This window comes from Acomys minous (genome assembly GCF_964271855.1).
Source record: "Acomys minous genome assembly, chromosome: 2".
Lineage (NCBI taxonomy): Eukaryota > Metazoa > Chordata > Mammalia > Rodentia > Muridae > Acomys > Acomys minous.
This window is the reverse complement of record NC_140484.1, coordinates 30,382,285-30,454,005: the sequence shown is the minus strand read 5'-3', so window position 1 is coordinate 30,454,005 and position 71,721 is coordinate 30,382,285. Positions and strand designations below refer to the sequence as shown.

Here is a 71,721-nt window from a genome sequence, read left to right as displayed (position 1 = left end):
AATATGTTGTTTGGGGTTTTGTTTTGTTTTTTGGTTTTTTTGAGACAGGGTTTCTCTGTGTAGCCTTGGCTGTCCTAGACTCACTTTGTAGACCAGGATGACCTCAAACTCACAGTGATCCGCCTGCCTCTGCCTCCTGAGTTCTTGGATTAAAAGCGTGAGTCACCATCACTACCAATAGTCCCCCAAGTGCTAGGTTACAGACATAAACCACCAAAACTAGCTTCTCTTCCTTCTTAGCACATCACATCAAAGGGCATCTTAGAAGGGCCCCTGACCCTTATGTACCTCATTTGACCCAGTTGTTTTCCTGAGTAATAAGGTCATAATATGAACTGGGCATGTGTTTTAAAATGCTTATTAAATCAGATTACTTGCTCACACCACTAGAAAATTAAATCCATGCAGACAAAGTGTGTGTGTGCGTGTGCGTGTGTGTGTGTGTGTGCGTGTGTGTGTGTGATAGAGACCGTGCAGCTGCAGGAGAAATTAGCAGTGCGTGTCCACCACTTGTGAGGTGGTTCACCTGTGAAGAGAGGGAGGCAGAAAAGAAAGGAACTGGAGTTGACAAGGAACGAAAGCCAAGACGCCCTTTCTACAATCCTAGGCTTGATGCAAAGCATCTGAAGGTCAGGCAACACTACAAAGCCACTCGCTTGCTTGCCTCTCAGTCTTCTTGTTTGAACAACTTTTGGGAATCACGATTGCTTTTGTTGTTTGTCCTTCTTATTCTTGTTCGTTTTTGTGGGCCCTCGCCTGTTGAGGGCTGGGGTAACCATACACTACTATGCCGGGAAGGTTTTTTTGTTGCTGTGGTTGTTTGTCACTTTTGAGGTTTCCCTTGAGGCAGCGGGCTGAAGACTAGCTCTTCTAGAGTCTCCAGGACTGCTGTGTTCTTCCTGGGGGAGGAGCTAGATGAGGAGAGCGTCATAGATGCCATTATGACCAGCACTGTCCTAACAATGAAGAGCAGCACGGATGAAGTAAAAGATACCCAGAGCCCGATGCTGTTCTCTCATTCACTGTGCAACTTTCAACGGTCTACCCACTGAGCACCAGCGTCCGTGCTCATACAGTGGGAACCATGAGGGTGCCTGTCTCTCTGGGTTAGGGGAGTGAAATGGGGGATATGTTCAAAGCAGTTGGAACTGTCTGGCAACGTCTACATCTCTGTAGAGCTTAGCCTGTGTTTCTGGCTTTCTCCTTAGGAATGACATCAAGTGGCAACTGGTAACAGGACAGCTCTGGGATGGGATGCCACTGCTAGATCTCTATGGTTGTGGTGCTTGAGAAGGGAGGTGGAAGGCAAGAGGAAGAGGGGGCAGACAAACTGACCTTTGGTTTGAAAGTCCCGGCATTGAATCAGCTTCCCCACCTGTGGGAAGCAACAGGCTAAGCTGACCAGGCCTTGCTACAGTCGTTGCACAGCCCTGTCCTCCTTTGATGACCTCCTCTTTTTTCTACTCTCTGGCCCATAGGAGCCAATGCATCTTCCAGCCACCCCTCCTGTTTGTGACCTAACATCCTGGCATCATTTGCCAAAGATGCTCAGAGTCATCACCAGGAAACAAGGAGAACTTGGAAATTCATCATCCCAAGCTTGGTTGGGGTAAAATACCCTAGACAATGAACACTTAAAAGGTTCCTCAAAAATTACATGACATTTTTTTTAACCAATTAAATTTCCCTAACCTCTTCCTAGAAAAAGCAGAAATTCAGAGAAAACAAAACTGTAGGGCACAGGAGGCTGACAAGGTCAATTGATTTCTCCCCTCTCGGCCTTTAGAGCCATCTGCCTGGTTAGGGTCGTGTTTAGAACACTTGAGCAGGAATAGTCTCCAAACATTTGCCTGCTCATGCACTGGCCACCAGTCTGCAGGTTTTCGCACAGCTGCACCCTGAGCTGCTGCAACAACCACCGCTTTGCCAGTCTCACACCAGCTGCCAAGTCAGTCTGCTTCCCACTCATGTCTGTAGACACACAGCCTGTCCGGATGGAGTAGATCAGGGTTCAGGGTCGGTTGTGCAGTGGTTTTGAACTGCCATTGTTTTGTTAGGCATCGTGTCAGAAGCAAGCCAAATGGTCAGGACTTGTAATGGCTTAAATTATGGTGTTCCCAGACAAGAAAATGCCTGTCAGTCTCTAGAAATACTTGTATGACCTGTATTAACTGACAGGATAGATGGCCAGAACGTATTTGTTATTGGTTCACTTAAGTGCTTTTTAACATAAAGGCACTTATTTAGAGGTACATTTCTATGTATGTGTCCAGAGAGGCACAGAGTGCCTGCCAACCATGCCTGCCAAAAGCCAGAGTGAAATTATCTGGAGGTTTACTCTTTACTATCTTCTTTATAATTTACTTTTTTGTATCTTAAAATAGTGTTACAATGATACGTTGTATCATTTTGTGCCCAGGGAGGGAAAAAAAATCCAAACCTTAACATTTAAATATTGAATTAAGTAAATGAACTAAATCACTCATATTTGAGAGATAAGATCTAGGTTGGTTGCTCCATAAGGCTAAAACAACACAGAGCATAGAGTACATCTACCCTGCCCTGAGGACCTTCCAGGATCAGCTCATGTGTTTTGTGGTCCTCATTTGACAGATGATGAAATTGGCACTTAGAGAAGGAGTCATTTGTCTAACACCTCTGGCTGATAACGGGTGAAACAGGCTCCATCTGGTCAGAGGCCTGCTTCCAAAGCAACGGCCACAACTCTGTGTCTTTGGTTTGCAGCACCAGTTCACCTGTTCTTCTGCATGGAGCATGAACGGGACTGAGGGCTGAGCAGGACGGGGCCATGGAGTGGGGAGAAGGCAGAAGTAGAGCTATAAATTCAAACTGCTGTTCCTGGGGGCTCCTGGGGTCCTGCAGGCCACCTGTTTCCTCAGCTCCTCCCAGCTGTGCTTCCTCTTTTCTTAACCGGGGGCCATCTTCTTAGGTACCCCCTTTAGAGATAATTATTTGCAATAGGTACCTGCCTCCTAGCTACTCATGTTGGGCCACTTTGCTGCTCCTACTATCTCCGTTAACACCTTGTCTCAAGCCAAAGAGTAGGGAGCCGAGGAAGCCCGATGTGAGTGAAGTCCTGAATGAATGTGTATTATAACATGAGCATAGGCTGACAAAGCCCCCAAGACCAATTGACCCATAAGAAACTGGAAGAACATTCCTCAGGAATCCAGATATGAGTATTTATGGACAGCTGATAAGTGTGTGCAATGACTAGCCACTGTGGCTTCCTCCTCCTGGATGTCTGCAGCCTGAGACTTCTCACCTGCAGAGACCTCCCACCTGACTAGCTAGCCCCTCCCCCTGTGCTGTACCTCATAAACATGCTGAGGTTCAGGGTAACGGCCATGGTGGTGGACTTGAGAGCCCCACCTGATCCCAGGCTCACTGTACGTGTTTCTATACTTTCTTCAGTTCCTTGCTGCCCCTAGCTAGGGCTCTGGGCCCTGGAGCTGAGTCCACCTCTACACTGAGACACAGATTCCCAGGTAGACAAGTTGTCCGAACAAGCTGCAAGCTAAGCATTCCCTCTCCTGTAGTAATTTTGCTTATTTGTCATTCTCTTATTGGGCATAAACTCCTGCAGCTGACGCAGTGCTTCATGAACACCTCTATCCCCAGTCTTTGGAAAAGAACATTGAGTAAATGAGCATCCTATGTCAAATAAATAATTGAAAGTTACTCACAAGAAGCCTTGCAATTATGGGATAGCAGGTGAAGTGCCATTTGTTAATTAGCTTGGTTTTTTTTTTTTAAACTCAGAGTTCTGACGCCAAGAAGTTGCTGATTTTTAAGATGTCACTTAAGCCAGAGGGACAAACTAGTAGGCCCTACTTTCTACTAGACACTCAAGTGAAGAAATCCAAAGTATTATACGTACATCATAAGCTATACCTCGCAAAGCTCTGGGCTGTGGCCAGAGCTTTGAGCAGTCAGGACACACAACTAGAGCAGGCTGGAGACTAACTGGCTTCTGCCAGGAGCTATCCCCTCTAATTTCCCCATTGCTCCCTCCTCTAGAGTTGCTATAGTTTTGAAGAACAGGCCGCTATTAACTCTGCTGCCTACACTTGCCACACCCACCCACTAGAAAACAACTTGCACTTAAATGCCATCATCCCCTTGCCCCATTGCTGAGTCTGAGCTTCCCACATGAGCTTATCTTGGAGAGAGAAGGTAGACAGAAGCTGCCTTTGAAAACAGGCAAAACTTATCTTGTGGCCTCACCGCTCTTTCCTCCCTCTGACTCGCCTAGCAATTTCTGTCAGTGGACATCAGTCGCGTGGATACCCTGACGCCGATCCACTCAATTGGAGCAAGGCCAACTGCTTCAGAACCACCTGAGAGCTTTTGAGAAACGCAGAGATTCCAGAGTCCCAGGCAAGGTGTCTGGGTAGTACCCAGGCACCTCTGTGCATTCCAACTTCCCCCGGGGATTCTGGTAAGCAGCAAAAGCCACAGGCTTGAGCCGCTTAAGGAACCGCTAACTTGACACTTATGCATGACTCAGCTGCCCCCTCTTCTACTCTTGAGTGTATTTGAAGAGGTAAATCATCACTTCACTTTTTTTTTCCCCCAAACTAAAACCTGAGAGTCACTGTGAAAATCAGATTCCATTCACTTGAGTGTTAGTCTAAACCTCTCATCTGCTTGGGCCAAGCCCTTTGTCCACTTCCAGGTCTCAGGGCTAAGGGACATGGGCCCAAGCATCAGGAACTACATTCCCTTTTCAATTTGGTCTTTGGGACATGTCCTAGCCCTAGCTAGCTCTGGTGGAGGAAGCCCTGGGGAGACTGGCTGGTTCTGAGGGTCCTTCAGTCCCCACTTGTTGGGAGCTTCACATATTGTCTCATTCCTCAAGTCCTTCTCTTCCTCTTGCTAAGTCCTACAAGCAAAGTCAGGCCTGGCTCAGCATGGGGTGCAGGAGGCCGGGGGTCGGGGGTGGGGGCGGCTTTTCTCTGTCAGATCTAACCCAGACCTGCTTGAATCAAAACTCACAAATACACATAAGCATCCGCACAAAGCTGAGGCTGCTGCCACAACCCCCAACTGGGGAAGGGATCAGGACCAGAGCTCCAGTCAGGTCAGTCTTCCTTTCTTATCTGTTGCTTAGATGGGTGAAGGGGGAGACACGCCCACTATGAGAGGCGCTGAGGAGCACAGTGAGCCTGGGGGAATGCTTCCTGGTCTTTCTCATTCTATAATCACCGACTTGAGATGACTCAATTCTTTGAACTGTCCTATTTTTAAAGTTACCACTAGCAGTCTATCAGCCTCTCCTTACCTGTTGGGTAGAGACCAACCATATTCCACCCTGAGCGTTTTAGTTCCAGGCCACTTGTTATGACTCAATCTGGTCTCGTGGTTTCAATCAGCTCTTGGGAGATGATTAACATACAAGACGGTTTACCCAGGAAACTGTGCTACAATCAGATTGCAGACATTTTTGATCCAAACATGAAGCCATGGGCCCTATAGCAGTCTTTCCTAATGTTTTCCAACACTAACCAGCCGCTCATTATTCTCAGTCTCTATGTGAGTGTGTCTACTCTGGATGTTTCATAAATATGGAATTATATAACACATGGTATTTAGTGCCTGGCTTTTTTGTCACAGAATGCTTTCAAGGTGCATCCATAACATACTGTATAATATCATCACATCATATGTCAGTGTGTCATTTATGGAACACTGTGTTTTAGTACTATTTCTGGGTATTTAGGTTGTTTCCACTTTGGGACTATAATGAATAATGCTGCTACGAACACTGACGTAGATTGTGTGTGGATGTATATTTTCAATTCCCTCGTCGCATATACATTGGTACAGTAGAATACTAGGTCATACTGGAACTCTGGGCTATGATTTGAGGAACTGACAGTCAACCCTATTTAAAACTCCACTCCTATATCTTTTCAACTCATGGCTTCTCCAAAGCAAGCTAAGCTTATAGCTTTCCTGCCTTGGAGCAAAAGAGAGACATGGCCATCTTAGGCTGGTTCCAAGCACAGTTAGTATGCCATGGGTGTCCCTCCATATTCACTGTTGCAGTAAGTGTTGGGGTTTGTAGTTCTTGTGGTCCAGGCCTGGGAGCCAAGGTGTTGCTGTTTCCTTCATCCCTATGAATGACTCCATTTCCCTTTACAAGCGTGGGCAGGACAGTGAACCTCCAACCTTCAGAATCTTCAGGTAGCAAGCTTTGCAATGCCCTGTCAAACTTCAGGGTACCACATCCAGAATGCTTTTCCTCTGTCTAGGAACAAGGCTCCAAGAAAGGTTCATCAGATGAGTCCCCCTCCTCTATTTTTTATTGTAGAAGTCCAGGAGACAAGTTCCATTACTTTTCCCTTACTCCCTGCTTGACCTCTGACCCCTGCTCCTGAGACACATTTTGGGAGAAGCAGGTCTGACTATGAAAATTATGGGTTAGTAGCTTGTGTTTTCACCCAGGAGTCATCACCTTAGTTACTTTCTGTTCACCATGCAGAGGAGGTGGGTGACTTTGGAGCAGGAAAGCACTTTATTAGTGCCTACCACGAATCCGGTCACTTATAATACACCTCACTGTACTTTTTGAGCCCTCGTCAGTGAATGAGCCAGACCTAGACTTTGGTCCTGAAATGAGTATCTCAGATACTTTGGACAGAGCTTCAGTCTACACCTCTCTCCCCCTCGTTTCAAGATCAGGACTCCCTCAGTAGAGATCTGATGGAATTCCAAGGCAGTGTGCATCCAGAAACTTACTGGCCTCCAGTCCCTGGGCTGTACTACAAGAGGCCAATTTTCAGGCAGGTTTCCAGATGTGAGCCTCTGTCTTCTCCTTGTCCCTAGTTGTTTTAAAGGAACCAGCCCCGCCTCCTTAAGGATCCCCATTAAGGCCAAAGTCTGGGAAAAGTCAGCCTACCCAGTCCTCCCTTAAGGACCCCAATGAAGGCCAAAGCATGTAAATTTCTAGAGGGTCCAGCTTAACTCAAGGACAGCCAGCTTGTGTAGGGTCCAGCTTGAACCAAGGACAGACAGTAATATCAGATCACTGTGTGTGCGTGTGTGTGTGTGTGTGTGTGTGTGTGTGTGTGTGTGTGTGTGTGACAGGAAAAAACCTTGAAGAGTCCAGCTTGACTCAAGGACATCCAGTCTGTGTTACAGCTTGTGTTTAGAATTTTCCACTATCCCTCCCCAACTAAGAAAGTCCCAATGCCAGTCTATTAACCAATCAAGTTTCTCTGCTAAGTTCTGCTTCTGTAAAGAGTATAAAAAGCCCATGCTTCTGCTCCTCAGGGTCTGCAGCTTGAAAGAGCTTGACAGACCCAGACACGTCAGCTCAATAAATTCCTGTGTGTTTTGTATCAACATTGGCCTACATCTCTCACTGGGGACTCTGGGAATAGACTAGAAATCTCTCTGGAGGTCTCAGTCTTACAGTTTATGACCTCCCTTCTACCCACAAGTCTCTATTTTCCAGAGGAGGGTAGCCTCTGTTCCCTTTTATCAGGTTCTAGATAAACCAACATCTGAATCTTGGTTATGGACTTTAGGAAAGGCAAGAAGACCAGTTCTAGACTAATGCTGGCTCCTCACAGGTGTCACGGCTTCCCCAGCTCTTGCAGAACAATCCATGCAAAAAAAAAAATGCGGGTGCAAAAGATGGACAAAATCTTGGCCAAAAAAAAAAAATCTGGCATAAAGCTGGGCAGAAATTTCTAATAAAATTCTTGGATGAAAATGTCAGTCCCAAAATTCAGGCGACAAATGTAGTCCAAAATTGCAGGCACAAAGCCTAAGAGCAAAGAAAGACTAGGCAAAAAGTTGGGTCACTGAAGACAGGTGAAAATGATGGTTGAAAATATTTGGCAAAAAGGGTGGCCCAAAATCTGGGAGGAAAGTTCAGACAAAACACGTGGGCAAAAAAGAATGGGAGCATAATCAAGGTAAAAAGACTAGCACAAAGTCCGGGAAAATCCTGGGCCAAAATACAAGTGAAAAGGCAAAGAAGTAGACCCAAAAATTGAAGTGAAAAATATTCCTAGAGAAATGCAAAGAAAAAACAGGGCACATAAAGGTCAGGACAAAAATCCAGGAGAAAAATTCAAATGAAAAATATGAGCAGAAAGTCAGGAGAAAGGCTAAGTGAAAATTTAGGGCTGAGTGGGAATGAAAAATCCTGGTGAAAATGATCAGAAAATGGTGGAAAGGGTGTGCCAAAAAATACTGACAAAAGGACAAAATAAAATACAGGGACAAAACCTGGGAGCAGAATCTAGTTAAATACACCAGCACAAAGCTGAGTGGGAAAAAAAAACTGTCATATTTTGAAAGAAAAGGCCAGATAAAGAGGTCCAGATCAAACTACAGGTGAAAAATTCAGGGAAAAAAAAGTATGCAAAAAAGCCAGGAACAAGGCTAGGCAAAAAGTCCAGGCTCCAAAGCTTGGTGGAAAATCCTGCTAAAAATGCTGGGTATAAATGGTAGGCAAAGAATATTAGACAAAAATCTAGGATATAAATTCAGGCCAAAATTAAGGCAGAATAGCTAGGCAAAAAAAAAAAAAAAAAAAAAAAAAAAAAAAAAAAAAAAAAGAGGCAGAGTTAAAAATACAGAGTATATAAAAATATAGAGGATAAAAGTTCAAGCAGAGAAAAGTAGGAAAGTCTGAACAAAAAGGTGAGTGAAAATATAATGGGAAAATTGCAGTATCAAAATGCTGAGTGAAAAGGTTGGGTCAAAATTTTACTTTTTTTGCTCCCAGGCCCCAGGCTCCTGAGATAATGACTCATGAGACTCAAAATATATTTTAAAATACCTAGGCCATATAACTAGACTCTCCTCTGACTAGCTCATGACTTAAAGTAACTAATTTTTATATACATTCTGCCATGTAACCACATGCATGTTACCTCTGCTCAGGTACCAAGTGTCTGTCCTCCTCACACCTTTCTGGGTGAATCTCCTATGCCTGGCTCTATCCCAGAATCCTTTCTGCCTGACAGGTGTTCCACCTTCTATTCTCCCCTTCCTATAGGTCGTAGTATTTTTAATTGACGGGCAATGCATTCATACAATACACAAGATATTCTCTCTTCAAACATTTCCCCCCCTTATTCTCTCATTGCCATGGATCACCCCAGCCTGGTGTGGGGGTCCCTGGGACGAGGGTCCTGAAGTTTAGGTGGGTAAAGATTCGGCGGTGACAAACAGAAAGCAAACACAGAGGCACTTTGAACTCTGAGTGTGCATTTTGCAGCTCTCAAACAAGGATTTTTATACAGAATGAAACAAGTATTACAACTCGTAGAGGATGTGTTTAATGAAGCAGTCATGAATAGATCGTAAAGGATGTGTGTAGCGAAGCAATCATAGGTAGAACAAGAAACACCATTATTATTTGGCACAAGAAAATACAAAATTATCCAAGGTGAGCAGGTTAAAAGCTCTTATGGTCAGTAATATCTAACCTATATGACTGTGAATCTTCAAAGTGTGATTTTAAACCATTTTAAATATTTTTAAGGTCCCTTTAACCCTATACCAAAGCCCACTTTCAATCACACACATGTAGCCATATGAAGTTTTATTGTTGGGAAAACTTTCAGTCATAACTCTATTTTGTAAATGATTTATAAAGTAAAGTGCTGGTTCTCATGGAAATAAGATCATGGCTAATGACTCCATCTCAAAGGATGGTCTCTTCATCAATTCCTCAGCCTAGGCTATCAGGAACATCTTGTAAATAGGAAGAGGAGCAGAATTAATGAACTGTCATGAGAATTGCAGCTCAATATTTTTTCTCCAGCTGAGAGTTCCACAGCCGGTTCCAGGAGACCTCCTTCCTCTGAGGTTAATGCCTCCATCTGTGGAGCTTGTCACACAGAATCTACTGGAGGTGGTGTGACATCACACTATGTGCTTCCCCCCTTAGGCCAATCAGAGTAGGCAGGGCTGAACAAACTATTTCAGATTGGTGCAAGCCGTGACAGTGCTTACTTAGCACCTGCTGTGTGACAAACACCATTCTGGGCGGCTGACATAAACATTTCACTCTGTGTCATGTTTGTTAGGTGACATCAAGTTCCATGCATTAAACAGCATTTTTATGACAGTGCATTTAGAATAAAATGTTTTAGAGAAAATGCAGAAATGGCTGTGACATATCTTTTTTGTTTTGCACTTACCCAATAAATTGCTCTATAGATTGGAAGCCAATGGTAAATTTTGTACAATAATGAGATCATTATTATGCATATTATAAGGGCGTGTTTTCTGACCTAATTTGTTGTTTCCCATCATCAAGTATCCATACAATATTGGAAGGAGTCTGGTCTGTTCTCTCTCCCTCCCTCCCTCTCTCTCTCTCTCTCTCTCTCTCTCTCTCTCTCTCTCTCTCTCTCCCTTCCTCCTCCTCCTCCTCGTCCTCGTCCTCCTCCTCCTCCTCCTCCTCCTCCTCTTCTTCTTCTTCTTCTTCTTCTTCTATTTCTCTCTCTCTCTCTCTCTCTCTCTCTCTCTCTCTCTCTCTCTCCAGTGAGTTATACCAGGTCGTACCCACCTAGATGCTGTAGAGAATTATTGCTTACTCCCCACCCTCACACACCCAACCCTAGTCATACCCTAGACCTAGAACTTCAGAATTTACTTGGAAATTGAGGATTTATAGATAAAATTATAATAGATAAGGGTGGACACTAATCCAATAGCCGATGCCTTAGTAAAGAGGGGAAAGGCACAGAGATAGACACACAAGAGACGAGGGCTTCATGAGCACAGGAGACAATGCTCTAAACACGGCAAAGGTTGTCCAGGATTGCCAAGTGGCTCCCTGGTGGGAAGCTATGGAGACACCAGGAAGTGTTCTTGTTTTGGTTTTGTTTATTTTTCTATTTCTGATGTGTGTGTGAATGTGTATGTGTATGTATGTATGTATGTATGTATGTGAATGTGTGTACATGCATGTGTGTACATGTGTGTGCATGAGTGTGCATGTGTGCATGAGTGTGCATGTGTGCATGAGTGTGCATGTGTGCATGTGTGTGTGTGTGTGTGTGTGTGTGTGTGTGTGTGTGTGTGTGTGTGAATGTATGTGGGCATACCTTTGTCTGGGTGCACTTGTGATTGTGGAGGTCAGAGGTTGATGTTGAGAGTCATCCTTGGTGGTCCTTCCACCTGATCCAATAAGGCAAGGCATCTCAGTCAGATGTGGAGCTTGGGATATGTTAGTCTCGGCATCAAGCTTGCTGTGGGCATCTCCATGTTACATGTGGACCAGAGGCACAGCTAAAGGATAATGGGCAAAGGGCTGTAGCTCCAGGGTGACTGACAGGCATGTGGCCTGAGAGTACCTATAGTCAGAGCAGCAGTGCTGAAAGCAAAACCAAAACTTGCTTCCAGGAAGCATCCTCCAGTTTCTCAGAAATCATCCCGGTTTGAATGGCAGCCCCACACCCTCCTTTTTATTTTTTTAATAGGAAAACCGAGCTTCAAGGATCATGAGCACCTCTTTTGCTCCTTGTCAAATATATCTTAGTCACAAATGTGAACGTTTTGTTGTACCCTCCAACCAGAGAGAATGCACTCGCTGTTCCTGCTGTGGGCAGCTGCGGTTGTTGGCGTTATCAACTTCCAGAGGGTCTGATGCAAAGAGCATCTGTGTGTTGCTTTTTCTCCGTGTCTGCCTGGGGAGCTGTGCTGAGCCCTCCTGGGAGGCAGGGAACTTCTCTCTCTTGCTCTTCCTGGCAGGAGAATGGTGGACACATTTTTTTCTTTAAATAATATTCTGTCTGAGAAATGGAGCTTACAGTGCAATTTCTTTCTATCTTCCAAACATCAGTGTTCTTTTCCCTTTTTCCAGTGTTTCTAATTCTTGTCAAGCTTCTTTGTGAGGTAAAGAACTTTCTGTATTAAAAAAAAATGTTCTACTCTATAGAAAACTATTCTTGTTTGGGGTTTAATTTCTTTTTTAATATTGTACAGTGGTTGGCAGTGTGTACCATAGCACACGTACTGAGGCCAAAGGACAACTTTATGGAGTCAATTCTGTCTTTCTACTTATATATCATAAGGAATGGAACTCAGTCTTGAAAGGTAAGAGCCTTTGTCACCATGCCTTCTCAGCAGCCTAGGAGTGGGCGGAGGTTGTGTTTGTTTGTTTGTTTCTGTTTTTGTTTTGTTTTGTTTTGTTTTTGTTTTTTGAGATTGCCTCCCTCAGAGTTTTTGCAGTGTTAGCAGTTTAAAAACTTCGAAAACCTAATTTTCTAAATGTAACATCTGTGTGTGGTTTTCCTTTTGGACAGCAGCCAACATTCCCAGTGGGCCTGTGTTTATAAATACACTATTAGGGAGAGAATTTTTTTTTTTTAATGATTACATTCCACGAGTATAAACATTTTTCTCAACTATTTTTTAATTTCAAAATTACAATATAATTACATCATTCCCTCTTCTAATTCCTTTCTCGAAATCCTTCATACATTCCACCTTGCTCTCTTTCAGATTCGAGGCCTTTTTTTTTTTCTCATTAGTTATTATATGTATTTCTAAATACAACCTGCCGAGTCTATATAGCGGTCCTCAGATGCATGCTTTCAGAGCTGGCCTTTTGGTACTGGATAACCAATTGGTGTGCTCTTCCCTGGCGAAGACTATTTCTCCCGGTCTCAGGATGTCTTAGTTGCCTGTAGTTCGTTGTGTAGCACTGAGGCCTTGTGGGTTTCCCCCTTTCTCCTGTGGCATGCCTGCTGTTGCCCTCGGTCAGCTCACGTTTTGGCGGTCATGTTGCTGAGACTTTACGGGTGTAGATGCTGACATTACTAGGAAATCCAATCTCACAGCAGACTCCCTGATCCTCTGCCTTTTACAGTCTTTCCAACCCCTCTTCCTCAGTGTTCCCTGTACAGGGACGTACAGGATGTTTTGTAGATGTATCCTTGGGAATCGTCTCTACAATGCTGCATTAACCATTATTTCATTTAAAAAGTGTGATGGCAGCCGACTAATTAGCTTATTTTTTTTAATATCAAATAACCAGAAGAGAGCTAGCAAAATAAGAGCTGAGATGGTTGCGGTTTATTGGCATAGCTACCTAGCAGCTGAGGCAGCAGGTGTGTGCATGGTGAGCAAGGGGTGAACTGGAGGGAGAAGGTCCTACCGGTCAGGACTTCTAACCTGGAAAGTTTAGGACTCCATAGAAGGGAATGATAAGGAATGACAGGAATTGCCAAACTGCGGAGTAGAAGTGTTTAGTGGGAACAGCAGCCAGTTGTCAAATAGCAGCCAACCAGCATGCTCTTCAAGCCCACTTCCAAGCCTGAGGTCCCAGGAGCGACGAGCATTGTCCTGCAATGGAGACGCTGCTCTCTTTGCCTTCGTTACCTGAGCTCCTGCCGTCAACAGCCTCTTCCTTGTCTGAAGTGTCTGAGTGTCTTATCTCCAGGCGCCATCTGCCAGCCTTTCCGCTGACTTGGAACACCTTGAGGGTCTCTGAGCCCTGAGTGCCTTGCACAGCGGCTGGCTGTGATAGCTATCCGTGTTGGTCAACTTCACTACATCCGGAGTTAATTGAGAACCTCAAAATGGAGGGATTTCTTCTTAACCTGAGGTGGGACGAGCTACTTCTAACCTGGCTCTTTGAGGTGGGAAGACACACATCTAATCCAGATCTTTAATTCAGATGGAACTTGGGCTGTGCCTTCTGCTAGAAGCCCATATAAGGGCACGGAAGGAGGAAGCGTTTGCTCTTTGCCTGTTTGCTCTCACTTCCCTAGCAAAGTCCATTTCTCCCGTGGCATTAGAGCCGACTTCTTCAGGATTCCAGCATAGACTGAGACGTCCCGCCTTGTGGACCGAGCCACTCCTGGATTCTTGGACCTTCTGTTCACAGCCAGCCGTTGTTGGATTATCTGGACCACAGCCTATAAGTGACTCTAACAAATGCCATATATATCACTGTATAAGCTCTGTTACTCTGGGGAAGCCTGACTAATACAATGGCCGTAAGCATAGGCGCTCACTGAATGCTGTTGTATGACTGTCTTAATTTATTCAGCAAAATGGCAGGCGGACCACCGGAAACGAAATGGAATACACAAGGGGAACTTCGATGGTGACTTGAAGACAAGACACTGGAAATGTCCCCAGATGGTGCTGAGGTACCACTACGCATTGAGGAACCATGCTTCGGAGTTGATTGGCCTTTCAGGGCAGTTTGCAGTGTGTTCGTTCACTAGGACAGCTTCTTCAGCCCCCACTACCAGCCACCATCTCCATGTTGAAAGTGACTTCTTTCTGTGGCCCTAACATCTTCTGGCCTTAAGACCCCAGGCGGCCTTGCTGCTTCTCTTTTTTTCACCTGTATGGTTGATCAGTTGCCAATTGTTTTGTCAACTCTCCTGTGAATGGTCTTAGAGTTTCTCCTTTCTCTTTCTTGCTTCCCTTTTCTGACTCTAAACCAGGACTTTATGATCAAGCATTTAGAAGACAATGCCCCTCCACTATACCCCTCACCCAGTTCTACACACACACACACACACACACACACACACACACACACACACACACAGCTGATCTAATCTTGTTCACAATCCTTTGGCATTTTAACTGTTTTGGGGTGACAGGCACTTACAACCTCATTGTCACCTCTGCCCTAGCACTAAGTACATAATTGTTTCAACTTGAATTTCAGGAACCACTTTCCTCTGCTGTGTCCCCTCAGCTTTCCCATGCCTTTGCACTGCTGAGGCTTCGTACCTGCACTTCCCAGGTGCCTGCCCAAAGGAGCCTTCAGGCCAAATTTCCCAGAGCTTTAAAAGCCACTTCAAGTCCTCCTTCCTTAGAAAATCTCCGTATCTGTAGTCAGTTTACAGGGAGCTGGCTCTGTCACCACTCAGTTTATCCCAGCTCCTACTTGAGTGTGACCTTTGACCTTCTAACTATGTTATAATGCCTTTAGCTTGCAAAGGGTCTTTTCTTAAGGTGATTCCTCCTACAAATTCCCCACAGTCTGACATAAAGACTCACTTACAAAAGTCAGTGTGTATATTGAGGGATCTCAGTATTTACTGAATGGAAAATTTGAGATGCAGTGCGAACCTAAGTATCCCATTAATTGAGATGAATAAAATTTTAATATAATATATTATTAATCATAGTAATTATATAAATGATGATATTATTATATAAACATAATATAAATATTTTATTAGTTAATACAATATGAAATAATATAATTTAATTTAATTTATTTTAATTTAATTTAAAATAATATAGGTTGTCCATGCCACAGACGATTTAAATATGGCATAATTATTCATATACCCATAGCAAGAGGGCACTGGCTCCTCTCCCATTATAACTGTCTATTAACAAAAATACTTCAGTCCAGGTAGATATGATACAGTGAATAATGGCAGACTCTCCCAGGGCCAGTTCTCCATTCTTTTGCTGAAAGGCACTAAATTCAAATTATTTTCAGACATTACTAACTACAATTTCAGTCTTAGATACTTGATCTCAGAATAAGTAACTGACCCAGACACTTTGAGTTTACATGTCTAGTTAATCTAGGTTCTCACCCACACTCAAGGCTGTGCCAAACACTTGGGGGAGGGGTGGAAGTAAGCCAGATAAGACTGGCAATGCTTGGTAAAATTGAGGCGGTATACACAACGTGATCTGGTCGCCTCCTGGCTAAGACCAAGACACCCAGGATCTGTTATCCTGGTCCTTTATTACACAAAGAAACAATCTAGAATTCTTGAGATATTTCCAGAGTGCCTGTGCCTGGGTTGTTCAAGGATTGAGGAGAATTTCTCAAACTTGTTAGTTGTATCTTGCATTCTGTAATGAGAACTTGGCATTTAGTAAATGTTTTGTATAAAATAAAGAATGAAGGCTTTTCTGCACTGCTATAATTACACAAACCTAATTTGTTTCCTTGCTAATTTGTCAGATCATAGAAATAGCAAGACACTAAACCTACAACAACCAAGAAGTGAAACTGCCAGGCCCGCTATGACTCTTGATTCTCTTACATATTTTTCTTAGAAAAGTTTTTCTCGACATACAGAAGTTCTCTTGATTTCTCTGGAAATAGGAAGCTTCCTAATACAATTGAAGAAACTTATCTAAAAGAGCTAAAGTTCTACTAGAGATCCTGGTGCATTGGCTAATGCCTAAAATCCCAGCCCTCTGCGAATAAAGAAGGAAGATTAGAAGTTCAAGGCCATCCTGAGCTACATAAGACCCTGACCTTAAGAAAACCATGCAGTGATGCTGTCATTACTAATGACTATACTAGGGAGAAAGTTGAGTACAAACTACTGAAAATAAGACAGACAAGGAATACACTGGAGGTGTAACTGCCCTGCAAGCATGTGCCTCGAAAGCCCAGGGGAGGCTCCTCAAAGGAGGTGGCCCTGTAAGTCACAGATATCAGAGACTATTACTACATGAACCTTTAGTAGGTTGGCAAAACTGAATGGGCAGATAAAAGTCATGCAATTTCTAAACCTAAGATCACCTGTCACCTCAGAAGTGAGTGATATTGGCAGTAGATGCAGAGGATAACTGATCGTTTACAATGTATCATCCAGGTACCCGCAAGTATCTCTGTTCACCTCCTGAGATTTGACCAAGAGATCCAGGTGTTAACAAACCTGAGGATATCTAGTATCCACCCCATGACAGAATAACTAAGGTTAAAAACAGACACCCAACAAGAACAGATGGTAGGGCTCTGACTTATACAACACAAGTGAATTTCAGAAAAGAGTCTAGAAAGATAGACTGGTTGCCTATTTCATTTATCTGTGCCATCGCAGTGTTCATGAAGGAGTGGATGCTCTGTAAACGGTGAATTTATTAATTTTGGCTGTTTATTCATTCATCCCACATATCCTCCAGATGCTCCATGCATCCCACACATCCTCCAGATGCTCCATGCATCCCACACACCCTCCAAACTCTCTTCATTCTAAAAACCCTCTAAACTCCTCATTCACTCCATATATTCTCTAAGCTGTCCAGACCCAGCTGGCCTAGCTATACAGTTCCATGCTTCCCTCACATTACTGTACTTGATTTTTGCTTCCTTAACTACAAAGGCTCTAAGGACCCATTTGTCCAGATAACATGGGTCTCACAAAGAACTCAGAAGACAAAGGTCATATTTACATTGAATAGAGTTAGAAAACAAGTTGATAATGGAGGGGCTTATGATACTTGTGCTGACAACCCTGCAGGCACTGAGAGGGGACCACTTTCCTTCTATGGAAACTCTTGCTTCAAAGTGGGCCTTTGTCTTAAGTGAGTCCTAGGCTAATGTTTGTCTACTTTGCGACTAGCTTGTTCCATTGTGGCCTTAACTTACAGGAAGTTCTTCCTAACATTTCTGTTTATCTAAAAGAACAGGGATCCAAGTGGGAGCACAGACTCCTGGGTGAATAGTCATGCATGTGAGCAGCCATTTATTGGCCAGTTAACAAAAGTCTGAGACCCTAAATAAATGGCAAAAGTTTTGGTTCTAGTCGGGGAAGTCAAGGTATAACGACTTTACGCACCAGCACTGAGCTCTATGCTAGCATCAGAGGTGGGTAGGATCCACTCAAGAAACAGGGAGCCACATGGTACACTTAGGAAAGGTTTGTGTTGAATGTAGAACTTAAGGCCTTGAAACATGACATATATAATTCCACACCAATCTTTTAAAATGTATAAATAAACTGAGGTTAAGCTAAAAAAAAAAACTTTACAAAGTAAACTGAGATTAGAATTTTCACAACTACCATGAGGTCCTGTTCATAGAAAGGACATGGGTTATTATGTGACTAAGGGGGCAAGAGATTCCAGGGCAGGAGAGGCTGTCCTAAGGAAAACAGTGGCACTTAACGTTTGAAAGGTATTACTCTGGCTGCTGTACTGGGCATCAGATGTCGGACAATGACATTAGGTGAGGTCCTGAAATCTTATTACCAGAAAGCTGCAGAAGTCATCACAAGAGATGATACTGGCTCCAAATAATATGGAATCTCTGGAGGGTGGTGGAAAGTGATTAGGTTCTGTGTGTGTGTGTGTGTGTGTGTGTGTGTGTGTGTGTGAGAGAGAGAGAGAGAGAGAGAGAGAGAGAGAGAGAGAGAGAGAGAGAGAGAGAGAGACTGCCTATAGGATTAGTTGATGAATCAGGAGTAGGGTGGGATAAGAAAAGCGTGAAGACTGATTGATTCCAGGGTTAATGCTCTCTGCCTCAAGAAGGCTGGTGTGGAGGGAGCCAGGACACGGAGGGGGACAGGTAATGAGGAAGATATGCTAGGACAGAAGGAGAAGCAATGAGTGCCGGAATTTATGCCTCCAAAGATTCTGGTATAAGGTTGTTGTTGTTGTTATTGTCATCGTCGTTGTCGTCGTTATCATCATCATCATCATCATCATCATCATCATCATCATCATCAGAAATAAGCACAAAGCTTTTCTAAGTCACCTACAGTGTCAGAGACTAATAATTTGTGACCTCAGATTTTGACTGCTTATGTGTGTGATTTTAGAGTCTGTGTCCTTACCCATTGCACAGGTCACATTTTTCCCTAGAAGAAAGACTAATAGGACTGATGTCTGCAGGCTGGAAAGTACCTTTAGAACAGAGTCTGTCCCTCAGCTTTCCAAGGAGGCAGCGTGCCAGGAAAGCCCCCTTGGATGGCTAAAGAAGAAAGGGAAGCAGCTCCACATCGTTAAAATTGTGGTTTCTTTTCTTTTCTTTTTTTAATTAATCGGGAGCGGTGAGGTTGACAGATCAGAGATGGCTGCCATGCACACCAAGCAAGGGCTTTTGCTGCCAACCCGCAAAGAAGCCACTACTTAGTGAGGGTCAGGAGCTGTGATAAACTCAAAGCTGCCTTCTCAATGGTGTCATGGGGGGGATTTATTTGAAGGGAGCAGGAGACACTGCTTATTGATGGTGAGAGGGGATTCTAGGGTTCTTTTGCAGATAGATGCTTACTGTGACTCTTTAGGTACCTGTATGGGCACTGCTTAAAAAAAAAACAAACCTATTTTATTATGTTTCCTTATACCTCTGCCTCCCTTCATCCCAATCCCTTCCAACACTCCAACACCAGATAGGAGAGAAAGAAGGTTAGTGGGGAGAGGGGGCAGAGTTTTCTTTTGACTACTTCCTGCTATTTAGGGTTGTCAGGTTTCTTGGGCCAAGTCCACTCGTCATTTCAGTATACCTCCAGCTTCTTCTCAACAAAACACAACAACAGCAACCAAAAATAGCAGCCACCTTGTTTATTTTTTTTCTGAGTGCCCCCTGTCCCTCTCTGGGCTCTGGCATTTATTTATTCCCTCTCAAAGTCCCCCAGAATTAAACTATCTGCAGCTGGCAAATAACACACCCCTCTTAGAGCCCTCATGAGGCAAATAGTCTGTTGCTGTAGACAGTCTAAAGCAGTCCCGTATCCCACACCTGGGATTAAAACAAAAACATGTTTACATAATATAACTGAGTTTTTAAGGACACCTAAACTCCCATTACAGGTACTTCTTTCTTATCCAGAAGAGTTAGGTTTTGCAAGGAGAATTTTTTGAGCCTTTGTTGACAAAATGTCTTGACCACATGATCTGGCTTCTTCCATGATTGTCCATGGAAGCACCAGTTTCAAACCCACCTCAAGTGGATTCTGAAGACATCTCCTGAAAATGACCTAAGTGCTTTGTTATTTAAAAAATTAATGCCTGGTGAAGGAGAGAAACCTGTTCTTTAGGATCCCAAGTGTGGGATCGAACGGTCTAGTAAGAGAACAGGTGATGTTAATTCACTAGCAGGGCAACCACCTCGTGCAGGAGCTTAATTGCTACCAGATGAAAAAGATCCCGTGAACAGACTCTGGGAGGAGCTATATAAATGAGCCCAGAACTGTCGGCAGGGGGGATTGGAGACCTGGGATAGATTTGGCTGTTCATCGCTGCCCTTCAAGACGTTCCTAAAGAAAATCACTCGAGGGAAGGCTTCAGAGCTCCGGCTCCTGCTGAGGCTCTGGGGGTCTGGTTACCCCTAGTTCCAGTGGAAGAAATCCTGCAGCTCCTGATCGGAGAATCGTTCCTTGGAACTGATATCCTTAAGGTTTTGTTGTTGTGTCAATTAATCTTCATTTCCTACTGTTTTGGTTAATCCGGTTATAATTGACGTAGGCTCGGTCAGTAAGTTGTTAATAAAATATTTTGGTTAAGAAAATTGAGTCTACAGCCTGGTGTGTCAGTCGTTACTTCATTCTGCCATTGAGAAGATAGTATAATTATAAATCTCAAAGGAAAAAAGCCATGTGCCACAGGATCCCACATGGGGAAGGAACACCCGTGTTATCCAGGAAGCAGAGAATTATCCAGGAGAAGTTACCTAGGAGAGAGGAAATATGTGGGCAGGCGTCTGCATTGCTATTTCACCAGAAGAAGAAAAAGCGAGACAGGAAAAACAGATTTAGGGTGAGCTAATATAATTTCTGCTGGCTTTCAGCAAGGATCAGTCACTAGTTTTACAGTGTCTGACCATGAAGAATAAGGCAGACAGAGTATGTCAAGCAGGCCAAAGAGCACAAAGACTCTCAGTTGCCTGGTTTGCATTTAAACAAGGTGATGTCACCTCTTAGACCTGGCTAATTTGGGAAAGGTGGTCCGTTCTTGGTCAGCAAGCTTTCAATACACCAAAGATGAGAACACCCAAAGCAAAATCTATAGTTCACAGGTGAGGTACTGACATGCGGGCTTTTGTCCTTCGCTGACCTCTTCTTTGCTTGTACCCTCTCTTCACAGTGGTCCAGACACCTTGCAATACCCCAGGTCTGCTGCTTCACACTTAATCTTTCCCATCTCTCATAGCTGACGGCATGCTGACGGCAGCTGTGGCCTGTGTTACCGCTATACAAGGTCTTATCTCTACCCCACAACTTAGCACCATCTGCCTTCCACCTCCTGAGCAGCTCCTCTCGGAACTCCAGCAGGCACCTCGATCCGATGGACATTCTTAGTCTTCTAGTACCTAATGACTCCACCCAAGCCCAAGAGTTTTTCTGGTGTTGTTGTTGTTTTAAACTATCTGTACTGTTAGCTATTTCCTATAGGGCTTCTTTTAAATATAGCTCTAAAAAATGGGCTGCTCAGTAGCCACACAGATCAGGCTTTATTGCTCACATACTTTACTTCGTTCTTTCCCCAACTTTGTCTGAAATACCCGATGTGGCTGACATCCTGAAATTCAACAAGTGGAGATGGAAGAACCCAGAAATGTAAGAAAGAATCTCTCCCTTCAAAAGAAACAAGCAACAGACTCGAGAGGGCAGATGATGAGGTGAGCACCCTTGACATGCACCCCACAAGCCCAGCCTTCTGACCTCACTTCTTCATACTGTTTAACTTTGCATGATCTGAAGAGATTGGACAACATTAAATAACCCCCCCCTTTCACATCACAGATTCTGTAATGCCTGGGGACAAAGTCCTCTGCTCCCCTCTCCCATCATCCTCTGCTCCCCTCTCCCATCGTCCTCTGCTCCCCTCTCCCATCATCCTCTGCTCCCCTCTCCCATCGTCCTCTGCTCCCCTCTCCCATCATCCTCTGCTCCCCTCTCCCATCGTCCTCTGCTCCCCTCTCCCATCATCCTCTGCTCACTTCTCTCGTCCGTAGGTCTGGCTGGCAGGAAAGGGAAAAAAACCTTACTGCTAGTGAGAGAAGAAGATGGATGGAAAGTGATGAGTTCCAGAGTAAAATCCAAGGTGGTCCACGGTCTCCTGCAGGCTGCAGTACATAGTTTAATCAGTGTGCCATTTTTGTTCAAATGATTCTAATGACTAGAACACACAACTATTAGAAAGCATAACTTTTAAATTTGTAAATAAAAAGTTTTAAAAGCTTGGGATGGTGAGATAGTTCAGTTGAGCAAGGCTGGTGACCTAACTTCCATTCCCAACCCTAACATAAAGGGGGAAGGAGAGAACCAACTTCACAAAGCTGCCTTCCAGATGCACACCATGGCACATGAACCCACACATCATGTCCATAATAATAATAATAATAATAATTATTATTATTATTGTTGTTGTTGTTATTATTATTATTATTATTATTATTATTATAAAAGTTTCAAAAATCTTCAAAACAAGAAATGAATGGAAAGACAGACTGTATTCACGGTTTGGAAGACTTCACGCTGTTGAGCCAATTATATTCCTCTTGAATGGAGCTGTGGAGTTGATTCCACTTCTACCAAAGCACACCCATTCCTTTCATACAGAATGGACAAGTGGACAAGTCTATCCTAAAATTCATACAGAAATTCAAAAGAGAGAAGGAAAGAAGGGGGAAGGGCCAGAGCGAGGACTTGAGAAGAAACAGAGCAGATGATCTCACTTCCTGATTTCAAACTGGCCGCAAAGCTACAGTAATTAGCACTGTGTGATGGGGGGGGCGGCAGAACAGACATAGAGTGGAGCAAAATGGATGAGAGGTCCAGGAATACATCTCCACACTCACCATCAAGAATGCTGAGACAATTCTACAGAGAAAGGATAGATTAGTTTCTTATTATAAATGTCACTGGAATATGTGCAAAAGAAGCTTATTCATACCCAGAATCAACTCAAAACAGATTAGAGACCCAGATATGGAGAGAACATATTTAGTTCTTGTGAGAAAATGTCAGCAAGTGATCAACAAATTTGTCTTATTACATAATGGACAATCTTCGTGTTATGAAAGGAATAAAGCATTGCTATGTGCTTCACAACAGATACATCTTGACATCATGCTTACTGCAAGGAGCCAGCCACAAAAGGTCAAGGGATCCTTGATGTCATTTATATGAAATGTCCAGCACAGTAGTTGACCAAGACAGAAAACAGATTGGTAACTGCTAGAGATTCTGAGAAAAGGTAGGGGAAATGGGAATTTCTCTAGTAGGTATGTTTTTTTCCTTTTAGTGATAAATTAAATTTTGGCAAATTGAATAGTAGTGTTGGAGCTGGATGTGGTGGCACATGCCTTTAATCTCAGCACTCAGGGAGCAGAGGCAGGTGGATCACTGTGAGTTTGAGGCCAGCCTGGTCTACAAAGCAAGTCCAGGACAGCCAAGGTTACACAGAGAAACCCTGTCTTAAAAATACAAAAATCACAATGGACAGGACATTCTCCACAGTTGAGTGGAGAGTGGGGTCTGACTTTGACACGAACTCTGGTGCCCCATATTTGACTACGTCCCCTGGATGGGGAGGCCTGGTGGTACTCAGAGGAAGGATAGCAGGCTACCAAGAAGAGACTTGATACCCTATGAGCATATACAGGGGAAGGAGGTCCCCTTCAGTCACAGACATAGGGGAGCAGAGTAGGGGGAAAATGGGAGGGAGGGAGGAATGGGAGGATACAAGGGATGGGATAACAATTGAAATGTAATATGAATAAATTAATAAAATATCTTTTAAAAAATACAAAAATCAAACCAAAACAAAACCAAAATAGTGGTGTTGGTCCCACAACTCTATGTATATACAAAACACCCTATTGAATTAGAGTCGGTACTAAGTTGATACATCCTTCCTTTGTGTGTAACAATTTTTATTAAAGCTACTGAACAATTAAAAAATACAACCCTCAACAGATCACTTCCCTCCACTAGCCCCACCGCCCTAATGGAAGCTATGAGTGTCCTGCAAAGCCTGCGCTGCCAACTCACTCTTTCTTCCGATCGCAGGTCCATTCTCTATCCAAAGCAGCCACCCTTGTCTAAAATGCAAGTGACATCACCAGGGCTCCATAGAGAATCTCTCCACCAGCCCACTGCATTCTCTGAACAGCTGCTTTCCCGAGATTTAGATGTACAACTCTCCCCGGAGAAATGGATCCAGAGAAGAGCTGACATCAGTGTGCCTCCCCAGTTGCCTTCAAGCATGAGTACTCTGTGAATGTAGAAATCCTGAGGCCAGAAGTGACACAAGGCGTGGAACAAGACACAGCTGGAGCAGGGCCCATCACACCTCCCATCCCTGGCCGACCCCAGAGCTCTACCTGCTCTGCCCAAAGCTCTCAGAAACCACTGAGACTGTTCCCCCACCCACTCAGAATGGCTATCATCAGGCATCATTGAAACACAGCAGATGCTGGCAAAGATGCAGGCAAAATAAACCCTGGCATCCTGATGATGGAAATGTAAATTTGTACAGCCACTGTGGAGATCAGCATGGGTAGTATACCTGGTACCACCATGTGATCCAGTTGTTTCCCATCAGCATGGGTATACCTGGTACCACCATGTGACCCAGTTGTTTCCCATCAGCATGGGTATACCTGGTACCACCATGTGATCCAGTTGTTTCCCATCAGCATGGATATACCTGGTACCACCATGTGATCCAGTTGTTTCCCATCAGCATGGATATACCTGGTACCACCATGTGATCCAGTTGTTTCCCATCAGCATGGATATACCTGGTACCACCATGTGACCCAGTTGTTCCCCTCCTCAGAATACACACAGTGCAACCTAAGTCAGCTACTAAGATACTTGTGTATCTGTGTTTACTACTGTGCCATTCATAGTAACCAAGGTAAGGACATTGACCCAGGTGCTCATTGATGGGTGATAAATGGATTTTTAAAAAAAAAAGTGTGTGTGTGTGTGTGTTGTGTACTAGAACATTATTCAGCCATAAAGAAGAATTCAAAGTCATTTGTAGAAAAAAAAATACATGAAAACAGGAGAACTGCTAGTGAGGAAGGAGGCAGTGAGGAGATATGGGGAGGGACAGATAGGGCAATAGGAGTAAATACAGCCAAAGTACGTTATCAACATGTATGAAGAGTCTCCGTGAAATCCATTGTTTTATAAAATTAAGAATAGTTAGCTAATAAGGTTTTTTATAACACGAATGAATGTAAACATTTCAGCACAGATTTTTAAATAAACCTCTTTGAAGTATGTCTTAGAATAACTAATGAATTATCTCCATTTAATGTGTTCAAGAAATAAAATAAAATAGCAATGTGTGGTGGCTCCTGCCTTAGAAAGTGGAAGCAGCATGGGGCTGGGGAGATGGCTCAGTGGTTAAGAGCACTGGCTGCTTGTCCAGTGGTCCTGAGTTCAATTCCCAGCACCTACATGGTAGCTCACAATCATCTGTAACAGGAGCTATTTCCTTCTTTTGTCTGATGCTCTCTTCTGTCATGCAGACATACATTCAAGTAGTGTGCTTATATACATAAATAAATTCATCTTTAAAAAGAAAGTAGAAGTAGCAGCATCAGGACATCAAAGTCGTCCATGCTGCATAGCCGGAGGCCAGCCTAGACAATGTGAGGCCCTGTGCAACATCAGGAGGTCAAGTCAGTCCATGCTGCATAGCCGGAGGCCAGCCTAGACAATGTGAGGCCCTGTACAGCATCAGGAGGTCAAATCGGTCTATGCTGCATAGCCAGAGGCCAGCCTAGACAATGTGAGGCCCTGTACAGCATCAGGAGGTCAAATTGGTCCATGCTGCATAGCCAGAGGCCAGCCTAGACAGTGTGAGACCCTGTTTCAATGCTCCCCAAACACTTTAAAAAATAACCACTAGAAAACTCTTTTAGAGGCACATCACACAGGAGGCACCGTTGGTTGGGACACTCAAGAACTTGATGTTTTCCTGCTCAGTCGACTAGTAAGTATTGGGGTACAGCTCTGACCTCCTGAGCCTTGCTTTCCAGGACACCCCTCCCCAACTTCCAGTCCACCTAGAGCAGATGTGTTGTCATAATTGAAAATCCCTGATCACTCTATTTTACCAGTAAGGTCTCAGGAGCCAGATGCTGGGGGTGAAAACCCTGCTAGCTCAGAGAGGCAGAGAAAGGACCCAGCTGACCTTTCTACTCAGCTCACATTCCATGGAGAAAGCCCAGAGGCTCACTAGCTCAGCTGGCAGCTCAGGAAGAAAAGGCCAAAACACCCAAGGCCAAAGGATTGCTAGCTCAAGGCCCTAAAAGTCAAAGGCCAAGGAGCTGAGGAGTTCAAGAGCTAGCGAGCTATGAGCTAAAGAGCCAAAGACTCAAGCTAAAATCCCAAGCTACAGAGCTAAAGCGCCAAAGACCCCTCTACTTCTACAGGCTATCTGAAATACCCCTTAACTCAAAGTCCCTCCTACTCTTAATAAAGAGTACCCTGTCAACTGGCTTCTTGTTCTACCTCTTGACCTAGGGTTAACTTCATTAAGCCCTGTGTACAGATAGCTCTTGGAATAAAGGTATGTGTAAGGCTGGCTGAACCACACCTTAATCACCTGTTTACAACAAACAGAAAGCTGTTGGATTAAAGGTGTGTTAGGGCTCAGCCACAAGAAACAGGGATCTACAGTTCAATCTCAGGCGTCACAAATGGGACCAACGACAGATTTTTAGAGTTCACACAATCTCAGAGATCACACTGAGACCAAATATCCTGCAACACAGGTGGCTGATGATTTGGTAAACAAGGCTGGTGTTCAGGATTTTGACACAAAGCTTTAGAAAGTGGCATGGGAGGCCCAGAAGGATACGGGGTGACCACCATGTGGTCCACTTTCATCTCCAGAAAAGGCCGTGCAAGAAGGAAGAAGAGCATCTCATTTGAATTCGGAGTGCCTTCTTCCTCCTTGTAGAGCATACCCTCTTCTCCAGAAAAGGCGCCTACGGCTCCTCTTCTTGCTTGTGCTCCTCCGCGGTCAGCCGTGTCTCCCACAAGATTTGTATCTGAGTCATTGCTGTGCTCCTGGGATGAGTTAAACCAGCAAAGACTGAGAAGGCTCACTAAGCCCTGAGACTCTCAACTGTCTATTTCAGATTGATACACACCATGTTCCGCCGGCTGCTGTTACTGAGCCTGGGCTTGCAGCTTCATCATATTGCAGGTAAGAAAGGATAGTGGAAGGGCCCTGGGAATGACGAGCAAGCGGTGGCCCTAGCCAGAGCTGGAAATCAGTATCTGTGGGCTTTCTTTGAGATGGAGTATGGTTAACTGCATAGTTCAAGTAAGAGAGAAGAATGCTTCGCAGGTCCCTGTCTTACAGAAGCAGAGACTGGCAATTTTGATCCATCTCTTCCCATCACCCAAGGCTTGCAACAAAAGAGGACATGTGCATCTGAACAGGCACGTAAGGGGGCCGTGGTTCAGTTCCCTTTAATGGAAGGGCCAAGCAGCTACCTGCTTCCTCTTTGTCGGGGACAGTGATGGGACGGTGACTGGGGGCAAACACTCATGTGAGTTCTTTTAACAAGCCATGGCGCCAGCCACTGGTCATTTAATGCCTTAATGGGGACTGAGTTGAAAAGTCTATAAAGCCCCGATAAAAGCTGAATCTGGGCGCTATGACTTTGAACTTGAAGATGGGACAGCTAGTGGAGGATGTGGTTTAGAGGGGAGAAAGCAGTTTCAGAATTGATTGTTTCCCTGGGGAAGGTATTTTCAGATGACTGGTGTGTGGCCTCTGGGCTGCAGGACACTTTCAAGAGAACACTAGGATGGGGGCAGGGGAAGGGAAGGGTGTCCAAGGGACTGAATGCTCTAAAGTAGATGCCGAAGAGGAATCTTGGGGAAACTGATCCTTTGGCTCTGGATAACCTTCTGATAAGTGTTTTCCTCCCATCTCATCCTGTCCAGGAGGCCAGTCCCACAGTCCTCTTCCACCCATGTCCCTTCCTTCCCCGTGGGCCGCTCAGCCTAATCTGGAACTAAGGACACATATTTGGCACATTCTCCTCTGAAAAGACTCTAGTATTTTGCCTCCTTACTGCCCTCCACCCACGCCAGTGGTGCTAGCAGGAAGAACACTTAATGGTTTCTGCCTGGTCCTACATGAGCAAGAGCTTTTGTTTCCGTAAAGCTATAAAGGAGCCAATGGGTAAAGAAGGTCGGAGGCTAGAGCTCATCCCCTGACAGGATGAGGGCTTTGGGAGAGACCTTGGGGGGTGCACAACCTCTATAGATCAGTAGCTATAAAATCACCGGGGCGGGTACTTGCTTTTTATCTTCTGTGTTTTCTCTTGGGAGAGGAAGGGGCCAAGGAAACAGGGATGGCAGGGTTTTGTTTTGTTTTGTTTTGTTCCCCCTCTCCCACTGGATCTTTCCATAGAGGAAGGACTTTTTCCTTTAAAGAAGGTAGCACAAGGCAATTGCAGTCACATGAGCTCTGACTTAGGTATACCAAGGGAGCAGGAAGGATGGAGGGAAACAGGTGAGCTTACATTCGAAAGATGGTGCATATACGCCAACTAAGGCAGTCTATGAGTCTCATTCAATCTCCACAATGCTCACTTGGCAAGCAGAGAAACTGAGACTCAGGAAAGGTTTCTAGTGTGCCAAGATGACGTAGTTACAAGGTGGCATGTGAATGACTTGTACATGCTGATGTCCTTCCTTTCTGCCCCCACCCCCTAGCTATGATGAGAATTATACAGAGTTATGATAATCTGTAAGTCCTCTAGCTGGGGATGGGATTTTTACATAAGTTTGAAAGTGGAAACATATTTAATGCTTATTCTGAGCATTTCACAAACCAAAAAATAGATGCAATGAGTTATGTTGATGAGTTAATAAATCGAAAGCCCCAAACAGCATATCTTGCTCTTTCATAAACTTGAGATTCTTTTCTGCCCTTTCTTTGCAGATAATTTTAATCCTAATGAGCATTGAATTAGAGCCCTGCCTTTGTGTCTGTGCTATCATTATGTGTCTAATTGAAGTATTTTGATTTCTAATAAAGCTATTGGAGGTACCCAGAAAGCAAAGCTGAGAAATGGTGGTTGTTGATTTGGGCAAAGGGATAGGGAGAAAAAAGAAAACTATAGTATCCTTTTTTGTTTGTTTATTTGTTTAGACTTTCTAGGTAAGAATTGTGCATTTTGAGTATTATCTGTATAGTTAAAAATGCAAATTTAAGAATATATGAAAGATTTAAGACGATCCTGAGAGCAGTTGGACTGTAACACTCATTGTCCGAGAGAATACTCTGGTTATTACGGTGTCCAGCATGAGACCCCACTTCCTTAATGGCACTGTGTGCAGCCCTAGGCCTGTATTCATCTCTGAGAGAAAGAATTCCTTTATGCAAGTTACCTCAATATGATTCCTCATTACCATCTATGTGCACAATTGTATTCTTTTTTTTTTTTTTTTTTTTTTTTGGTTTTGTTTTTGTTTTTTTGAGACAGGGTTCTTTGTGATAGCCTTGGCTGTCCTAGACTCCCTTTGTAGACCAGGCTGGCCTTGAACTGACAGCGATCTACCTGCCTCTGCCTCCTGAGTGCTAGGATTAAATGCGTGTGCCACCACGCCTGGCATCACAATCTTATTCTTAAATCTAAACACCAGTGCTTAGTTGTTGGAGTATGGTCTGCTGTTTTGTATTTGCTAATTGCTTGCCCCTCCCCCATTCTTACTGTTTATGAACAAACTACCATGTTCCCCAAATATTGCTGTTTAACCTTGCCTGGAAATTATTCCTGAATGGCTGATTTAAAAAAAAAAAAAAGCCAATACCTGGGCAGGGCAGAAGGAAGGGGTAGAGCAAAAGTTCATGGGCTTGTGGCACAGGGAGGATCTGGGAAAGAAGAAGCAGGCAGACACCGGAGGAGGGAAGAGAAGACTCTCCATGGGATGGAAAAGAGCCAGGTGGGCACAAAGGAGGGATGCCGAAGTTCCACATGAAAAATAAAGTGGCTCGGATGAACAACCTTAGCAAGTATTTTGGGGTTGTGGATGGGAGGTAACTCAGATAGAAATTGTTAGAACAGATGGGATACATGGGATACAGGATGACGGATATTGGAAGGTAGTTCAGGGGGTTAATATCTGCCCAGCCCCAGGTGAAATGAGACTTAATCTAAAGCACAACAGGTGTCTGTGTCTTATTGATTATGATAGTGGGTTAGATACTACCACCATAATAATTACAAGCCAAATAATAAATATTTATTAGGCTATACATTTAAACTAACAACAACAGTTAGTTCTGCAACATTTAGTCATTACAAATGACTAGTGACATCCCTAATGGTCTAAAACAGTTAGAGAAATTTAATATAAATAATTATAAGCAGGACAGTAAGTTATCCACAAACATGCTACTGTAGCTGTGAATTTAGCAGTGTAATGCTGCATAAAAAGCCAAGCCCAGAAAGATGATACGCATCATGATGCCGTTCTCATAAGCCTGTTGCACGAGCATCCTTACGTATATTGAGTAAAGCTGAAATAAGCAAGAAGTTGAGAAGCACAAGACTCTGTGTCAATCACTTCTGGGGGCAGCAGATGTGTCATCAGTCATGCTCAAGTTCTTGGGTAATGGATGGGTTCCCAGATGTTCATTTTACTACCATGAGTTGCTTTACTAACTCTCCTTTAGAGCATTCTGCTGTAAAATATAACATAGACACTGAAAAACCACGTGACACTAACGAAAACTTGACTGAGCACTTTTGGAAACACCCCCAGATTGCTCCCTAGCTCCCCAGGAACTTACCCAATATAGCCCAAGTAGACGCCTCCTCAACACACTATTCATGGCTTTCTTCTTTCATCCCAGGTCTTCATACAAATGAATGACTGTAGACGAGTAAAAGAAATACTTCTAAGCATTCAGCCAGTATTTATTCTTTGTAGATTCTAAGCCAGCAAATGGAAGTAACCCCAAATTTTAAGCAACTATGTATCCCACTGAATATTCTGTAATTTATTTACCTGGCCCACTGAGCAGTGCAGTTACTTCAGTTTCTAGGTTAAGTGCACCCCTACAAGACTGTAGAGATACCTGAATTTTTCTGGGTTCATAATCCATTACCTACTAACTCTTTCTTTATGTATATTCTATAGATATACTAGCTATAAAGGGTTAATGGAACAATTAAGGATCCATTTTTATATTAAAAAGTATTTAGGTTTACATTCAGAAAAATTCACTTTTTCACTAAAGAGTCTGTGAATTTTGACAAACACATGGTCATATAATGACGTACACAATAAAAATGGGATTAGATAGTCTTTATGTAATTAATTCTTCTTTTCATTATTAATATATATTATTATATTGCTTAGGTCCACACACATGTATAACATACACTGTAGATAGTCTTTGTTATCTGGCTTCTTTTTCTTAGTGTAATGCATTTGAGGTTCATCCATGTTGCTGTCCATATTGATAGTTTGTTTATTTTTGAGTGGTGTTCTATTATAAATATATGCTGCTTTTTGTTGATTCATTACCCAGTCGAAGGGCATTGGGGCTGTTTCCCATTTCTGGTGGTTTTAAATAAAGTTGCTGTAAGTGTTTGCAACTAGGTTTCTGTGTGGGCATACACCTTAATTTTACTTGCTAGCTACATTGAATTTCTAGACCATTGTAAATAAATGTATAGGGAATTGTTAGACTTTTCCTTGACAGTCCTACCAACTCTACATTGCCAAAAGCAATGTCTGAGCGTTTCAGTTATGCCTAGTCTTGGCATTGTTTTGTTATTCTATGTTACCCCAGCAGACACGTAGAAATAAACGCCTTGTTGTGGTTTTAGTTTACAGTTTTCCAGGGACCAATGATGTTGAGCACACTTCAATGTGCTTACTGGCTAGCCATTTATCCTCTTTGATAAACTGTGTGTGCAAATCGTGTGCCGATTTGTAGTTGGGTTCTTTGTTTCCTGGCAAAGTGTTGAGTGCTGTAAGTCCATTATCAGGTATACGGTTTGTAAATACTATTGCTCGGCTTGTTTTTCATACTTTTAGCAGGTCTTCACAAAGATACTTGCTGTGGTCTAACTTAAGGGTGTTACATTTCCTGTATCACACCTCTGACTCTTTATCTAGTGTCTCCCAGCTGCTCAAACCAAAGTGATTTTTTTCCCTGAACATTTCATAGCTGTTCATTTTACATTTAGCTTTGCAATCAGTTTTGAGCCAGTGTTTATACAGAGTGTGGGGCTGTATAGTGTGGGGGTACAAGTTGATGCTCCTTAAACTTTTGCATACCAGTGCTCACTGACTCCAGTCCCATTGTTTTAGGTCTTTGCTTTCTTTGTATGGAAGCAAGTTTGACTCTATCACAAGCCAATAGTTCACATTTGTGTGGGTCCATTGATTCCTCCTTAGGCTAATTTTGAACTTTTTTCCATTGAACAGTAGAAGTTTATTTTTTAAAAAAGCTCATGGCACCTGCCTAGCCTTTTGTCAGTATCATCTACTCCTGATTGTTGTGACTTTACAGTTAATTTCTTTTTTCTTCTTCTATTGCAGAATCTAAAACTATCTTGTAATCCAGATGCACTTAAGAGATAGCACTTATTTTTATACTTATGTCTTAGACAGAAACAAAACAATACTTTTTCGGTCATTGACGTTTCCTGCTTTCATCAGCCTCCACCTTCCAGATGTGGATGGAAGGAGGTAGGGGTGGGGAGGGACGATTTAACTGTGATGTTGTTTGAGGTGCTCTGGTGAAGTGCACACCCCAGTCATTTTTATTTTCAATTTCCAATGACTGTTAATATATACAAAGATGATGGCTGATATTGATTATCAACCTGAGACTTAGAACTACCAAGGAAACACATCTGTAAGCATGTCTGTGAGGATGCCTCCTGAATGTGGGTAACATGGGCTGAAGTCTTGGGCTGAATAAAAAGGAGAAAGTGAGTTGAGTGCCAGCATTCATTTCTCTCTGCTTGTTGACTGTGCATACAAGGTGACTTGCCACCATGCCTTTCCTGGCATGATGGACTATCTGCCCTCAAACTATGAGCCAAGGCAAGCCCTTTCTTCCTCACATTGCTTCTTGTCAGCTATTCCGTAACAGCAATATTTAATAATACAACAAAGGAATGGAATCTGGCCAGGGTAGGGTTTCTGATATGAAGGATGTCCCATGCAATGCTCACACATAGAACAGGGCATGAGCCTAATGCGCAGAATAGTTTTCTGAGGAATAGAAGCTGTATGAAAAGCTTCCTAGCCCCTTCTCACATTTTAAGTAGACTACATAGGAGGGGAAAAAAGTAAACTTCTGTTGTTCAATGGAAATGAGTTCAAACTTAGCCTAAGGAGGAAACTATCTTGGGCGAGAATGCAAATGATTTGTTTTTTTGTTTCCTGGAGACGTGTCAGGTGCCAGCTGTCATCAAGGCCTGTTTGCAAAGAAAATGCTAAGTCGACCGCAGAATCTTCAAAAAGGACTCCAGCATTATCTGGGTTGGGTGTCCTTTGTCTAATTATTTCAAAATTCCAATTCTAGATTGAAGCTTAGTTTAGTTACTGCATGGCAAATGAAATATAAAGCAAAATGCGTTTGCCTTACCACAAAACCAAAAGTCTACCTACCTCAATCATAGGCGTTGTCTCCTTTTGCTGGTTGTAGCTGGCAGTAGCCGGTAGTAGCTGACGGTAGCTTTTAGTAGCTGGTAGAATCACAACTGAGTCAATTGAGCAGAGAGATGGATGCTAATTGTAGATAGAGATGAATTTGAATTCCAGTTTCTCAGCCACCCACTTACTGGCCTGAAGCAAACTTTATCCTTAAAGCCCCAGTTTCCTCACCTGTTAAATCTCCCACTTTGGAGGGTTGATGGAAGATGCTAGTAAGATGGGGATCTAAGAGTCCCTCTAGTGTCAGGATCATTGTGTCTAAGAAAGGTTAATTATCCCTCTTTTTCCCAGTCCCACCAATGTACTAAGTCTGCTTCACAGATCCTCTGTGTTTGGGGCCAGCCTGAGAGGCCGTGTCTCTTCATGCTCAGGTAAAGCTGAAAGCAATATTTGCATGGCAAGATGTTTGCAATTGCAGATGATTGGTTTGCCTAACTAGAGTTGTTCAATCCCGCCAGCATGTTAGAAGCTTCCAGGAAAGTAGCAAAATGGATGTCTGCTCTACCCCTATAAGAACTTCATCTAAAGAAGAGAAATTATGGTTTGAGAGTTAGTAATTTTTTAAAAAAAAAAAAGTCTTTGCTATGGTTTAGATATGTGTTCCTCAAAGGTCCCTGTACTGGGGCTTGACCTCCAGTGCAGTTAACTTGGTGGAAGCTGTAAGTGGTGGAGTCTAGCAGAAGGGAATTAAATCCCAAGTGTTCACACGAATATATGAGTGACATCTGTCTTTGAAGAGTGAGAAGTGATCATGGGAAGCTACCTCAAGAGTACGGCCATCCCTTTCTGCTTCATCACCAGCTTGTGACAGAGTCAGAGCTATACAGTGGCACCAAGCTTCTTGAACTCCCCAGCCCTCCTGGCCCCCAGCATCTTGACCCACATTATAAAGCACACAGCCTTAGGTGTTTTGTTAAAACAACACTGAAAGGGCTGAGGCAGTGTCCCCTGACAGGAGACTCCCCTGTCAGGCCTGCTGAGGCCTTCTGCTTGGTTACTCTAACACGCAGACAGCTTTGAGGAAGAACTCTTCACAGAATTGATTACGATTGTTTTCATTTCCTCTGTGACTCACAAAGAGTCGAAAGTTACAGTGTTGCAAGGCTGTGATGCATCCCCTAAACTAGCCATTTTATACCGAGCAATCAAGCCCAAAGCTTTGCATGTGTTGGAAGCTGTAATTGTGGCAAAATCAGTCTGAATTACAACCCTCATTTTGAGGCATTCTGATGCATGACTTATGTTGGTTGATTGCTCTTTCCACTTGTGAATGTTAGCGCACCCACCCACCCACCCCCCAAAAAAGTCTGAAAGGTAAAACATTTTATTTCTAAAGGTTGAGACATGTACTTTGCAAGGCAGCAGGGGGGTGGGGGGAGGGTGTGTTCTGAGGAGATTGAAAAGAAAAGAGAAGCCATATGTTTATAAAAAGTCGGGGCAGCGATGGGGGAAGTTCTGCTGTAATGACATGGGGAGTTCCAAAGGAAGTTTCAGGCTTGATCTCATGAGAAGAAAGTGTAGAGCGGTAAACAGATTAGCAGTTAACACGTCTCTAAATTCATACAGCCCTTGTTACACAGTGACACAACCAACTTTTTTTTTTTTTTTGAGACAGGGTCTTTCTGTGTAGCCTTGGCTGTCCTGGGCTCACTTTGTAGACCAGGCTGGCCTCGAACTCACAGTGATCTGCCTGCCTCTGCCTCCCAAGTGCTGGAATTAAAGGCATGGGCCACCAGGCCCTGCTCCAACTTTTCTTGATAGCCCTGTCCCTCACTCCCCACCTCTCTCACTGTTTTCTGTTTGGACATCTGTAATTTAAAAGGGGAAACTTATTTTACTAGTAGTAAATTCCTACACCAAATGCTCAGGAGATGGCTAGTATATTTTTGATGGATGACCAATAATTATGATTTTCCCCAGGGCAGAGTGGATTTGATACAAAGTATCTTTTCATTATAAGGGAGTGAAGGATTTAAGATGATTTCTGTTTTAGTCACTTTCCTCTTCTCCCTGGCTATGACAAAGTATCCAACAAAGCAACTTAAGGGAGAAAGGGTTTAATTTGTTTCACAACAAATGAGAGGATACAACCTGTCTTGGTAGGGAAGGCGTGGCAGCAGGAGTGGGGGGCAGCTGGCCACATTGCATTGGCTCACAGTCTGAAGGTGCAGCCTGCCATGGTGGGGAAGGCATGGTGGCAGGAGTGGGAGGCAGTGGGTCACATGGCATTGGCTCACAGTCTGAAGGTGCAGCCTGCCATGGTGGGGAAGGCATGGTGGCAGGAATGGGAGGCAGCGGGTCACATGGCATTGGCTCACAGTCTGAAGGTGCAGGCTGCCATGGTGGGGAAGGCATGGTGGCAGGAGTGGGAGGCAGTGGGTCACATGGCATTGGCTCACAGTCTGAAGGTGCAGCCCGCCATGGTGGGGAAGGCATGTGTGGTGGCTGTCACACCACATTCACAGGAAGTGGAGAAATGAATGCTGGTACCCAGCTTACTTTCTCATTTTTATTTAGCTGAGAACACCAGTCCATGGGATGGTGCCACTCACAAGCCAGGCAGATGTTCCCTGCTCAGTTAGGCCTTTCTGTAAACCCCCTAACAGATGAATCCTTTCACAGGACATGCCCAGGATTTGTTTCTTAGTCATTTCTAAATCCCATCAAATTGAGAAGACTAATCGTCAGAGTTCCCTTAATAATGGATCTTAACACTGAGAGGGTCCTCTTATGGGAACCATGGGTAAGGTACATAAGAACTTGTTGTTTCGGCATGCAGTGGAGTCTACAGAATGGAATCATACATGAGTTCCTGAGCTACAGCGTCCCTTTTTACTAAGGTCTTCTTCGCCTGGCCCAGCAAGGGCGTGAACGATCAGCAACGTTTTGCATAGAAGCACACATCTTAGAGCCTTTCTCCTCGACATGTGTGCATCTTCTCTGTACCACAGAGCTCTGTAGAAATGCGCACTGATGTTCTAGTTGTAGTCAAGACAGAGAATAGAGGCCATAAACTGACCAGTCATTTTTTGGCGAAAGCTTATTTGTGCATAGCACTATCCAGTATGCTGGGTGGTAACCGAGAACGGCTGATTCATATGATCTCTTGTGAAATACACCTCGGTGACAAGTAACTACAGGTGGACTCATATTCTTTCTCTTCGTTACTCTCTCCTTCCCCTCCCCCGATTCTCCATAGCTAAGATTAAGATGCTAGATACTAGACCAATAACAATGCTAGAGCAATACCAATCCAAATTTCATCTTATTACTAACCTCTAAGACCCGAAGGCTGACAGAAGGGGAAACTTGGATCAGAAGAGATGTGCAAGCTAAGTGTGGAACCACACCCTGGCCACTCCAGCACCCAGGAGGCTAAGGCAGAAAAGAGCTTGAGTCCAAGGCTTTACTGGGCTGTGCAGAAAGGCCCCGTCTCATAAACAAAGACAATCTAAAAGAGAATTGCCGTGTGAATCATCAACCATCAGGAAAACCAAAAGTTACTCATACTATGGAGTCGGGTCAGGGAATGGACACGCATCCTGGTAAATTGAAATATCCTAGCTTGCCATAGTGGTGGTGACCACCTAGGATCTAAGGACTCAGAAGGCTGAGGCAGGAGGAGTGTGAACGAACAGCCAGCCTGGGCTACATAGTGGATCCTGCCAGTGAAAGAGAGGAAAGAGGGCAAGGAGAGAGGAAGAGAGACAGAAGGGAGGGAATGGGAGGAAAGAAGCAAGAGGGAGAGAGAGACAGACTATCCTGGCTGATACAAAATGGTTGCACCCTCCACGTGCAGATTAAACCATGACCTGAAAGAACACTTTCTCAGTGCCTACTAGCTGCCAGATGTGGGCAATACACATGTTTCACCTTGCCCAGATTTTCCCACAGAAACAAAAGATAGATACTGACCCCGTTAAAAGAAAACAGACAGAGAGTCATAGAAGTTAAAGGACAGGCTCCCACCCAAAGGTTCCTAACCAATCCTGATACTGTTGGGGTTTGAATCCAGGCTTACCTGTCACTAAATGAAAATATTTAGAGAAAGCCCACAAATATTCCATGATCAGATCATTATCTTGTATGAATGAATGAACGAAAGAGATCTATTGAGTATAATTGGGTCCAATCTTCTATGATGATTCAGAAACAGTTCCAAGGTCTTGCCTGCTTCCATCACAGGGGTACCAATTTATTACCGATGGATGCAGCCTACAGTTTCCCACACTGTGTACATGCAAATACCACATTCACTGCTGCTGCTTTGTTACAGAGTTATTTATATCAACTCAGCTTTTAAAGGACTCGAAAGCAGGTTACTACGTATAGGCAGAAACTCAGCAAGGCACTACTAAAACAGAAGCCGGGAACCAAAACAAAGCGTGAAAGCAGAGCAGCCTTAGTAAGTTCCCTGCTGGTGCTTCGTCTTCCTGGGAGCGCCCTGCCTTGGAGAAAGAAGACAAATCCACTCCAAAAAGACTAAGAGTCCAGTTAGAAAACGGGTACTTGAAGGATTGAAATCAAATTGCTGGAGGGATAAATTTCTCTCCAAATAATTCAACTCCTTTTAGCCTCCTCCAGTTTTGCCCCACATGAAATAAATCATCTTGCACATCTCTGGTGAGATGTGTCTCACATTTTGAAACATGCTTTGGAAAGAAACTACAGCTTTTCAAGTCAAACACCAATGGGCCCCAAAGTGTAACCATGTTAACTGCGCTCTTAGAGCCAGAGTCTTTGAAGAAATTATAAAATCCTAACGGCAACACATGTTTCAGGACATGTATACAATATTCAATAACATAATGTAAATACAAAGTACCTTGTGTGAAACTTGGCTTGTAGTAGTTAAACATAGTTTTATTTTTTTCCTTTGACTTTGTTGACCCAAAATAGTGAACATCTGCAGTAGGTTTGCATGACTTGGTGACAAGCAGCAAGTGAAAGTTAGAGAAATATTAGACGGTCTTAGCTGCACACTCTTAGGCAAGTAGCTAAACCATACTGTGCCTCGTTTCATTTTCTAAAGGGAAGTAGCAATGCTGATTGTCTCACTGGCTTCCAGGGGGACTTAACTAGACACTGGTGTATTTAAGAACTCTGCAAGAGGTAGGAGGTGTCGTCACTATCACAGATTAGAGGTGGTGATACTTGGCAAAGAGAGGTAAAAACTTTTTATTTCACACAAACTGAAGGAAAGTAGCCCAGATAATAGGACATAGTGACAGTAAATAAAAATGGAAGCAGACCTCAGTGGTAGGACAGCCTAGGGAAGGCCATGGTTTCAGAAGAGGGATGCTCTGGATGAACTGCAGGGCCCTGGGGAGCTAGTGGGTGTTGTTGTTGGGGGGACAAGCAGGCCTGTCCCTCAAAAGTTCCTGCTGGGTGTTCAGGAGAAACAGGAGTGGGGATCTGCTGTGCGAGTGGGAATGTTGAGAGGAGAACACCACCTCCTCGTGCAGAGGCAAGAACTCCACTCTCTCTGTATGAGATGGGGGGCAGGGAGGGAAGAGAGGAGACCAGTGGAATGTCCAGGGAATCACAGGGGTCTCCTGGAAGATGGGGGAGGGGTGGAGGGCTCATTCTAGAACTGAAATGTGGCATAAAAGCAGACAACAGTAAGCTGTGTGTCCCTTTCAGCTTTGTTCACGGTGACAGCCCCTAAGGAAGTGTATACAGTAGACGTCGGCAGCAATGTGAGCCTGGAGTGTGATTTTGACCTCAGGGAATGCAGCGCACTTGAAAACCTAAGAGCCAGTTTGCAGAAGGTGGAAAACCATACCTCTTCTTCGCAAAGTGAGCGAGCCACCCTGCTGGAGGAGCAGCTGCCCCTAGGGAAGGCCTTATTTCACATCCCCAGTGTCCAAGTGAGAGACGCGGGCCAATACCGCTGCCTGGTCATCTGCGGGGCCGCCTGGGATTACAAGTACCTGACGGTGAAAGTCAAAGGTGAGTGTTTGCAACTCACGTCTGCTGGAGGGCTGTGACAGCTGCACACAACAGCGCGCCACTCTCGGTAGCTCAAGCAGAGGCTCGAAACCGGGTTTAAATAAAAAATAAAAAAAGTAAAAAAGCACCTGCATGGAAATGTGTTTTTTTGACATCTAGAGTAAGTAAAGGGAAAAGGGGGTTAAAAAAAAAAAACAGTAGGTGCAGTGGGGCTAGAGGAAGACAGGAAAATGAGGAAACAGCAGGCCTCTTCCTTTGTGGACCCAGGACTTAACTTTCTCTGCCGTGGGACGATTTCTTCTTAAAACGATAGGTTCCCACAGAGTCTCTAGACTAGTGGTCCTCACTCAACCTTCTTAATGCTGCGACCCTTTAATACAGCTCCTCATGTTGTGGCAACCCCCCAATCATAAAATTATTTTCGTTGCTACTTCATAACTGTAATTTTGCTACGGTTATAAATTATAATGTAACTCTCTGATATGCAGGATATCTGATGTGTGACCACCCCCAAAGGGGTCATGGCCCACAGGTTGAGAACCAGTACTCTAAGAGATGAACAGGATGGGTTTCTAGACCTTTGCTGTCCTCAATCTAGTTCCCAAATTGATGAGTCTGAGAACAAACCTTCCAGGCAAAGCTTTTGGGGTTCCCCCAGATGAGGAGGACTAAGGGCCTAGAAAAGGAAGCTGGAAGAGAAGACACAGGTGAAGAGGTGGCCAGCATGAGAGACGAGGGAGGGGGGCCCAGGGAGAGCATTGGCTGAAGTAACTTACTGATGGAGCCACGCCTCTGCCTTCAGCTCCTTCCTCCGTAGGGAACAAGGGAAGAAGGCTATCCAGACACACTGTCCTGGCTTTCAGGGCTGGGGGGGGGGGCGGGGGGGGGAGAACAAGCCTCTGGAATTATAGTTTAACTCTATGTTATTCCACGAGCTATTTAATGACAGTTTGAAAGCAATCCTCGAAGATTTCTTTCAGTGACTATTTGAAATTCACCTGGATCTTGTAAGACAAAGGAGTAAGTCACATTAGTAACAGTCCTAGGGGCGAGGTCCATGGGCCAGTGGAGCCTGTGCAAGCCCTGGAACTGTCACTTGGCAGACTGTTAGTGAGAGCTGGTGTCAGGGACAAAACAATTCTCTGCTAGAGATACCATCAGAGCAGGGAGAGAGGTAAATGTCCCTTAATTCATTAGAAGGCCGAGCGTTTGAAAGACTGTGTCACCACCTTTCGGATTCTCAAGACTGGGTTCTTAGCCACTGCACCTCTTACATGTTATTTTACTAAGCCAAACAAGTGTTTTGGGGGTGAAGCTGATGTAATAAGAATGAGCTTCCCAAGAGGAGCACACCTTTAATCCCAGCACTCGAGAGGCAGAGGCAGGCAGATCGCTGTGAGTTCGAGGTCAGCCTGGTCTACAATGGGAGTCCAGGACAGCCATAACTACACAGAGAAACCTTGTCTCAAAAAACAAAACAAAACAAAACAAAACAAACAAACAAACAAACAGAAACAAGAATGAGCTTCCCAATGGAGGTTTAGTTACTTATTATGCTAGTGGCAAAGATGGCTTCTGGGAGAAGTACAGGCTTCCATTTATAGATATATTTAACTACAAGTTAGGCAACTAGCTGATTGCTAGTATGGGAAAAACAGATGTTGCTAAAGATAAAAGGCAGTGTTTTCCTTTGGTCTAGCCACAATGGGAAGCAAAGTAGAGGTCCCCCAAGAGCTAAAAGTAGTACTATCGTTTAATCCAGCTATAGTACTCCTGAGTGCATGTTCAAAGGCCTCTAAATCAGCACACCATAAAAACACACACAGTGTTTATTGTAGCTCTATTCTGAACAGCCGAGACACAGCCTAGTTGCCCCCAACAGACAAACACATAAAGAGAATGTAGTGTAAGTGTTTAATGGAGTATTCAGCCATAATGAAGAACAAAATCAGGCCATTTACTGGGAAGTGGAGAGAGCTGGAAATCGTTGTGTAAGAGACATAATGAAGATGTGAGAAGAAATGTATAATATGTTTGGTCTCATCTGTGGACCCTAAGGACAGATAGATGCCATCAAAGTAAAAAGGAACTAGCAGGGGAGAGGAAGGGATGAGAAGGAAGGACTGTAACTGGGGGCAATGGAGCGGTCAGTGCACTATGAAAATGTCAGTGTGATCTGTATTTATACAAGCATTATATGCCATAGAAAGAATGGCAGGCTCTTTAAAAAGCTACATTTCAGAGTAATAAGAATCAGCTCTACAGGAAGAAATGACAATTCTAAACGTTTATGCATCTGATAATATAGCTCTAATATATTAAACATAAATTGGAAAGCTGGATATTCCTCCCCAGGAACCCTACCCTCTCTCAGGAGTTTTTTTTTTTTTTTAACTTTTTCTTCTAAATTATTTTTATATTTTAAGATTATAATTATACCATTTCAAACTTCATTTTTATCACTCCAAACCTTCCCATATCCATCTTTTTTCAAAGCTATCACCTTTTTCTCATTAACTATTGCTATCTACACATGTACATGTATATATGCACATATATACATGCATATATTTTTTACATACATGAATACAATCTGCTCAGTCTGTACAGTCTTTCTCTCTCTCTCTCCCTCCCTCCCTCTCTCTCTCTCTCTCTCTCTCTCTCTCTCTCTCTCACACACACACACACACACACACACACACACACACACACACACACATACACACACACACCACCACCACCACCACCACCACATGTTTTCAAGGTTAACTACTTGGTGTTGCATAAGCAATTGGTGTGCTCTTCCCTGGGAAGACTGTTTCTCCACTGTCAGCATTCCTTAGTTGCCTGGAGTCTTTTGTTTAGGGTTGAGGCCTCCTGGGATTTTCTTACTTTTTCCTAATAAATCTCAGTTCTCTTTGTTCAAAAATAATTGAAGAAAAGAAGAAGAAGAAGAAGAAGAAGAAGAAGAAGAAGAAGAAGAAGAAGAAGAAGAGAATCTGTGTATATGTGAGCTTTTGGTTCATTTCTGCTATAACAGATGGGACAAAATAAACAGCGAAAGACCCAAACAATACACAGAGCCATCCTGACCTAGGTGATATGTGTAGACAGAACACCAACGGAGGAAGACCTGTTACTTCTAGGTTGGTGTCTAATCATACTCACCAATGCAGTTATCCAGCGAAGTTGCAAGAGGAGACACTTCCTCATTGAGGAAGTTGGAAATCTTGGACTTTTAAAACTACTTCCACCTCTGAAACTCTAAAATTTGCTCATCTTTTCTTAAGAATATCACCCCATCCAGCTTCCTCATTATGCATCGCTGGGGACAATACTTCTCCAGCACTTCCCAAATGAAAAGGAGGCCGTGAAAGCATTTTTGACACTGTAACTATGTAGGGTGTGCGTTCCCACCTCTTCCCCAAACATGCTGGTTCTTTTTAGCTCAGTGTCTGTCCCTTTCCCATGTGTTTCTTCATCTATACCTCGCAATGTCTCAGAATGCTCCCGATTCCTGGTCACTCCCCTCCTCAATCACCTCTTTGCTTGGCCAAGATCAGTTTCTTGTTTCGAGCCCCCGCAGGAGTTAGCTGGACCTCACCTACAACACGCTACTCCAATAAATCTATATGGGTTGTTTTCTTGTTTTTCAGATTTACCCACCACCACCACCACCACCAAACCACAAAAGATAGTAATAAGATGCAGTGTGGTATAATGAAATATTTCTAAGAGGATGCTGAACCAAGAGAAAATAAGTGTGACCAACTTAGAGGCAAACTGGGTACTTGAGAAGCTTGCTTCAGATAGTGTCTGATTGCCAGAGACATCCTAAAACTTGCTTTTGGGAAGACTAGACCAAATTATTCAGTAGACTGTGCCACAGCCCAGGTCTCTTCATTTTCTATGAGTCCTGGGCTTCACCAGATCCACAACATGAACATATTCTCCCTGCTTATGTTGCTTCTTGGCTCATTGTGGAGTTTCCAACACAAAGTTCCATGATAAAATACAAGAGTTCACATCTCCCCATCATCTCTACTGTTTCCCTGTTTTCAAGCTAAGAGCCCTAATTTTACCAACCTTATACAGTCCTTGTATACTTTAAATAAGATAATGTCTGGTTACAGGTTACTGAGCTAGGGCCACTTAACCCCTGCTGCTCCCTAAGTCTTTGAAAAAGTGGGTAACACACAAGGCTGCCCATCCATATGGGAAGTGAACATCATACGTTAAGTGAAGAACTGTATAACCACATGCTTTCCCCTCCTTTCCCTGTTTGGGTGTCTCTGGGTGAGTTACGTTGCAGAGCGTGAAGAAGAACAAAGAGCCTCTTCTCTTGCTCCCTCATCTTAGTCTAGAAACACGGATTTTCAGTTCAGACCCTGGTCTAGTTTTATTTCTGTGGCTAGAATAAAAATGCATTGAGGAAACGCAACTCAGAATCGGAAGGGTGATTTGGCTTACAGTTCCACGTTATGTTCTTTTTGAGGGGAAATCAAGCCAAGAACTCAAGGTAGCTAATTGAATCCCATCCAAAGGCAAGAGGGGAGAGAAATGAATGCACGCACACTTGCTTGCTTGTGTTCAGCTTGATTTCTCTACTTTTATGCAGTTCAGTGCCACCTGCCTAGGAGACTGTGCCACCCATAGTGGGCTGGGTCTTCCCACATCAACTTAAGTAAGACGATATCCCATAGAGATGCCCACTGACCAACTCAATGTGGACAGCCCCTCATTAAGATGCTTCCCCTAGATGATTCTAGATTGTATCAAGTTGACAAATAAAGACAACCACCACAAGCCCTAAGCCTACTCAGAAAAGATATGAACATCTTCCTCCTATCTGGGGATAGAGCACAGTGGTGGAGTACTTGCCTAACATGTACAGAACCATCGAATTAATCTCTGGCAGTAGAAAGAATCCCCGGGGACACCCAGATTCAGTGGGTGTTTCTGACTAGTCAAATTAGTAAGTTGTCACATGGAGACAGCGTAGAGGAAGACAGAGAGGTGAAACACATGGGAAAGGGCCTGAGCACTCTCTCCTCCTTCCTGTTCTACATTAGGTAAAAAGGATGTGCCACGGAGCTTACAGTTTAATTACATCATTCATATTTAAGGTTTTTCATATCACTGTTAGCAACCTGGGCATGGTGGTGCAGGCCTATAACTGTTGGCATCGTGTTCTTGTGTGTACAGTTTACCCTTGTTTATTCAAATGGTGACTTCTCCACCCGACTCTGGATCAATCTGCACATTGCATTGTGATGTTTATTCTAAGTATCTCCAGTTTCAAGTTTGTGTTAGCAAGTCACCATTTGTTCTCTGTATTGTCAAAAAAAAACAAAACAAAAAAACAAAAAAAAAAAAACAAAAACAAAAAAAACCAAACCAGCCAATGCTGAGCAATAACAGAGAATAGGGTGGGACATCCTGATCTAGTGAGGAGAGGAGAAAGAGGAGGAAGGAAAGGATGGAACCATGAGAAGAGATCAGGAAACATCAAGAAAAATAAACTGGACCTAAGAGATTATTTAAAAGTAAGCATAAAGTGGGAAAACAGAATGGGAGGAAACTATACTATCATGGAGATTTAGATTGGAGTAATGATTGTGCAGCATCGTGCCATAGGCTACTTAAATAGATCCTGGTCTCTCTGTGTGGTTATTTGGATATAAAGCTGGTTGAGGAATAACCACTAATTTCACTAAAATAATAACTCAATATTAAATATCATTAATCCTTCAACATATAATCCAAGCATTTAACATGCAGAGACCAGAGGGCAGCAAATACATATTCATCCTGGGATACATAGTGAGATCAAGGCCAGCCTAGGCTACACTGAGAGAGCCTGCCTCAAAATCAAAATCTAAAAAACCTGGTTGTTATTACTTTAATATGAAATTGTTTTTCAAAAGAATTTTATACTCACATATAATCTAGTGGTTTAAGAAACTGTTTTTACCACACCAGTTAGCAGTCATGTTTCATCTTTGTGCACAGCACCTGACATGAACAGCTCAAACTTGGAGGGGGATTTATTTCAGCTCATGCATTCAGAAGCTTCACTCCCTCATGGTCAGGAGGGTACAGCAAAATACAACTCCCATCATGCCTTCTTTCCTCTAATTTGCTTCGGTCTTCAGTGCGATGGTGCTGTCAATGTTCAAGGTAGACTTCCCACACTACTTATTTCTCTGTGGTAAAGCCCTCACAGATGCACTCATAGGTACATTTTGCCAATATTCTAGGAGCTTCTCATCCAACCAAAGTGACAAAGACTGACCATCTCAAAAACTGTTTTTACTTCGATTGCTTTTACTTCAGTGATTGTGCTAAGTATTTATTTAAGAAAATATTTCCCAGGGCATGGTAATACACACGCTTTTAATCCCAGCACTTGGGAGGCAGAGGTGGGCAGATCTCTGTGAGCTTGACGTCAGCCTGGTCTACAAAGAGAGTCCAGACCAACCAAGGCTACACAGAGAAAGCCTGTCTCAAAAACCCAAAAAAGAAAAGAAAAGAAAAAAAAGAAAGAAAGTATTTCCTACTTAATAAAAGCCAGTACTTGCTTCCCCTTCTATCAACAAAACCCCACAGTTTACTGTCAACACTTCCTTCTATATACATGTGGTGTTGGTGTTTGTTATTTTTTAGGTGTGGCTTAAGATCACTGGACAGTCTTGAGCCTTACTGACCCTCCAGATATCTCCTTTTAATTTTAGATCTCCATGTTCTAGAAAGTAGGGAACTACATGAAAATAGTTCATTCAGCGCATACTGCACAGGACATGTCTGTACTGAGAAGTAATAATAAACACACCCAACTCATATATTTACACTCATACATAGCTCCTTATTTTCCTCCTGCAGATGCCAAAGATAATAAAAGGAAAGGGGAAATTTTTGAGTAAGCTGTCTACTGATGCTGCATAAAAAGTGATCTATCGGTGTTACCTAGTGCTAGCCATTCCCTCACCTGTCTCTACCCCACAAATTATGAGACAATTTAGCATAAAAGAGGCCACAGAATATGGCATCGTAGCATAGTGCTAAAATGTTGAGTTTGCAACCTTCTTATTTCTTAACATTGGCTCTACCAGTCTTTATTTTTCCGACTTTGGAAACAACTCTCCACCTACCTGTCTTCAATTCACCCGAACAAAAATTGGGGATATCAACAAAGCATCTTTGTTATATTGTATACATTAAAACTATTTAAGATGTGCAAACTAGTGTGCCTGGTACATAGAAATATTTTTAAAGTTAAAATAAAAATGTATTACCTAAGATCAATAGTGATCTCCTCTTGCATTGAGGAGAATTCTACAGCAGTCAGAATAACACTTCTTTCTCTTCTGTTGCCCAGCTTCTTACATGAAGATAGACACTAACATCGTATCGGTCCCAGGGAGAGAGGAGGTAGAGCTCACCTGCCAGGCTAGCGGTTACCCTCTGGCAGAAGTATCCTGGCAAAACATCAGTGTTCCTGACAACACCAGCTACATCAGGACCCCTGAAGGCCTCTACCAGGTCACCAGTGTTGTGCGCCTAAAGCCTCAGCCTGGTAGAAACCTCAGTTGTGTCTTCTGGAATGCTCACATGAAGGAGCTTACTTCAGCCGTCATTGACCTTATGAGTAAGTGTGGCTCCTACTTCCTAGTGCTGTCAATTAGAGTTCAGGCAGGAAACAGATGGTGTGCTCACACGAGCCATTCAGGAAGGTTATAAACGGACTCTTCCTGAAGTAGACATGCAATCTAGAAAAACTACAAGGTTAGAGCAGGCCACGATCTCTACCTTTGGGGAAGAGTTGCCACTCTAGGCTACCAGGAGAAGGCAGCTGTGGAACAGTGCCTCTTGGAGTGCTGTGTGTGAGCAGCTTCCGGGAGGGAAGTGAGGGACAGATAGCCCAACCACACCTCAGGAACCGTAGTCTCCTGCTGGTGTCTCCCATTGGCTGAACCCACTAGGAAGTCGGAGAGTAAAGATATCTATCTACTGGATTCTTCCAGAAACACATCCAGTGTTACAGGGTACAAAATGAGTCTGGAGAAGCAGTAGGAATGTCCTGAGTGACTCACGTCTGGAGGGATAAATGAGGATAGATGTTTGGCTGGCAGAGCTGCTGACTAATCGGTTATGTGGCGTTCCTAAGAAGCCAGTCTCTCACAAAAGTCATCCCGTTTTTCTGGCCTCATCCTTTTGAATTTCTGCACCAGCAAAATTTTAAACTATTCAGACAAACTAGCCACTTTTTGTGCCAGGTAACAACATTTGTTTGATAACTAAAAACCGTCAGCTAGAAAAACAATCATTTCATAAGAGACAGGAAAAGGTTTTTTTTTTCACCACGTATGCATTTCATATTTCTCCCATATTTAACTGCCTCAGAGGCAATGGATCAAAGCAACATGACTTTTTAATCTTATACTCCTGAAGGTTTGAAGCCTAAAATAGGTTTCAGAGAGGGTTACAGAAGTTCTAGAAGACATTCCACTTTCTTGCCTTTTCCAGCCTCATCGGCACATCTATACCTCTTAGTTGTGACTTCTTCCTGCATCTTCAGAGCCAATAGTCACATCACCCAGCCCCTCACCCCTTTTATCAGTGTCTTTCTCTTGAACCTTGGGTTTCATTAGATGCTTCCACTTGAAGAAGAACGTGTCTACACAGGCTTGTTGGTGCAGAAGTTCAAAGGCTGAGATCCACTTTCAGAACTAGCTAGCATGGCCACTCAAGCTCTGACTAATTTATTTATTTCCAGTTTCCATGGAAATGTCACTGGAACCAGCTAGCTGATGCCACAACAACAAAACAATGCACGTCCTGCTCACTTATGACTCTGTGCACGAATCCAGAAATAACTAGAGTCCAACTTTTATGCCTGATTACACCAGTATCTCTTTTACCCTGCATGGTAGAGAAATGTAAAGGCAAAGTAAGAATCCTTGAAAGACTTTATGCTTGGAGAGTTAAGAATGAAGGGAAATGGCCAACATTGTTGACTCGAATAGTCTGCAAGGTCTATTCAGGAGTCCGCGAGGTCCTCGGCAGAGCTCAGGATCTCCTAATCAGCAGCAGGGAGATAATCTTTGTTAGTTGGAGATGTTACCCATCCTTCCCAGCTTTTTGTTCTCATTCTGCTATTCCCAAAAGGGGGTCTTTCGAGGATGTGTGTGTGTCTCCGTTCCCCCATTCCCCTTCCTCACCATGTGTTCCCCAAACTTGCTCAAAATGTTGTGGGGGATCCACTAGAGAAGACTATTGGGACATGGGTTTAAGCCAAAAAAAAAAAAAAAAAAAAAAAAAAGAAAAGAAAAGAAAAAAGAAAAAAGAAAAAAAAAGAGTCTATTAGCTGGTCAGTGACTACTACACTGGCTGTTTGGGATCCCAGTGTAGCTCTGAGCCTTTTCAGAGTGAGCCTTTAAGCACAAAAACCATATTCTGGGCTGATGTACTAGTTAACAAGAACAGTTAGCCAGAAGAAGAACTACAGAAGCCAAGAAGCAAAGTTGGCACATGTAGAGACTTTCCCTGAACTAAGGAATTTGATGGATTGGGTCTTGGTTTTCAAAGTGCTATGTGCTGGGTTGTACGGCCTGAAAGGTACTCCCATCATGGCGTCAGTAGTGCTAAGGTCTGAGGACCTATTACATTCCCCCACTGCCTTAGAGAATGAGTCAACCCGTGGACTCATCTTGATTTAGTTTAAGACACAAGACCCCATGGTTAATCCAATCAGAATGAGAATTAGATGTCCATGCTGATAAGAGTGGTTAACCAGGCAGACCAAGAGAACAGAAACAGGTATTAATTATCTTATTGATGTCTTTGTCTCTCTTTCTGTCTTTTTTTTTTTTTAATGCTTTCCCAAACTGTGGCAAGATTTTCTCTAATTACTTCTGATCAATTAATGTAGAAACAAGTTCTTCCCAAAGCTGGACATCGTGTCCTTTATCTCATGAGAAGTAATTTAAGCCTTCCCGATTTTGTAGAACCCATTTCTGCAAGGGAATCAAACTGTTGTCTCAACTCAGAAACGAAATCTTTGAGTACTTCCAGGTCCTGATCAACATGGCTACTTAGTTTGGAAAACATCAGAAAAGGCATATTTAGTCAAACCATTACTATATGCCCACCAAATAGGCTCAGGACTTTGGTAATATTGCCATTATACAGATGAATTAACCCATAAGGCAGAACAGCAGGCATCAGAATAAGGGAAACTGCCTATGTTAAAGGTTTGGAAATTGGGCAAGTTGCAGGCCCCTGTAAGTCCTTTAATTTGTGTTGTTTGCACTCACAATGAGTTCTGTCAGTCAGTGGGCAGTCTAGTTGGTTCGTAAAGCTATGTAGTATGAGCCAGGTGTCTAAGCAGAACCAGCAATCCTGGCTGATTTGTGGCTGGAAATGATTCACTCTATCTTCAAGGTCCCTTCCTGTGACATAGAGCCTGATTCCCCCACATTTCCCGTTTCCCAAAGATTCCCAGAATCTTTTCAAAGAATTTTTTCAAAAAGCTTCAGTTTCACAACCCTATTTTTTGCAATGGAAAAATTCCTTGTTTTCTGGGGCCCAAAGAAACCTAAATTTTAATGGATCATAGTCCAGGAGACAGTCTATTTGACAGCAGCGTCTGTGGCTCCTGCTTTCTTGACTTGGGTGCGGTGGATCCATGGTGTAATGCCAGCTACCTTCACAGCCAAAGGAGCAGAAAGAATCACCATTGTAGACCCCTTTCCAAGTTGTTTGCAGTGTCCCTTTGGCTAACTGCTTGGCCCAGACAGTATTACCAGACTTGAACAAGTAGAAACTGGCGGTCTCCTGAGTCTCTTGGATAGTCCAGGACTGGAGGGCCCATAGTGACCTGAGAAAGGAGTAGAGTTCTGCCAACTGCTGGTCTCTAAGCCTGAGAAGCCATGGGGGAGGTCTTCCAAGCATAATTTCATAGGTGGTAAATCCCTCCCTCTATGGGGTACAGCAAAGCAAAGCAAAGGAAGGAGGACTATGCACCCTTCACTCGACTTTAATCAGAGTTTTGTTAGAGTTTCTTATATATGTATGTATATATATATATATATACATATATATATATATATATATATATATATATATATATATTACACGTGCATAAAACAAACTACATATAGCAGGGAGAACCATGTGAAAATCATGAGTTATGAGTTTCATTCACAGTGATTTCGCTATTTGTATTTGTCAGACTTGAAGTAAACATCTTTCCTATCTTGTCAGGTCTAAATTTCTGAATGAAATTCAATATCTATAATATCTCATCTCTATTGACTTAAATCCTTTATCTTGATCTAAAAAGATCTTATCCCCTAACCAACTAAGCTTGATTGCAAAACTAAACTATCTGGTCTTCAACCCCTCTCAGAGACTTGAGAAAGGATAAAACTTAAATGCCTGAGTGAACTGGTAGTGCAGGTTAGCAGCTTCCAATATGAAAAAAATGACCAAGGCAGTTTACTGTCTAGAACAGTCACCCAACACTCTCTATAAGGTAGGAGCATCATCTTTAGACTTCTAGCTCAACGTCTCTGCCAGACTCATTCATGAGGCAGGAACTATTGAGGACTTAACCTGTCTTGGCAGAGTTTGGCCATCCACTCTGCCTGCATCCATTTTACCTGCCCAGAATGCTGAGGTCTATATGCACATTGATGTTTTCAATCTATGTCTTAAGCTTTAGCTATTTCTTGAGATGTTTTGGCTATGAAAGTCAAGCCATTGTCAGATCCCATTGCTAGTAGGAGGCCAGATCAGGGGACCACTTCCTGGAGGAGTTTTTAAAGCTGCTTTCTGAATAGCATCTAGCCTCCTAGAAAAACTAGCCAATGCTGGTTTTTATAAATCCCTGGCAGGCTAGATCTCGGTGAAGTCATTTTGCCAGTGTGTGAGTGCGTTACCATCTCATCTGGACCGTTCCCGGGAAAGGGCTCTCTGATTTGGATTTACTTGAGCACAAACCCGGCATTTGGCTGAGACATCCCACTCTAGGTTGTCCAGTCTAGGTGAAACATACCTTGGTCTGAGCAACTCAGAAGTCTTGTGGGCCCTACATGAGTAGCCTGGTGAAGGTCAGTTACCACAGTCCTGCCACTTGTTTCTGAGAGAATGATATTTCCCTCGACTCTCCTCCATCAACCCATCAACCTGTGTGCTTAAAATGTGCATTTCTTCTTTACCCATGGAATCTCAAGCAACACCAGGTCAGGTCATCAAAATATTAGTAAATCGCACTGGTCTTAGGGCCATTTGTTGGGCAGCCAGATCAGCAGCTGGCTGGGAGATGGCAGTTCATAGGCAAAGCCAAATAGCTGTTAGGAGGGAGGGGCAGGAGCAGAGCAGTCAGCATCAAGCCCCTCCCCCCCCCACCCCATCTTGAATAGTTGTGTACAATCTTCCTGATATAACCATTGGGTTTAGTCTGTGTCCATTGCTCCATGAGGCAAAGATCCAGTCTCAGAAGTAAGGCACAGGCTAACTTGCTATAGTGTGAGCACCCCTGTTGTCCTTTCTTCTTTTCTCCATCCAGCCAACCTGAAGGTGCCCAGAGCTCTGCAAAGGTATCTCCCAGCCTCTAAATTACTCTTCGCATCGCCTCTTCACTAAATGAATGCTGTCCTCGGTGGCAGCACCTCAGTTAGTGCAGACAGGATAAGGGGTCCGTTGTGGTCATTCATACCAAGACCTGAATGGCTAGACTTAACATGTCACTCCTTCCTGGGATGTTCTGCTTGTTCCAAAGGATCTTCCTGGTTTTAAGTTTTAAACTTTGATTTCTTATCAGTGAGGAAAAAAATAAAATTTTGAACTAAGGGACTTTCCTAATTGCATGAGAAAGACAGGGTGATGAAGAGAAAGGAGAAATGGAGGTAGAGGTAAGAGACAGAGATGGGGCCAGGGGAGAAAAAAAAAGAAGAAAAAATAAGAGTAATGATGCAGTGGGTGGGTGGATGGGATGACAAAGTGACGAAAGGCACAAGATCTGGGCCCACACAGTCTGGACTCTACCTCAGACGAATCTCTTGCTATCTCACTTTGAGGAACTTTCTCGGCCTCGCTCTTTTCCCCTAGTCAAAATGGGGATTAAAGTAGAGACTGCTTCGCTGGGTGGTTGTGAGAGGAAATGCGCTTCTGCATGGGAGAGCGTGGGGTGAAGGCCTAAGCCATGGCGATGTGGTGGGAACCTCTCCGGAAGCCACCTCATTGTGGCTCCGAGCTGCCCTGTGGTGAGACTCTGTTCCTCTCGTTCACACAGGTTGGATGGAACCCACCGGCCCCAGAGTCCCCAGAACATCATCCCTTCACATTTTCATCCCGTCTTGCATCGTTGCTTTAATCTTCATAGCTGCAGTGATGGCCCTGCGAAAGAGGCTCTGTGGAAAGCTGTTTTCTAGAAAAAGGTGAGTGACTTGTAAGCCGTATGAGCCAGCGGATTTCGGTGAAGCGCCTCAAGGCTAGAAGGGCTTTCAGACTGCCCTCAGGACTTCTTTCCCTAAGAAAATAGTTCAGTCTTCAGCGAGCTGAACCCACACTGAGATTTTAGGGTCTTTTTGTTTTTGCTTTTGCTTTTGCTTTTGCTTTAAGGAGACGTTCGCTCCTGGCCTGAAAGAGTTTGCCTTGTCCTCCAAGCTACTAGAGTGCTCTCTTTTGGGTAACACAGGCAGCGTTTACTGGTGAGACATTAACAAGGACCTCTCTGAGGATTCTCTTAATTTCTCTCGTTCTTTTTCTCCTTCTGGGCATAAGTTGAGTTAAACCTTCCTGGCCTTCTAGAAATCCACCCCTTCTGTCTGGGTGAAGAAGAGAGAGAGAGGTCGGGAGGCATCTCAGTCTAGAGGGCGTCTTTGTGGTCATCTACTAAGCCTGGCCTGCTGATGGGAAGGCCTGCTCCTACTCTCTTGGGCTATCCCTGCAGCTTTAAGTCCTAAATAGAGATGCTCTTGTGTCTGTCTGTAGTCTGTTCCTTACTTCCTGGAAGGAGCCAGACAATTAAAAACAAAAAACAAAAACAAAAACAGAATATATGTAGGGCCGACTGGTGCTTTCCTCAGTGACAGCTGGGTGAGCAGTCAGTGAACTTCTTTCCAGGTCTATATTGGTTTATCTGTCAAAAAAGAGAAGAGTGTCTTTGACTAAGTCATTCGGAGTGGGCAGCCCCAGGGTGGGGAGGTTTTGGTGGTTGTCATCCTACACCGATGGTGACGCCATCTGTGTCCTTACCAGGCGGAGTAACATAGGTTATTTATACCTTGCCTTTTGTGAGCATTATCTGGGATGGCCACTGAACCTCTAACTGCAGAATGTAAGGAAGCGTTGTCAAAAGAAAGAGAGATCTCAGCTTTCAGGAGGAGCTGGACACAGGGGGATTGTCCTGTCAAAGGCTGCCTGGACTACTGAGTGAAAACAAGTGTGTGTGTGTGGGGGGGGGGATGAGAGGGAAGGAAAGTGAGGGAGGAAGGGAGGAGAAAGGAGAGAGAATGAAGGAGATAGGAGAAGAGAAATGAGAGGAAGAGACAGAGGCAGGCAGGGATTTTTTTTTTTAAGTACACAGGAAGAGGAGCAGAAGAGCAAAGAAAGAGGAAATACTGAGTTTGTTAACAAAACTTTGGCTTCTACATAAAGCCCGTTCTGCAAACCTGTGACCTCAGATTGCTGTGGCAAATGAAGCTAGCTCACTAAAATCTGATACCCGGCCCTCCCTCCACACAGATCTTACAAACAGAGTATCTGGCCTGGGGCCTGAGGGCCCCTTAATCACTTCCAATAGCCAAGTTATGGAATCAGCCTGGATGGATGGTTAAAGAAGATGATGTGTGTTCCTAAGCGAGCACTATTTAGCCTTAGAGAAAAAGTGGGGGGGGGGGGAGGATTGTGATTTTCAGGGCAACGAATGAAGCTGGAGGCCATCATTTTAAGCCCAACTCAGACAGTGCAGACAGATATTGTATTTCCTTTCATGTATAGATCCTAGATTTAAAAAATAAATACATGGCATCCGCACAAGGGGAAGAGGCGCAGGGCAGGCTTTCACCTGGGAACGGATATGCTTGAAGGGTCCATGAGTGTGAAAAGCCGACATGACTCGGGTAGAGAAATGCATAACACATCCTAGGTGTTTATGTCAGAAGTTACCCATGTCATATCACATGACGTCATTAAAGCATGGTTCTGAACTCACAGCACCATCACTTTGCGCTGTGCGTGCTCTCATACAATTCAACAGCAAGGGATGCTGCAGAAACACCTGGGGTCCAATTTGTGATAATTGTGTGTTATGATTTGCAGTCTTTTATTGTACATACAGTTTCATTATGTCACTGAAATATAATGCATTAATTACAAGAAAATTTTATTTTGCTTTCTTTTTATCAAGACGGAGTCAGTCTCATTATGTAGCTCTAGCAGTCCTGGAAATCATTATGTAGACCCAGTCACCCTGGATCTCACAGTGATCTGCCTGCCTCTGCCTCGAAAGTGCTGGGATTAAAGCTGTGTGCCACTACACCCCTGCACAAAAAACGCTTTTAATATTTTTCTACCATCATTCCTCAGAATGTATCAAATTCATATAACTTTATATTTAGTTGCATTAGAAATGTTATTTTATAACTTCATACCTTCCAGGCCTGCCACTGCACTGAACATTGGCCCTGTTTTGTTTTCTTTTCCTGCCCTCTGAAAGCCTCTTTTGTGCTCTGTCTTTCCACCTAGCTCTGGGATGAGCCATGAGTGGAGGAGACTCAGGTTTTAGGTAGGAAGTGGAGCAGGTCCTAGGGACTTCAAGGATTTCCTCAGGACCCCTCAACCTGGCCTGGATAGATACAATCATTTTCATCCCTGACCTGTAAATGTTATGGGAGCGTAAAGCATCTATTTATGAGCCGTCAAACATGAAAGGCTTGGGAAACCCAGTCTTACTTTTCTGACAATTCTTATTTCCCATATTATAAAATATGTATTTTTGTTATTTTATATTTTAAAGCTTTCAGTTTAAGTGTTCTGTCCAACATCATTTTATCAATGTCATATCACCAAGATAGGCTAACCCAGCAAAGGTCCCAGCTCAATACTCTGTGGATGTTTTCCATTTTGAGAAGCATACTACGTGGATATACATACATACATACATACATACATACATACACTATATATGGATGTATAAGCATGCTCCCTCTTTGCACTGTTCAGCAGCCCTATCTCTGGTTCTGTTTGGATCTTTGGGTAGGTTGTCATGTGAAACTAACCACTGGAGTACTCAGTGGTACCTACCATCTGTTCTGCCAGCCATCCCCAGGAGCCTTGTTTCCAGATGAAAGGCTGTGCCATTCCCTGTCACCTCTGTAGGCAGCTGGAGATGGAACAATTGCTGATTTCACACCTTGTCTTAGGATTACTACTGCTATGAAACACCATGACCAAAAAGTAGGTTGGGAAGGAAAGAGTTTATTTGGCTTACACTTTCATATCACTATTTACTATCAAAGGAGGTCAGGACAGGAGCCCAAACAAGGCAGGAACCTGGAGGCAGGAGCTAATGCAGAGGCTATGGAGGGGTGCTGTTCACTGGCCTGCTCCCCATGGCTTCCTCAGCCTGCTTCCTTATAGAACCTAGTAGCACCAGCCCAGCACCACCCACAGTGGGCCGGGCCCTCCCCATCAACCACTAATTAAGAGAATGCCTTATAGACTTGTTTACAACCCAATGTTATGGAAAAATTTTCTTAATTATGGTTCCCTCCTCTCAGATAACTTTAGCTTGTGTCAAGTTGACCTAAACTATTCAGCACATTTTTCCAGTTAAGATTCCCTCCTTCCAGAGAATTGTACTGTGTGTGTGTGAAGTTGACAAAAGATCAGCCAGCACACACCTGTATCTTAAGAATAGCTTTTGCTCAAAAAATATTTATTATAAAGCCATATGCTTTGCTGGTAAAATATTAAAATGCATTTTAATACTAAAAAAAACAGAGAAAGGAAAAGTATCGATAAACATTTAGTGTGGTCACGATGTGTTTTGTGTTGTTTTTCTCAAATATTTTCATCCCTTAGTTGGTGAACCCAGTGGGTGAGGAATGTGTAGATACAGAGAGGCAACTGTATCCATGGTTACGCTAATTAATTCATGAGAGACGATAGGATCCATGTACACAGAAGCATCTTATTTGGTGCCTTCATGCTAAGCTTGTTCTTGAAATTGTGCTTTGCTCCATGTCTTTGTTGGAGAGCAAAGATGGCATCTATTTAAGGCCAGGAGCAATCACACCATTCTTTGCTCTATCTGTGTCCTTAAATTCTCCTAGCTGATACTGCATGGGAAGTCTGTACTCATAAAGTTAGAAATACGATCAAAATTTACTAGCGAGTAGATAACTCAACCTTGGTACAACTGACTCATGGTTCTGCAGCCAATGGTTATTAAGATATACATTGTGTCACCAGAGACCATGTGGATGTCTGAGGGCTGTGCTGTCATAGGAGGATGTGCTGATCTAAGTGGCCTGAGCTACCACCTGAGGCCATGATGACATCCAGGCTAATGCTGCCATGGGTGCTCATGTCTGGGTCTTTGGTCCTATTGCAGCCAGGGTCTGTGTTGATATCTGAGGCCTGTGTTAATACCAAACCATGCAGATGTCCTGGGTCTGGCCTGGTGCCTGAAGCTGTATTGATGTTTGAGCCCTGGGCTGAGCTGGCCCCACTCCTTGACAGCAACACCACCCAATCCCTGAGGGGGGGTAGCATAAGTGCAGAAGATTTGCCCCTGCCTCTCACCAGCTGTAGCACTCAGGAGAGCAGGCCCTGTAAGAAAAAGGCTTCACCTGGGCAGCAGAGTAGAGCTGACCTTGGTGGTGAGAGAGCAGGTAAGCTGGCCCTGCCTCTTGTCTGCTATGGGGTGGTATGAATGAGGGAGAGATGCTCTCTCCCCACCAACCCCTCAATACCTGTCTCAGATGAGAAGGCTGGCCCTGAAGTCATGAGAGCAGGAGAATTCGCCCTGCCCCTCACTGGCTGCAGCACCTGGAGCGCATGCTCTGAACCTCACCTGGGCACCAGCTGGTCCTGGTGGTGAAGGTGCAGGTGAGCTGGCCCTGCCCCTTCTCAGCTGCACCATTGGGTGAGCTAGCTGGGGGCAGTGCTGGGGAGCTTGCGCTGGTAGTGTGGGTGCAGGAGAGCTGGCAGGCTGGTCAACTCAGCTAACACCCAGGCCCTGATCCAGGACTTTGCATTGGCCCATGCCAACATCTACCCAATCTATAAACTGCTGGAGTGTTTGAAAGGGCCAGTCTATATATCCAAAGCTACAAGATCTCCATAACACAGGACAACAACAGGATATCTGAGAGGAATCCCAGTGAGGACCGAGTATAGATAGCACAGCAGAAGCCAGAGGCCTCAAACCAGACCAATGATTCAGTGCAATGAGCATTTGCAAGTAAAGATGTACGGCCAAAAGCATGTACAGCTTCCATGATGAGACATTTTTTTTTTTGTATTTTATTTTATTATTTTGGGGGGAGGTTGCAAGGGCAGGTGACAGATACTTAGGGACAGAGACGTGAGTGGGAATGGGGTGCATAATTCACAAAGCATCAATAAAAAGTTTGAAAATAAAACTATTCATTACAAAGCAAAAAAAAAACACCTTTTTTTTCTGATCTCAAAATACTCTTTTCTAAATGTCCTGTTTGTTAAGTTGGATGCTTTAAAATATATCATTCTAATCATCATCAGAGGGGCTTCATCAAGCAACAGATGCAGAGACCCACGGCCAATCATTAGGCGGAGCTTAGGGAATCCTGTGGAAGACAGGGAGGAAGGATTGAAGGAGCCGGAGGGGTCAAGGGCACCACAAGAAAACCACAGAATCACCTAGCCTGGGCTCATTCATAAAGGCTCACAGAGACCGAAGCGACAGTCAGGGAGCCTGCACAGTTCTGGCTTAAGCCCTCCGTGTGTATATATATATATATATATATATATATATATATATATATATATATATATATATATATATATAGTAGTTATGTAGCTTGGTTTTTGTGGGAAGAGGTCTTGAGATCAGTGCTTCTGGCATCAAATAGGTTTGGGTGTTGAGAGCAAGAAGGCCTTGCGCACACAGATAAGCACTGGGGAAGCTAGGAAAGTTAAACACACAGCTCACCTCTTCAATGGAAAATAGGTGTGCCTCTGCTCCCTTGAATGCGAGGAATGATGCAGTTTTACAACCTGGTGACCCTTTGCTGTCTGATGAGGCAGCCTCTGCCCATATCTGGCAGAATTCACTTATCCCAAACAACATCCTCTCCCCCCTTGAAACCTTGAGCATTACGTTTATGCCATAAAGCCCGTTCTTATGAGTGATGTCACTAGTGCTTTACTAAGCCTAAGTGACTTCTATTTTATCTTAGGACCAGGTTAGTCCCGACACCCACAGGCATTATGTTTACCTCAGTCACGCTCCCCAGGCCCTAAATCTTGGGTACCATCACTGACTCAACAGAACCCATTCTTGTTTGTGAAAGCAGCCACGTGTACTGTGTAAAGAAATCTCAATGTAAACATGTCTTAAATTGTTGAACACTTAGGACTGAGTTCATTGTTATCTGAATACTTTTTTTTCCCAAATTTGTGCTGTGCTTAAGTATGGCTAAAGTGAAATAGTCTGGGCCAGACTTCAGAATCCCTAGTCCAGAGCCCAGGCTGAGCCCAGTTTTTACTCTTACCTCGTCCTGATTGTTTTTCCTTGCCTGCTGTAAAGCCTACAGGAGAACTGCCACACTTGGGTTCTGTGGGACAACAGGGATGTTTAACTTTGTAAAAAGCCACTTCTTTTGTGGTCTAGCAGTCGTATGGCACAGATTTGACAGAAATGATGTGGGAGAATCAGAAGACTTTGAAATGCCTTTGTGTCTGAAACTTGTAATATTCAAGCTACTCATTTTAGAACTCTGCAATGTATCGCATCACCAGTTGGGAAAACAACCCTAGGAAGCCCTCACCCCATGCATACGTGATGGTAACTGTCAGTGCAAAATGTGATGAAAGAGTTAACATGGGCTCCCAGCCCTTTCCCCATGCCTACCAACAACTGGTCTGAGAGCAATTACTGTAGGCCCACACCCTGGGTTCAGAGCCAAGGAACAAAGGCGGCATAGGGCAGTTCCACACGGAGATCTGAACACACTGAGCTCTGAGTCAGTAATTAGAATTTCTTGACTCAGCAAAGTTTCCCATCAGCCCTGGCAAGCCTAATTAATATGTCCATTTCTTCAGAAACGAAAATCCCAATTCCTATAAAAGGATATCCCTGACCCAGAGGCACTTGCTTGTGTAAGTCCTTAGAGGCTTGGTGTCTTTCTTTACCTAATTCCCTCAGCTGCTCCAGACAGGAAAGAAAGGGGATGGGCCTGAGAGCAGAGGTGAGCAACTCCGATCTCTAGCAAGCATGTGATGAAATGAGTGAAGGAGGTCTGAGGTAACCAGAGAAGGAATGGGGAACCTGCCAGCTCAGCTCTTCTGTCGAGGCCAAGAAGATGGAAATGTAGATATTCATGCAATGTCTGCTAGTTATTAAATGCTAGATTAAAAGATTACCAAATTAGCCAAATTGCACACAGGGGACACATCTGTAGCTTCAGAGCTAGAAGTAAATTACTAACCGCTATGATCAATGCATAGACAATTCAGGGTATGTAAAAGTAACTTTATTCTCCTGGCTCAATTGTTGCCTGGGAGGCTTACTACCTCCTTCTGCTAATCTAGGCCTAGTACTAGAAGCTTCTAGCCTCTGTACAATCTAACCTAGGCCTAGAATGTTGTCAGCCTCTGAGGCTTACTGCTTAATAAGCTCACCCGTGTGTTTTCCGAGCTCTGGGCTGGCTGGTTCAACTCAGCTGTTCTGGCTCAAACTCTTCTCCCAGCTGATTTATTTAATCTGGCTTCTCTCTCGTCCTTGAATTGCTCCGCTTGGCCTCAAACTAACTCAGCAATCTGCTCTAATCTTCTGGATTCCTCTCATTTTCTGGCTCATTCTGTTTTCACCTGAGTTCTCTCTCTCTGCAACCTGTCTCTCTACTACTGTCCTGGTAAAACTGCCTCCTCTCTCTGTAAAACTGTCTCTTAAGTAGCTTCCCTTTCCATTCTCTTCTCATGAGAATTGAGCTGGGTTGAATCCTATTCTGTCAAATCTCTGATTTGTTACCTTTCCTGCCACTCAATTAGACATCACTTTCAAAGATGGATGCTTCCTTCTACAAACTAACTTTACCTTCCTTTGGGATTAAAGGCATGTACCACCATGCCTAGACCTAAGCTTGTCTTTACCTGATACTTGCTCTATACCAGGCTGGCCTTGAACTCAGATCTGTTTGCCTCTGTCTCCTGGATTAAAGGCATGTTTGTATTCCAGCTGAATCGCACAGACCTAGAAGGTCTCTGGATATTACCTCTTGCCAATATGGCTATGTTCTGAATTAACAGTCCTCTACAAGGGTAGAAACATGTATTTGAGGACTCAAAGGCCACATAAAGACGTGTTCAATCTCCCGAATGTCTTATCCTCTTGCATGGCCACATGTACTGCAGCATTAGAACATCTTTGTTGAGTCAACAGTGTCAACAGTATTTTGTAATAAATATTCATCCACATAATCAGAGAAGTCTGAGTCCTTACCTGACGTTCATAACAAAGCAAATAGTAGCGACGTGAGATGAACAGGAAATCTGGTCCCTGTTGTTGGAGACCAGAGTCTCTCCAGAGAAACAGAGCCTGGAGTGGCAGAGTGGGGGGAGGGGCGGGGGGAGGGAGAGTGACAGCGGGAAAGAGGCAATAGATTCATTTTAAAGGACTGGCCTCCATGATTGTGGGGACAGTGAGACTGAACTTGGTGGAGTGGGCCTGCAGGCTGGAAACTGAGGCAGCATTTTTCACGTTACAGTCTCCACGTAGTTCCTTTGTCTCTGGGAACGGGGTTTGTTTTCAAGGCCTCATCTGATTAGAAGGAACTTATGCTTTGGAATATAATCTGCTTAACTTTTGCCTGGTACTACATATTAATTACACCTGAAAAGCTCATGGAAACATCTAGACAATCACTTGATAAGACAACGGGCCTTGTAACCTATCTAAGTATATGACCTAGAAACCAAGAAATGAGGGAGCCGTCTTGGCCAACACGTGGATTACGCCAGCCTGTAGGAACTGCCAGAGCCTTTACAAACAGAAGTAAAGGTCCTGGAGATGGCTCAGTGGTTAAGGGGGATTGCAGCTATTGCAGAGGACCTATGTTCAGTTCCCATCATCGATGCTGAGCCACTCACTACTGCCTGTAACTCCAGCTCCACAGCATGTGACACCCTGTGAAATGTTTCATCATGGTGTAGCTGTCTGTGGTCCACAGAATGAAGGGGCAGGCTCCTGTGATAGTGCTAGGAAGAAACTTAGACTGGGGCGATGGTGGAGTGTGGCATGAAAGGCTTTGAACCATCGCTGGTTCAGATACACGTGGTATTTTCTTAAGGTTGTTTTTTTTTTTCTCTCTCTCCAGTCTACTCTGAGTTTATATGTGTTCTAATCAGGACAACGATTCATTTATTTTTTCCTTTCTGTGGTCTCCTCTTCCCAGATCTGGACCTGTGGTCTTGGGAGTTGGGGGTGACCTGATGGCGCATCCTCAAGAAGCCTCTGGACACTGAATGAGGATCGCTTGGCCTTCACAACCTGCCGTTTGCACTTTCGATTGCGTTGGATGATGATGAGCCAGCACTTTGATCAGGAGCCTGCAGGACTGTCAGGTTCCTTCTCAGTCCCAGGACTCTCTCTGAGCAAGCACAACAGCACTTTCAAGTTGCCTCTGGGATCCTGGACCCCAGTGAGGGCCTGAGGCCCCTCCTGGATGCCAGCGTGAGAGCAAAAGGGATTATTTCTCCCTGACTTTCCACAGGGAGACATGGAACTTTCCAGTTAGTAAAATAGGCTGTCAATAGAGTTATTTATATCCATCATTTCCTCCAGAGGCTGGCAGCTCCAGACATAATTGATGCTCCATAGTGTCCTCGAATCCTGGCAGCCTTCCAAGTTCTAATTAGCAGGAAGCATTTAAGCACACATTAAGTACACAACTGTGGCGTTTGTTTTGACTTTTCTTTTTAAAGTATTTGTTTTATCTTGTAATGTCACTATGTTTCTTGGTTGTTTTCTCTTTCAACTACATCTTTTCTTAAAACCAGAAGTTGAGAGGGTTTGTCATTTGTTCTTTTGGTGGTGGTGGTGGTGGTGGTGGTGTTTTTCAGTGGTGTCACCACAAGAAAAAAAAGTCATCATGCCAATGTTGTTGTGCCTTCAGAGATTTCAGACGAGTGACTGTAATGGCCAGTCCCCCAAGCTAAGCCTTCTGCCTTAGCCATCTGCGTGACTCTGCCCTGAACCTTCTGGTTGCTGCAACCGTAATCTGGAATCTGGTGGTGTCCTTACTTGGGGAATTTGATGATGGGCATTCTGGAAGTCCTCTCTGGTCTCCTTAGTGTTTGGAGGGAGAATGCTCAGACTACATAAAAGTGCTAACTTTAGTCTGTAAGCTGGCACCAGAAAGCTCAGCAAATGAACTGACCTGCCAACTATCCAAATGTGCACTTTAGCTACTGTGGCCGCTGCAGGTTTGCGTAAAGCAAGCTCGGTCTAAACTGAGCAGAATTTGGAGTTAGTGTAATGAAAGGATGTAAAATTAAGATTTGAATTATGCATCTTACTTTATCATCTTCTGCCTGCACTAAACAGAGTGTGTCTTTGAGGCACAAAATGTAACCTTTTATTGGAAACCTCTGAGGTGCAACCAGATGCCTTTCCAAGCAAAGTGAGTCTCTCACTGACTCCATGCCTTAGCCTAAGATTCCCGTTGGGGAATCAGACCCTCCCAGTACCAGAGAGAAAAGTCTTTCCTGGTATACAGACCTACCTATGCTGGACCCCACCTCTCAGAGGTGTGGTTGGCAGGCTGAACACTGACTGCCAATCACTACTCAGTGCTTTGTTTGCCTTATTAGGAATCCCGTGGCATAATGGGTTCTGACAAAATGCCGCCATCCTTGGTCCTTGCTGGGGCTGTTTTCTGGAATATCAAAAAGAGAAAGGGCCATTTAGGGCCAGTCTCCTAAAATCCTGAGAGGAGACGGTGAGGTAGTGCTTGTCCCCCTGTGAAATTGTTCTACACTCTGATCTATCACCTTAATATCTAACAATTACCAAATACTTACTATAAGCATCGGAGTGAATCCTCTCAAAATCCTCAGAAAAGGGCGCTATTAATGCCTTCACTCCATAGGCAAGGAGCCCAGAGAGGTTTGGCAGCCTGGGTGAGGCTTCGTTTAGCAGGAAGTGAACGAGGACGCCAAACCCATATTATTACAGCCCTCAGCGTGCTCTGGTTTCCTGCTGGATGGGACTTCAAGGTGGAGTTCCTCCAGCTGCATATTTTGGCTGGTCAAAGATTAATTTACGCGTGCCGTTTGAGAGACAAGTCCAGGTTGTGGGGGCGGGGCGAGGCGGCAAGATTCAAACTCTAGCTTAACTGTGTAGGTCTTTAGATCCACCAGCTGACTTCCCAGAGCATTAATTTACCTATCTAAAGAATGAGTAGTAAAAGAATAGTGCTTATCACCTTCCTTTCTCGGGCACTATCATGTGCGATGCGCGATGAATACTTGATAAATGTGTCAGCGCGACTCCCCCAACACACAAGCCACTGTCCCCACCGGAAAGACTGCATAGCATTCAAGCATTACCAGCTGGTTTACTGGCAGCAGATTTCTCCGAGTCCCACTAGAGAAACTTCCAGCCTAAATATGTTGCATGGGCTTTTCCTGACCCAGGACCTCCTACTCAGGCCTCGACTTCAGCATGGTCAAAGTGCTCACTGGGCCTCATGTATCTTATAGGGCCCCTCCACCCTGGAACCTCAAATCTTCCTGGAAAAACGCTTGTCCGTGATTTAACCATTACCTGTACTAGGAGATCCAGTCTTTTTCATTTTCCTCCAACTGAATGTGAGTTGTCTTTCCTTTGGGCACAGAAATGCTCTCTCTCTCTCTCTCTCTCTCTCTCTCTCCCCCTCCCTCCCTCCCTCCCTCCCTCTCCCTCTCTCTCCCTCCCTTCACCCTCCCTCCCTTTCCCTCTCCCCCCTCTCCCTCTCTCGCTCTCTCCCTCCCTCCCAATCTCTCTCTGCCCCACTCACAAATTGCTTTCCTGTTTTCATTTTTGATCGATGAGGACTAGAGCACACATTCCATCCCACCCTCTTGGACTCCTGAAAGGCAGAGAGACAGTAGGATCTTCCCACTTCCCCAGTACCATGTATGAGATAGGTGTTTGGTGTGAATAGCTCTGAAACTTCATATATTAAGGATAAAATGGACAATTGTTCATCTTGCTTTTTATGACCTTAATGTGATTGGCTAAAAATTAAATAATGACACTTAAAATTTTAATTCAAATATAATATTACATCTGTTCTTCCCTTTTTTCCCCTCTAATTCCTTCCATGTCTTCTCCCTCCAACCCTTCCTATGGTCCCCACTCCCCCTCAAATCAATGGCCTTTTTTTTCTTTGAATATTACTGTTACTTATGTATACACATAAATATATAAATACAACTTGCTGAATCTATGAAGTGTTGCTTGTGTTTATATGATTTCAAAGTTGACCGCTTTGTATTGAATAATTAATTAGGGGGCTCATCCCTGGGAGGAGCTAACTCTCCTCTCATTGGTTACCTGCAGTTCTTTGTCTAGGACTGGTGACCAATGAGATTTCCCCCTTCCATGTTAGCCCTTGTTCAGGCCTTATTTAGGCAGCCTTGTTGGTGAGGTATCACAGCTGTAGCTTCCCAGTCATGTCTAGGAGACACGAGCTCACAGCAGACTTTTTGGTCTTCTGAGTCTTATCGTCCTTTACTGCCTCTTCCGTGACGTTCCTACAGCTTTAGGCTCAGGAGTTCTGTTGTATATGGATTCATCAGGTCTGGGCACCCCATGATTGGTATATCTCTGAAAATATAAAAGGCATTTGCGGGGATGGGGTTCGAGGCAGGGTTTCTCTGTGTGGCCCTGGCTGTCCTGGAACTCACTCTGTAGACCAAACTGGCTTCAAACTCAGAGATCTGCCTGCCTCTCCCTCCCGAGTGCTGAGATTAAAGAGTGTGCCACCACCTTAAAGAAATTATAAAAGGCAAGTTTAAATTTTCTTTAAGGTTTGAATTTTTATATGCATGTTGGTAGGTTTGTGTATGTGTGAGCCCACAGAAGCAGAAAGGGGTATTTGATCCCCTGGGGCAGCTGTGAGAAGTGGGTGCCAGGAACTGAACTTGGGTCTTCTGGAAGGGCAGAAAGAATTCTTAACCACTAGGCAATCTCTCTAGCCCCCATAATGGCAACTTTTAAAAAAAAAGTAGATTAATTAATTCTTTCTTTTGGGTATTATGTACAAATGAAGTAAAATAGGACTTAGAGTATGAAGATTTGTGAAAGAGCAATATATTATTATACTGCATGTGGTTTTCTGTCCTTTAAAAACATCTCTTATGAACCTTATGCTAGCACATATGCTGCTGGCTAGTTCTCCTAATGATCAGTTCTGGTAGCTTCATGATTCTCTTCTGGGCGCCCGTGTCAACCGTTTACTTAAACTTCCCTCAACCTCTGGAAGACAATGGCCAGTGACTTTCTGCCACCTCAGCTGAAGCACTGGAAGGTCAGATCTCCCACTGGCCTCTCCCAGTCACCACTGAGCCTTCTTCTCCAGCTTGCTTTGCAGCCCACAGGGCTGGTGTGCATGGAACTGTGACAGTGTGTTCCCTGTTCAGGTCATGGGCGTCAGCCCATGGGGCAGATCAGGGGACTAGAGAAGGGTGAGCCGGAGTATTTACTCCCCTGGGACCCTGCTGGCTGTCTCACCAGAGCGCTGACAAATGACCTTCTCCACATGGCTTGCTGCGCTGCTGGGTTCCAGTAACGGTTCCCTCCCCTTCCCCTTTGCAAGACCAGGTGCCTAGGTTTGCCTGTCTGTCTGTCTGACTGACTGACTGACTGACTGCCCTCCCCCGCCCCCCCCCACAGAAATACACACTGCTATCCCTGTGGTACTGTGCTATATCCAGTCCACACTTTTGCAAAGACTCCCTTTAGTTAAATGTTCACATTATCTGGCTTAGGACCTTGGCTGGAAGCTCATGCTATTTCAGAGAATACATTTCTTTCCCTTAGCTGAATGCTGGGTACTCTAGTTGTTCTGGAAACTGTACCTATGTCGGCCACTTTTACTAAGAATTTGTAAATATGTAGCTTATGTTGTTGTGATGGATATTGTTACCATCAGAGTGCAATGAGATTTTAAGTTCTTTGAAATGTGCTTCCTGTCTCATGGCATATGGTGAGAATGAGGGTTTTTTTTTTTTTTGTATGTGTGTGTTTTGGTGTTTTGTTTTGTTTTGTTTTGTTTTATGGCCTCTTCTTAAAACAGAGCAATCCAAGTGGTGAGGTGCAAACGGATAGCTAATTCTTTTCATTCTGTAGACTCACGTGACCACGTCACTGCTACCTACCGAATGTCACCATCCTCTTAAGACATTTGAGAGTGTTTAAAGAGTGAGTCTGGGCCTGGTGAGATGGCTCAGCAGGTAAAAGTACTTGTCACACCAGCCTAATGGGCTGAGTTCAGACCTCAGAGCCCACAGTAGAAGGAGAAGAAAGAACCCACCCCTGCAAATTGCTCTCTGACCTCCACATCTGTGCCATGGTGTGCACCTATGCACACATACACATACATGCATGCACACCAGACGTGAATGAGGCTGATGCAAAAACATTCTCAAACTTCTGCATGACAGAGCACAAAGAAAACTATATATGAAGCTGGGAGTGCTCGGGGAGGCAGAGGCAGGCAGCTCCCTGTGACTTTGAAACCAGCCTGGTCTACAGAACAAGTCCAGGACAGCCAAGGCTACACAGAGAAACCCTGTCTCGAAAAACAAACCAAAACAAAAACACAAACAAAAACACAACAAAACAAAAAACCAAACAAACAAAAAAGAAAGAAAGAAAAGAAAACTACATATAAAAGTCACTACCCCACTGCATGTCTTTTATTTACTCTTAGAGTGAATGTTAACCAAGTATTTCCTTGGAAGTTCTAGAATGTTCCCTAAGTTCAATTCTTATACACTGCATTTCTGGTTGATTGGTTTGGATGTTTTTGTTTTGTGACGTGATGTGGTAAGGTTTTGCTCTATTTCTGTGAGGTGGCTACCGACCGGAGCACGGATTTGTGGGGAAGGTGAACTTCTCAGATTTCAGGAGGACCACTTCCTTTCAGAGGTGCTTTAAATTCATATTGCTACTGGAATGTTCTTCCAGCCCTGGGGATGCTTAAGCTTAACTTTGCCAGTGTGACAGGTTAAAGCAATGGTGTTTTTGTTTTGTTTTGTTTTAAGTTTTTCTGTTTTGCTCCTCAACCACCACTGTTCCTGTGACCTTCTTACCTTGGAATCTGTTCTTCTTTTCAGCCTCTAGTTAAGTGTTTCATGTACTCAATAATCTCATCATTTTGATATGTTATTTAGTTTTTAAGCTACAGTGTCTTCACCTATATATATGAACATCCTAAGAATAATACCCCTTTTGCTGGACTTCCATATGAAGATTATGTATACATGATTTAAAAACTGTCCAAGAAACATGTATTCTTCCTTTCCTTAACAAATATAAATTGAGAATAAATAAATTACGTAAATTTGAACAAACATTTGTATCAATTTTCTTCGAGGTTCATGTTAAGACCTGCCTCATAAAATAGTAGTTTAGGGGCTGGAGAGATGGCTCAGAGGTTAAGAGCATTGGCTGCTCTTCCAAAGGTCCTGAGTTCAATTCCTGGCACCCACACAGTGGTTCACAACCACCTATAATGAGATCTGGTGCCCTCTTCTGGCTTGCAGCTGTACATGCAGGCAGAACACTGTGTACGTAACAAATAAATAAATCTTCTTAAAAAATAGTAGTTTGGTGATCTAGACAGTTCAGTACTATCTGATTTGTGCTTATATTATGTGACTTTAGATTCTTAACTACCTTGGAGTAAAATCTCTGAATAATTATATTTTAAAATTATTTTTATTAGTTGTTATATGTCTCAGTAAAATATTCTCTGACTCATACCAATGTTGTAATAGAGGAAGAAGGTGGAGTCTCACTTGTGGTAAGCCATGTCTGGTTTCTAGTCTGTAATCCAAGGTGGACTTTACAAATGACACAGCCACTGATTCTTAAAGCCACCAAAGAGCCGTGGGGGTTAAAAATCTCAGAGTGCTCGTCCGGCGTCTCATTTTCCCTGAAGAGGATGCTGGGCCCCCCCTGGAAGTGCAGTTACAGGTGGTTGGAAGGCATCCTGTAGTGTTGAGGGTAGAACCCAGGTGCTCTGGGTGAACAGCCAATGCTTTTAACCACTGAGCCATCGCTCCAGCCCTTAGTCGCACCACATTTTCTAATGTCTTATGGGTCAAAGAAAGTGTAAAGAGAGGGCCATGAGGCCTGAGGAACAGAAATACTGAACATTCTGAAACCTCGAGTCCAAAGTATCGAGAAAGTGACAGTCAGGGTTAATTGGGTTTTTGCTCCATCCAGTGTTAGGGCCTGTTACTCGTTAGTCAGCTCTCCAATCTAGATTGAAGAAAATCTTGTGATTCTCTTGGAATATGAGCCTTTTCCTACCCTGTTCCTCTGAGGCGGGGAACACTAAGGAATGGTGACACCTCTGTCGAGGCCATTGTTCATATGAGGGCTTCAAGCAAAAGAAAGTTAGTGTCACCAGACAGGAAAGAGGACTTCCTTCATTATGGTGGTGGTGGGGGACATCAGGGGCAGGTTCAGTACAAGCCTGCTCCAGCCTGCGTCCTACACCTTGCAAGTTACTGCTCTCCATAAACTTGTCAGCTCCTGAGTGCTTGATCCGCTTCTGGGTCTTCAGGCATTTTAGCTATTCCTGTAACAAGAAAGAGTGGGAGGTATTTTTAGAGTCAACTTAGATCCCCAACTGGGGCTCTACCTATGGTTTTAGGGAAAATATCCGAGCTTGTTGCTGCCTTCCTACAGACACACCCTACATAATTGGAAGCAGCCGTGTTGCCTCACATCCTTTACCACCATCTTCATGAGAACAATGCTCAAATATAAAAGCTACTCGGTCTCCAACACACTGCCCCTCCACCAAACCCCTCCTGCAGGTCTCAGGGAACTATGAGGAAGAGGAGGCAGAAGGATTGTAAGTCAGCGGGAACAGAGGACACCAAGGAAACAAGACCTTCTAAACACAACAGGGTGGACACACACAGGTCCAGGCCAGATGAGTTCCTAGTGCTGAAAGGGGGCCCCAACTGACAACTGCTCACAAAAGAAAAATTAGTTTCCTCCAATGGAGTCTCACTGGGTATACGCAGCACACTTCAGGGAGGCCCCATGCCCAGCTGTAGATGGCCAACATGAAATGAACACCACGGTGTTTTGGGAGATGTTTTGTCTCATAACACTCTGTTTAGGCTTTTCCTTTTTTAGCTTTACTTGTCTTTTGCTTTTCAATTATGTTTTCTGATTTTGTGTTTTTATGGGTTTTGTGGTGTGTGTGTGTGTGTGTGTGTGTGTGTGTGTGTGTGTGTACGTGCATACACATACAAGCATGTATATGTGCTTCTCATGGTTTTTTCCCTTTTTTGTTTGCTTCTTTGCTTTCTTTTATTTCTAGATTGTTCAACTGTTTGATGGCTTATTTGGCTTTTAAAGAGGGAGGGGGAAAGGTGTGGCATTGGATGGGTAAAGGTGGGGAGGATCTGGGAGAAGCTGAGGGAGAGGGGAAATTGGTCAAATATACTGTATGAAAAAAGTCATTTTCAATAATTAAAAAAAAGGTTAGACTGGATCTGGCACGGTGGCATGTGTCTGCAATCCCAGCGCTGAGGAAGCCAGGGCACAAGAACCTCTTGAGCTGGAAGTCACCCCGGGCTATAAACTGAGAGCCAGTCTCAAAACAAAAATGAACAAACAAAACCATCCGCAGACTGGCTTATAGACAGAAGAAGAATGTATCCATTGTGTAACCGAATCCCCTAGAGATGCCGTGGTCCTGATGACTGTGCTCGGCAGCCACTCGCTATCTATCAGTCGGCTTCCTTCCTGTTGATGCCAGGCTCATGTGTCCTCTTATGCTCGCAAGATGGTTGCCAGTAGTTAATAGACCTGCCGCGTTTAAACCTACTAGAACTAGAAGCCAAAATAACCCTCATCTTCCCTAAGTTACTTTGTGTCAGTTTATTTTCATCACAGCAAAAGAAAAGTAACCAATGCTTCTGTGAATCACAGGTAAATGCAGCCCAGAAGTTCACTGGATGTGAAGACAGAGATGTTCAAAAAGAGCATCTGTGGACTTTTACCAAAACGTGTAAGCAAAGATATTGGGAGTCTGTTAGCTCCCTCACTGCTGTGGCAAAGGCCACTTAAAGAAGGAATCGTCTATTCTAGATCTCAGTTCAAGGGGAGCGTCGGCTATGACTGGGAGTTATAGGGACAGGAGCTGGCAGTAACTGGCTACACGGGTTCTGCAGTCATGGAAGAAAGAGATTAATGCTGTGCTCAGCTAGCTTTCTCTTTTTTGTTAAAATAATTTTTTCATACAGTATTCTGCTCATGGGTTCTCCTCCCTCGTCTCCTCTCTGACCCTCCCCACCTCCCTACCCACCCAACTCCATGCCTTCTTTTCTCTCTCTTTAGAAAACAGAGGTAGAAAAAAGAAAAAACGTATGAGAAAGACACACACACACCCATAAAAACACAAAATCTGAAAACATAATAGAAAAACAAAAGACAAGATTTAAGAACAGACCACTACGAGACAAAACTCTCCAAAACCACCACGGAGTTTGTTTTGTGTTGGCCAGCTAAAGCTGGGCATGGGGCCTCCCTGAACTGTGGGGTCACATCCGGTGAGCCTCCATTGGAGAAAAGTAACTTTTCCTTTGCCAGTGGCTGAGAATTAGAGATAGCGCCTGCACTGGGATGGGAGATCATATCCACTTCCTCTCAGCACTGGACCCTACCTGGTTTGGACCTGTGCAGGACTTGTGTGTGCTGCCACAGTGTCTGTGGGGTCACATGTCCATCAGTCCTCTGGTATCTGGAAGACACTGTTTCCTTGGTGTTTTCCAGCCCCCTTGGCTTTCCCAGTCTTTCTGCCTTTTCTTCAGGATGGCTCTGAAAGGAGGGAGGGCGGGGTTAGCTTTCTCCTTTTTTATGTGT

The 71,721-nt window shown here is 43.9% G+C and overlaps 1 protein-coding gene and 1 long non-coding RNA gene across 4 annotated transcripts in view; one reads left to right on the top strand and one right to left on the bottom strand.

Annotated features, from left to right (window-relative positions):
• The first annotated feature begins 24,493 nt into the window (after positions 1-24,493).
• Positions 24,494-64,507, top strand: PDCD1LG2 (programmed cell death 1 ligand 2). Of its 2 annotated transcripts, XM_084800344.1 has the most exons (7): positions 24,494-24,591; positions 25,610-25,680; positions 26,834-26,901; positions 39,042-39,350; positions 46,729-46,998; positions 52,648-52,792; positions 62,018-64,507. In XM_084800344.1, the coding sequence occupies exons 3-7, from the start codon at positions 26,847-26,849 to the stop codon at positions 62,085-62,087; spliced, it is 849 nt and encodes a 282-aa protein (XP_084656470.1). In that variant the 5' UTR covers positions 24,494-24,591; positions 25,610-25,680; positions 26,834-26,846; the 3' UTR covers positions 62,088-64,507. The 2 variants fall into 2 exon arrangements, with proteins under 2 accessions (XP_084656470.1, XP_084656471.1); XM_084800345.1 differs by lacking the exons at positions 24,494-24,591; positions 25,610-25,680 and adding an exon at positions 26,151-26,259.
• Positions 64,508-68,574: 4,067 nt separating this feature from the next.
• Positions 68,575-71,721, bottom strand: part of LOC311592203 — a 53,017-nt gene continuing 49,870 nt past the window's right edge. The window contains exons 4-5 of one of the 2 annotated variants that reach the window (XR_014777337.1): positions 71,523-71,676; positions 68,575-69,418 (exon numbers count right to left, since the gene is read on the bottom strand). This is a non-coding gene — a long non-coding RNA (uncharacterized lncRNA). The remainder of the gene's footprint in view (positions 69,419-71,522; positions 71,677-71,721) is intronic. The other variant, XR_014777338.1, reaches the window with a different exon arrangement.

Coding starts and splice junctions, on each gene's coding strand:
- PDCD1LG2 (XM_084800344.1), top strand. CDS start 26,847: ATGTTCCGCCGGCTGCTGTTACTGAGCCTGGGCTTGCAGCTTCATCAT. Junction 39,351..46,728: donor CCTGACGGTGAAAGTCAAAG/GTGAGTGTTTGC, acceptor TCTGTTGCCCAG/CTTCTTACATGAAGATAGAC. Junction 52,793..62,017: donor AAGCTGTTTTCTAGAAAAAG/GTGAGTGACTTG, acceptor TCCTCTTCCCAG/ATCTGGACCTGTGGTCTTGG.